The following is a 70,268-nucleotide window of genomic DNA, read 5'->3' on the forward strand; positions in this document are numbered from 1 at the left end:
CAGAGTAAAATTTTAGTGTTATATATGATGCTTCAGGACAAAAATCGCTGACCATGATGCAAAAAAGAAGTAGAAGAATTTTCGCGTCAACGACATGAAATTTTGTTATCATTACTATTTTTTTACCAGTTGTACAGGATGAGAAATATAAGAAGCTTAGGTATATAGGATTACAATTTGATGGATGTAAAGGTGATGAATATAGTAAAACTCTTCTCTGTCGCAGCTGTGAATAGTTATATATAATATAGGTATAATTCTGAACAGTAGTTGCTTTCGTATTGCGAGCATCAGTGAAGCATTAAATCGGACAGCACGGACTCCGGTCCACTTTTTCAATAAACCAGTCAAAACCGGCAAACGTAAGGTCAACTGAGCAACGAATTGAACCGTTTACGACGTCGGAGTTTGGTCTGTACCGATATCTACGCGTGCTGAAGTGAGTCAAAAATTGAAGTGGGTCAACCGCGACGAGTGGATGAGCATCGTATACACCTTATGTATGTACGTACGTACATGCGATATTTGTCATGCCACTTTGCGACTTGGACGATTTGAATATACAGAGATGCGGACCGATACACGTGTAGATGATATTATTGTACATAGATATAGGTATAATCAAGACGTTTGACCGAGTGACATGAATTTGAATCGTGAACATCATACGACGAAAAACAACGATAATGAGAGTGATGCTTGAGGAGTGTAATACTTACTTTGAACGGAGTTTGCTATGCTGAGAAGTAACCCAAATAGAAACACTGCCGAAGAGAACTCCATCGGTGATATTAATATTGAAAAAGTTTTCGCTTTGGTTTACGTCCACGTTGAAAGACGAGTAATATCTTTATAATTCTTAAGTGACTCGACAAAACCTCCTCCGACAAATAGACAACGGGCACTGGCTCGCGGATGTTGGTATATGAATAACAACAACAGCAACAAAACCAACAGTAACAACCCTTATCGGTAAAACTCGGTACTTCACTTTCAAATAAGTTTTAACTTCTTCTCCTTATAATAAATCGCGTTTAATTATTACAGCACAGAGGTTTAAGCGTTTTTTTTTTTAATTACAATCAACTATACAAGCGATGAACCGAAACTCGAATTAAGTAGCAACACACTCGATAAGGGGGCGCGAATTATCGTCACCTGCACTCTGCCTATACAGGTCGGATCTTCATTTTGTCCGTAGCAGTGAAGTGCATATGGTGGTAAGTAAAACGAGCCTGTCGTAAGGGTGAATTATAATACACGTATGTCAGGAGCGCGTTTCCTAAGTTCGACCGATCGAGAATCCGACTTCTTGAAGACTGAACTATCCGTACGGGGCAGGAAGTCATCCAGGTGTTGCGGTGAGGCCCCCGAGAGAGGCGGGCAGGTATAACTCACTCCTTTCCCCACCACGAAACGAACCAACGAACGAACGCTTCTTCCCCGATTATACTTACCGCCTGGCATGTAGCACTCCTGCAGCAATGTAATGTAACCCTCACACTTGCACGGCCGCACTGTTACAGTGTAGCTCATATCTGCCCCATACAATTTACCCTGTACAGAGTACACCTAGTAGTATAAGTCCATTTACTCCCGATTGCAAGACTCGAAGACCACACTGCGTTATCATTATCTTAGGTGTGTGTGTGCATTTCACGTGGAATTCCATCTACATATATAGGAAAGCACTTAGAAAGAACTGTTTTTTACGTAGATACCAGGTAGGTTGGTCTTTATTTAGGGTGATGACGATTTTTTCCCGTCCCACCCTCCAAATCAACTTCAAATAATTGCCGATTTAAACGGACTGTACACCCTTAAAAACTGACTTTTTTTTTTACTCAGAGTAAGTGCAATTCGTCTCGATTGCCTGGTATAACGATGTGACTTTTTTTTTTTTTAAGTTAGTAGCACTAAAGCCTCGCAGTTACAAATTTTTTTAAACATTATTACTTTTACAAAAAAAAACAAAGTTTCTTCCATGTTATTTCCATAAGAAATTTTGATCACAAGATGAAATAAATAAGGCAATTTTAGACGAGTGTCTAAGGTACTATTACTACGTTAGTTGTGCGTACTGTATACGTGTACCTGTTTACTGAATGTCTCTCACTCTCTTTCTCTCTCTCTCTCTCTCTCTCCCTGTGCATGTGTGTTTACGAAGCGTCGTGTAGATGAGTATATAAGTGTATTTGTATCACACCGCAGCGATATTCTTACACTGTGCACAGGCACTAACAACTCCTGCGGCGTGGTATTCAGGCCACGAAGACCTGTTGCCTACGCGCATTGCGAGCTTCTTCCGTGCCTCATTCTTTCTTTCTTTCTTTTTTTCGTTTCTTTTTCTTCTCTTCTACCACCCACCCCTCTACTTCTCTTGATCGTCGGTTTCAATACCAGGAAGTATACAGCGTTGCGAATCATGGGAAAGTAAAATTACGAGTGAACGCATCCTACGATAGGCGGAAGGAGACTGCAGAGTTGGGACCAAAATTTTTTAACGATGACGAAGAAATTCCGGGAAATATATCGCGATAAGGGGAAAATAGTTCGGTTACTTCTATCTCCAACACCACGAACTTGGGCTTGACTAATTCGGGAAAGAGCCCAGAGAACAGACAGGATACAAAAGGCATTCGACCGTGCTACCCTCCTTAAAGTAACCTGTCACGGTATCATCTGGTGACTTCAGCGAGCCTAGACTTGACGGTTTTAAGAAAGCGAACGTGACGGAGTTCGGTTCTTAATGTAGAATATAAAAAGCAGGCTAGTATATTTGTTGTAAAATGAAAAAAGGGATAAAAATATGTTTTCCAGTCTTCCTATCTCGTCTGACACGATGACTTGCGCTTCAACCGGAATATGAATGAAGCACAAAAATAACCGACGTAATCGCGGTACGTAAACTTGCAGTAGGTACACCGATCAATAGGTTAGGTGCCTATTCCGCGGTCTAAGTATCACCTATGACCTACCTGCTATAGAGGGGATGTAAACGGCATATATATAAGCCGAAGTCAAGGTGCAGGGAAAACTTGTGAGAGAATTGACTCGAACGTGAATGAGGTTCCCGAACTACAGTTTAACTGTCCATATGTGCACGGACACTGTACATACATATATGCATGCATGCATCGCGAGTTATACCTACATTTACGCGCACGAGGATTTCTTGAGGTTTGTACGAGCGAGGCGACGGGCATTCGGATGCCTGCCTACATACTCGTGTACACTTGTAGTGGACGAGGTATGTGGGTCAGGAAGCCACCAGCCAACCAGCCCAAGTCTTTCAGCATTATCAACGAGCCAACGAACCAGTTGAGTCGAAGCGGCTCGCGGCTCCTCTTCGAGTACACGATGAGTAATATCGCCAACGCTTGTCGGTATGATTCGGAGATTCGAAACCGCTGCTTATCGCATATGCTATAACACTTTTGTAGAGAATTTATATTGTGGTATGTACATACGTATGTATGAAAGGTTTTGAATCTTCTCTCGATAGCAGGTTCGATACGCTGCTCCTTTTTCAATTTATCAAATTGATCTCGTCGTTCGCTTTGATGTTGCAAATGCAGAGTCGTTAACCCTTTGAGTCGTACATTGTTGTGCTGAGTCAACTTTTATAACAAGATAGTGTTCCGTGGTTTTTTGGGGTCGATGATTACGAATCTGAAACGAGCTATCAAAAATTCAAGGTGGCGGATACAATGTGGCGGACAGATATATCAAATTTAATCAAATCCGGTCGAAAAATTCGATGCAGTGATTTTTGGGGTCGTTGATTGGATTCGCCATACTGCATTTTCAAAATCTGATCACAGATTCGTAATCGGCGATCCCTAAAACCCGTGGAGAGAGTTTTTTTTTCCGGAGTTGATCGAGTTTGAAATTTTCGTCCGCCATATTGTATCCACCATCTTGAATTTTTAAAACTCGATTTCAGATTCGTAATCAGCGACCCCAAAAACTTCTAATTTATGCAAAACATGTATAGATACGTGTAGAGGTGTAAAATTCTCGGAAATGAATTGTTCCTTCGATTTTCACGATTTTTTTTCAATCAATTTGTTTGTAACAATAATAACTTACGTTACATCGTAACGAGTACTCTCGGTTATTGAAAACCCATTAGTACACTATCTGAAATAGCAAAAAACGACAAAAAAACATGTTGAAAAGTTCTCTAAATGTAAAAAAAAAAAAATTGACATAAAATAGGTGGTAAGAATAATGACCACTATGGCTCAAAGGGTTAAATAAGTATCGTTACTTTGCATGCACGCTGCATTCCCATAAACGGGTTTACTGATAACGCAGGAAGGGTCAACCGGACAACGACACAAGCATGTAATAAGTAGCCCACTGCACGATGGAACCGACGATTTCAACTGACCCAATAATCGAGTTGGGCATTATAGGTAATTATCTGTGCCTATAGGTAGTACAGTAAACAATACATCACGTTATACGTTACAGAGTGTATGAACATTTCTCAGAATTTAACTAGAAGTATATGAATACGATAATAAAGTACTCTTCGTGCAGGTTCGTTGAGGACGAGTGCGCACACTCGCAGATCTCTTTCGCAGATAGCGATATATTGTGTGGGCAAGTAACCCTTTTACGCCGGCTGCCATTCAACTGCATGGCAGTGCTCGAAAAGCGACATGGTTACTTGGCTGCTCGACCCGTCCATCTCCCAAACAATTGCCTTATCTCATACAGGCGAATGTACGCTTATTGTGTTCAATTTACTTTTTTCTCTACTGACTGTATATAAAACTACAGTAGTTATGCGAGATAAAACGTTGAGAATAAGAATGATGAAAAATAATCGATTATTTAATCTTATGATCGGTTTTTGTTTTTCACTCCCACGAACGACGCTGTATAAATATCAATTTATGTTATTAAAGTGTCAATTATTCAAAGATAAATGAATGTTTTTACCTGAAATTGAAAAATATTTTTAATTAAACTATAATTTACCAAACAACTTTTACACCGTTAAGACTACATACTGAAATTTACAAAGTTTTGGTTCCAGATGCACGGTTCCAAAAAAATACGAAATAATCGATTAATCGATTCATTTTTACCGATTTAATAATCGGTAAATTTGCTCATCGCTAGTTGAGAACGACACTATTTGTTTATCAGTATTCAAAGAAATTTGTTCTGTTATATCTCTCATGACAGAAATCACTTTCTTGTCGTGAAACGAAATGCGAACGGATCGTTTAATTATTACATTTCCTGAAATCTGTAGACAAGGAATTACTATTTCTCAGAAACGGTTAATTAGACAAGTTTAAATTTTCACAAGAAAGCTGGGTGATAGATTAATTAACCGGTGTTGCTTAAGGAAATATTCCGTTATCTTGCAATTACACTCGAAAACAAATCGTATACAAATAATCGATCAGTTTGATATGAAAGATAAAAAATTCACGAAACGGTATGCGAATTAAAATCAAACCGGTGAAACAATTCGCATGCAAATTACGGCTAAGATTCGATTGCAAAAAATTTATTTCGGACAAAATTTAAAGGCAGCGAAAACTTTTGGATAAAATAGTCGTATCATTTTTTCACCGTCTTTATTCAGCTCGGGTTAATTACTTTCTATAAAATGATATAACTGTACACTGCAATACGTGCGACATAAGTAATGTTATCTAAAGTGAGTATTAATTCGCTCGAGTGATTATAGCTGTACAATATACATCAACGCTATAACTGAAATTTTAAGAAAAATGACCAAACTGGACTGTCTTTCTGGTTTTATTCCCTACTTCGATTTTTTTTTTATTTTTTTTTTAATAAATTCAATTTACTCGCGGGGTCAGCGCATAACTTAGAACCGAATAGCTTACGTGTATTAATCTGCAAGCCAAAGTAGCGAATCAAAAGAGTTTATTACCGGTGCAGAAATATTACCGCGCGTTTAGGACATGATCACAACAGTGTAATAATTATACATTCCCGTAACTGTAGACGATTAACGAAATGAGATAAAAAGAGCGGACCTTTACAGAGGTGTAAACAAATAATGACTGTAATAAGATTTGCAAATTATTAATTAGAATCAATCACGCTTGAAATCTAAATGCATAAAATTCTTCGTTAATTCCAACGCAGTTCTTATAGGCTTACAAAAATTCCTAATACAGGAGGAACGATTAAAACTAAAAGCGGAAAAGAGGAAGAGAGAAGAATGTAATGAGAATGGTGCCTCTTGATTGTGGTTTCGTGTCGTCGATCTAATCGTGTTGGACACTTTCTATGCTAGCATTCGTGTCTCCGCGTATACATATACATATAATTCGTACAGACGTAGTTTTCCTCCAGTATTGTGAGGTCACCGCAGGTTAAACAGCTACGCGTTGAATTTCGGCTGTTAATTACGAATGTATATTATAAATTCTGTCCAAGCACGTTGGAATTTCTTCCCAAGCTATTTTTTCTTATTTACTTTATTTTATTTTATTTTTTTTTTATTTCACATCTTTCACACGGTTAGAAATCCGCTCCAGCTTTCCGGATGACTGTAACGTATAATACACCATCAGCTGTGACCCAAAGACAATTTGCTGTAATCAACCATCTCGTGCCACATCATGAGTTGGTATATGGATGTAATATGTATGCACAATAATATATACATGTATAAAACTATTTAAACTTTCGCTGACACTTGACTAACGTACCTACTTACATATTTAGCCAACTGTGTATAACTAACGCTCTGCAGATGCGAGATAATATCTTGTAGCGAAAATTCTTTTTTTTTTTGCAGAAGCTTGTACAAACGGTGGATTCCCTGCCTCCCAGCAATTATAAATTATTTTTATTAACGCAATATATGGGAAACCCGCTGTATGATAAGTAAATAAACTGCCGCAGAGAAAAAAAACAATTACTTCTTATATTATTTTTATTATTATTACCTGGCATTTACTTTCGTTTATACGATTATCGTTCTGGCGTTTGACTTAGACGACCGATTAATCGACGCTTTGTACCTGTCTATGCACAATGTAACGATAGCGGAAGTTCTAGATTCCGCCGGAAGTAACGGGTATAAGATAACGTGACTGTGAAGGTTGATTAGCAAAATAGTTCCAATACCCTATAAATCATCGAATGGGACCGTATCCGAAGTAAGTATTTGAGAGCAATGCTCTTGGACGAAACCGAGAATCAATTGTACGAGTAATTCAGGAGATAAAAAAAAAAAAAAACTTCTCCGTTTCTGATAATTTACTGAAAATTACTTAGGAAAATGGGTGTTAAATAGCATACAATCGACTAATTAAGTGGTTGGTGTATAAACGAGGGAGCGATTATTATTAAGGCGATAAAAATTTACCCATATAACAGCATTATTGCGGAAGTGTTGTTAAAGCTACGGTGTTTTTCATATAATCAGCAACGAATTGCGGTTCAGATTCTGGTGTACGATTATATTAAATATCCTTTATAAATCATCGGTGAGAGTTAGAGATCGATATGATGCATTTTTATAATGAAAATTTAATAGCCATCTGTGGCCCCGGGGGCCTCGATCACGTGACTCTGGACGATCATTCAGGTACTACTTCCGATTTTTTTTTTCCACTTGCAGTACCGAGGCTTTACGACTCGACTATGATAATTTTCGTAGCAAATTGGTAATCGACAATTTTAATTCGGTTTAACCTATCAACTTTTATGTCGATTTGCGGGATTGTTCGATGTAATGTAATTACACGCAGATCGTATTCCACGCTGCCGCATTTCAACCGAGGTATCGATTCTTTCACCTTTCACTATTATACCGTCACACATGCCTAGATACAGAGCTCGCGTATACGGTGATAGTCGTATAATAACGACAACGTAAATTCGTTAGTTTTCTTTTTCCTAATTCGCGGCACAAGAGATTGCAGTAATGTATGTATACGTATATTATACCGCACAGCTAGTTTTTACCAGCGAGCAAAAAAAAGAAAAAAGAGAGAAAGAAGGAAAAGAAAATAAAAATCCAACAGCTTAACTCATAGGTCAGACCTGTATCTTGTAATTATTTTACCTCGTGCTCGGGTCGTAGGTCACGTCCTCCAAACAGTCGCCGTGCCATGCAGGCCACGCTATTAAAAGAGACACGGAGAAATGCGCGTGAAATTTCTCTTTTTATATTCCTAATTTAGCGGACGAGATTCAAGTTCATTCAAGGCCCACCTGCATGCTGAATATGAAAATTTGAGAAAAGAAATCTCAGTCAAAAGGGAAAACAAGTCACACAGTAAAATGCATGTGTTGGAATTGAAACTTGCATATAATTTAGATTTGATCCGTACGGTGAACGGAGGAAAATAAAATACATGAAAAAAATCTCCCGGTTCCTAGGCTTCGTCTTTGATTCAGTCCCAAGCCGGCCTCTCGATAATTGCACTCCTTAATTCTGTTCGTTTCCGGGTTTTCCACAGGCTTGTATACATGTGTATATGCTCATGTAAGATACCCACACGCGAGAAGGCTACTGCATGAGAATACGACATAGGTGGAGACTACTATCGGGGCAGCTTTCTCTTACGTTAGGTATGTACCTACTCGACAAAGTGTCAATCGTGGAATTCCCGGTCACGGAAGCAGCCTGCTTAGTGTTTTAAATTCTTCCAGCCGGTTGGGGGGAGGCACACCTCGATCTTATTCTCTTGTTTATTTCTCCGTTCGTTTAGTTAGTTCGCCTTCAATATCTAGTAAAACTTGAAATTTTCAAACTGAAAATAGCCGTACGCATGCGTGTACAAGAACAATTAAGTTTGGGACGGTTGGACTGCTGCGAACGGTCAGAATCAATATGGCCGCCATTGACACGCTTGCGATTCTATTTCAGTCACAGAATCTTTCCCGTGGCTTGAAAATTCGCCAATGCTAATCCAGGCCGCACGGAAACGTGGCAAGAATCGTTTGGTCCTCGTTTCATTACCGACGAATAAAAGCTAAGCCTGATATAACAACTTGCAAAATTCACTCGATCGCCTTTAATACGCAGTTTAACAGCCGGTGTTGTCGCATTGCAGGTCGGTTATACGCGCGCGGATTAATTTGCGATGGAATGAACACACGAAGCGAGTTACAGGACACCCATAATAATTTTCTCGCATAATTTATTCCCAGTTTAACGACCTGCGGTGTTGTACATATGGCACCGATATCTAGTTGTTTCACCGCCTGCACAGTTTTTTCCAATCAATTATTCAATTTGCAATTGCGGAAGTTCTGTTCCCGAAATGATATCATAATTAATATGAATTGCGTACGTAGATCGTGCATTTCTCGTCATCGTGTAACTAAAATTCCGCGTCACGATTTTACCATAGAGAAGACAATCGAGGTCACCTGTGGGATGTGCAAAAATTCATTGGTCATGGCTTGAAAATTTCTAACGGTAACGCGCCAAATTTTAATCCACCTTATACCTACCACGCATTTCCTTATAAGTTGCAGTAGCCGATTTCTTCGCCGTGAGTTAGTCCCATATATTCATACCATCCATACCCACAGCTCGTATACACACCGCTTACGTGTGAGCTAACGGGATTCCCCCTCGCGCGTCGTCAAGCTCCGAATATCGGTGTTGATTTTTATTATTCGATTGGTCACATTTGACGTTCGATATAATCTCAAAAATGATTACATTCAAACAGATTATCATTATGATAATATACGAATACAGCTGTACGTTTAAAATACTCCTGTAGGTATATATGTACCTACAGCGAAAGATATATTTTCATGTATATTTTATGCAGTAGCAGCTTTTAGTTTATCAGTATCTCCCATAACAAGATAGACGTTGGCACAGTTCTCAGAAAGCACACTGCGCTGGCTTCTAATTATATTCGTTCGACAGTGAATTAATTTTTCTATCTTTTTCCTTTTTTTTTTTTTTCCTTCTTTCACTCGCTTCTACTCAACGGTAAATTTTTTTCTTGACGTCACATGTCGCCGCGTAATGAAAATGGATGTGAAAATAGTAAAGGATAGGAGAAAATTACAATAGCATGTAACGCGTTATATACAATATATATTAAGTTTTCTATACAGGTATAACAACATCGGGCTCTTGAAATCGTTTCATTCGATGAATGATGAGCGATGATGTACAGTTGTATTATACCTGTGATTAAATAATACGGAGGCTATATTCTTCGGAGAAGCTTAGCTGGTTGTAGATCGCAGCATGAAAGGATAGGTGAAACACGATATAACCGTACGATTGTGCAACAGACCGGTAATTATAATTGTCTGCGAATTAATTAGATGATCCGTCGCTTCCTCGGTTGATGCATAATTTTATATTTATAACTGGGATCAACATCCGATACTGACGAAACATTTCAATTCTTTCGTACCATTCACGAGGTTTAAAAAAATTTATATATAATTTATTATAAAGTGTGATGAATAGTTTTTAAAGAATTTTCGTTTCTTGGTAATTTTTACTGATGTATCTGTCACGTGTTATAAGTATTAGCCTGAGTAATAAGAAAGTCTATGCGATAAAACGTATGAATTTAACGAGTCCCGGCGATTAGTTGCTACACATAACGAATTTCAATATCGTCATCGAATTATATTTGACAAATTTATAGTACGGTCGGAAATTTATTCGTCGCGTGGGCGTTTAACGGTTTATGTATAAAATGTAGTTTACAATAGAAATAGGAAAAAAAAAAAAAAAACTTTATTACAGGACCGCGGTGAAGCCTTTTCTTCAAATTAATCGCCTCTTCGGTAGGAGATTTTTAGTAGAATTTTATAAGAACGTGCTGTTTGCGAATATCGCCGGAGTATTAAAATGATGAAAAATGCAGAAATTGTAAGTACCGAATTATGTTAAACATTGCGGATGCAGATTGTTGACTTTTCACCAACTTACCGACTCTGGCCAGTTGATAATTTTCACATGATCGTACATTCGTCCTTTCGATTCTGACCCACTGCGATTAGTTTCGGATTCAGATTCACTGCCTGAAGGGTTTCCAATTTTCTTGAACTGTGACAGAAAGAGAATTCTATGTTAAAGACTGCATCAGGTAGTACAGAAAACGAGAAAGTTGATACTCCGAATCGTACAGTATACGTATAAAGCCTTTGCGTCACTGTTATAACGATTTTGGAAAGTCAAATATAAGGTGTTTAAAAAAGCAGGATAATAGTCGCACGACAGAATTGCGGAAAAGAGAAGAATAACTTCAATATAATACTGGTATTACTCCTATATTTTTCTCAACACGAACTCACTTGATTATACTTATAGTCGATTCCGCAATCAAAGTTAAACGACTGTGAAATCGAAAAAAGATGGAACATTATGTGTATAATAAGACACGAAACGCATTAACATGAAGATGATGCATGGAATTCGTTGGGCTTAAGGTGTCAAATTCACTTGGGGACGGTCTAAAATCATACTTGTTTTTGGGAGTATTTTTTTTTTGTTTACGAAGACACTTGCAACAATTTGAGTTTGAGAGCTTTATTACTTATAGTTTCAAGAACGTTTTAGAATTTTCTCATTGAAATTAATAACAAAATGGCGGCATGCCGCATGTAAGTAGCGAACAACTCGTGACATCACTGTCCAACTTGTAACAAATGGACAAAAATGTTTGAGTTAAAAACACCTTTTTGCGTTCGAGCTGGTGGCCCAAATGTTAAAATAAAATTTTGCTTCAAATATATACGATTATGAAAAAAAATTGTTTAAAAAAATGTAGGTATTGAAATTCAAAAATCTAGCCACAAGCTCGAATCGTAAATAAATAAGTTTGAAAGATTCTGTCACCGGATTGAAAACGTGGTCGCTCGCTATTTATGCGCGCTATGCCGCCATTTTGGTATCAATTTCAATGAAAAAATTGTAAAATTTTCCCGAAACTATAAACAGTAAAGCATTGAAACTCAACTTGCTCAAAGTGTTTTCATTTTCTTTAAAAAAAAAAACTAAAAATAAGTACGATTTAAGACCGTCCAAGCAGCACACCCACCAAATCAAAGACAACGATGGACAGCAACAACTTTTATTCCTCTGACAATATTCATTACAGTCTGAGGTAAAAGTCCAGATAAGAGCGTATAAGGATCGTCGGTCTGACTCGGATGAGATCATTCGAGATCTGCAGCCGGACGCAGGCGATATACCGGAACCGGAAGTTGCCGAAACGAGCATGAGTCGATTTACCCGTAACAGTTCTGCGTAGACGGTGAAATAGGCGACTGACTATACGACCGGCTGAACGGGCCCGCGAGTCGTCTTGAGTCACGATAAATCTTGAAATTTGCGCCCGGCTCCTATCTCGGCGAGGCTTCAAACAGCCGCGAGGGAACAGCTTTCTCCGGTCAACAACCGACGAAGCAGAGCAAATATTGATCAACGGTGCAAAGACATCCGTGCGACCTCTCCTGATCTTTCTCCGTGCCTCCGATGGCCTCTTTATATCGTCATCCTTGTAACGCATACGTATCCGTCCTGGAGGAGAACTGCATTTTGAAATATTACCATACCCGCTTACTTTGCTGTCCAATTTTCGCATGTTTTACATAAATTAAAAGTTTTTCGAGCGCCGATTACGATCCGAAATCGGTTTTCAAAAAATCAAAATGGCGGATACAATATGGCGGACGAAAATTTGAAATTCGATCGAATCCGGGGAAAAGGCTTGATTGGTCGAGGGGTTTTTGGGGTCGCTGATTACGAATCTGGAAGCAGATTTCGAAAATTCACTATGGCGAATCCGGTCAGCGACCCCGATAATACCTGCGTAGAATTTTTTCACCGGTTTCGATCAAATTTGAAATTTTCATCCGTCATTCGAATTCTTGAAACCGGATTTCAGATTCGTAATCTGCGATCCCAAAGATCACAGAATACTATCTTGTTGTAAAACTTGACTCAGCACAATAATCTGTGACTCAAAGAGTTGACTGCAGGCTAAAGTTTGTTCGAAGCTATCTAAATGCTTCGGCGTTTCATTATGTACTTTACTATTTTATGTAGAAATATTAACGCGAACGAAATTATTACCACGGTATTTAATTTCCCCTAAAGTAATGAGTTTTTTTAAAATTTCTTTTCATTATCGCCCAGCCAATTCGATCAACAAGAAGAAAAAGAAAAACGAAAAAATATCGAAAAGATATTCTGCCTGAACACGTATAATAAACGAAGTACGTCTATTTAATAAATGGGTTATCGAAAGTATTAAGCCTGCGGACTGTACGGCGTAATTCGCATGACGTCTTAGTTTTCTCTCCAAGAATTTGGGTATCGGTTATTATACGCATAGTGTCCTGGCAGGATTTCACAGTTATACAGTAAGTATGAAAATTGCACGTTACACTTATATAAACGGACAGACGTTTATACGTTACACGTACTTGTCAAATATCAAGATAAGGTGGAAGTCAAGGCTGGTAGCAATATAAGCCCCGCTGCATCAGCCTACTTTGCTTATAATGATACTAATATAACTAGTATCGCGATACCGTCTGAGAAACCCGACTGATGTGAAACGGGTCTAACTTTGTCCGTTACGGTACAACGACCAAACCAGCATTTAGCATACCGGAGTGATAAGATCAAATTGGATCTCGCGATAAGGATCAGCGACGTTCCCTGGAATCACGATCCTCCTTTCTATCGCGACTGACCGCCGATAATGGAACCTCACATCATTGAACTTGATTCGCTATAATTATTCTAATTGTTCAAATAATTTCATTGACAAACGATTTTACAGATAAATTTTTTTTATTTCTATCCTAAAGTTCAGATCTTCTAAACGAGAATAGTGAAAGCAAACACGGAAATCAAGAATACTGACATGCCAGCTGCCGAGACAATCGTGAGAGTAAACGTCTTGTCACTTCGTTGTTACGTGGAACGTTTGTCATCAGCCACCGATGCCTCAATTTTTTTTTTTTTTTTTCTTTCCGTCACGTCTATAATGCAGAAAGAAAATTTGACTGTTTAATAAAGAGAATTTTACGATGAATGCATATAAATTGGATAGACTTGTTATATTATAAGTGGTATCGGGGAGTAGTTTGAATTGCATATAAGCAAAAAGCAGTTATACTGGTTAATGTGATACGTAAGTAAAATGTCACCTAAAACAGCGTTAAAAAGTGTTATTTTTATTGATAACAGCTTGATGAAAGTGTGACCTAAGCCTATAAGTAAAAAACTATCTTTCGTTTGAAATAATTATGAAAAATCTATGACTTATCTTTTAACAAGCCGTACATAATGTGTGTACATATATATGTACGTAATTCATAGACAGGATATAGTGAATAATGTGTATTTTTTTAAAATTTTTTTATAGTAAATTTCACATTGTTTTTCTCCCATATTTCTTCGTTCTCTCTGTTTTTTTTCTGTATCATTTTTACAAAAACTCTATTATATATCGGTAAGGTCGCAGCAGTTATAGTAGATGACCTCGATCAAATCATTTACATATCATTTTCGCTCTAGTCTGTTATTGTATTATTATTATTATTATTGTTATTATTATTATTTTCTTGAGATTTTCTTTTTCCTCTTCTTCCTTGTATTTTGTTTCACCAACGAATTACTTACGCTATACATAATAGCTAAACTTATCATTATATTCACTCATTATTTACATATTAACAATGAATAGTGGCATATATATGTATGTATGCGTATAAAAAAAAAAAAAAAAAAAAAAAAAATTCACCATATGTTACCTAGAAAACAATATTTGACTGACCACCAGCAGTATTTTATACATACATCTAATCATGTGTAGAAACCCAATAGACCCTTACTGTACATATAGATTTGTTTTTTCTCTATTCCTTTTTCTTCTTCTTTGCTTTTCTTTCGCTTTTATCTATACATTGTAGTACAACAGAGAAAACGCTCGAATGTATTTTTTTTTTTTTTTTTTTTTTAAACACAAAAATTGGCATATGTGATAGAAAACATGAAAATTTGAAGTAAATATCGCAGAGATCGTGAAATTAATCTGAAAATGAAAATAGAATAATTTCGTTTACGTAACACGGAAATAATTTTACCCGTCTTTGGACACGGCAATTATATTACTACATGGGTATATTCAGTGCATAAAGTGACCATAAAGCGAAACTAAACTGATTAGAACAGAATAAAACTGTTACACGTATCGAACATTGTTTTTTTTTTTTTTACTTTTCTTTTTTCGCTAAAATTTTATACAAACGTTTCGTGTATTCGGTATAATTGGCTATTGGTAATTATTCATACTAATCGCGCGGAAAAGAAAAAAAAATAAATAAATAGAAAAATAAAAACATTTTATACGCGTTACGAATTATCTCTTTTTTCATACTTGAACGCTCCAAGATTTAATTAAATTGGCAGTGTTCTCCGTCAATTTGACACCGTACTTTTTTTTTTGTTTTCATCGATTCACTTTTGAATAGATCAATCTGCATACCGGATTACGATGTATACTAAATATGCATGAACGATGATCTTGTTGTTATAAAAAAAAAAAAAAAAAAAAAACCAGAAAAGCGAATCTGCTTTCTTGTCTCGCGTTTTGTACGTGTAACGAAATAACGAATAAAATAATAACTATGTTTTCTGACAAGTAGTGATTATGTATATATTTGTTATACAGGAATCATTTTAATTGGCAGTGCTAGCGATGCGTTTCATGCGTATTTCGTGAATCTATATGACGATACCTGTTATATACATATCATAATTACAAATTTTACCAACTATGTGCTTGTGTCTATTTCCATACAGGGCTCTGTCTAACCTAGTGCAATATTTAATTTTCTGTATAAATAACCGACTCAGATTTTCAACAGTGTTTTGAAGTAATAAATACGATCCTGAGTTCATATTTCATTGCATATTATTGAAATTTATTGCATGTTGTCTATAGTTTCTGAAGAATATTGCCATGATGATAATATAACGAATCTAGATACAATAGTGTAAGCTTTTATTCCTTTGCTTTTGCAAACGCATGCAAATAAAACTATTTCATTAACGAAACGGCATTCATGAAAAGCATTTATGAGCGTGAATGTAAATAATACACGACCTTTTTCTCTTTTCTCTTACAGATATGATTAATATTTACGGGCCTATTTGAAGTAAAAATAAAAAATAAATAAAATTATAAACAAGTACCGGCAGATACAAAGTTTGCGTTACCGATTTAGCGGAAAATTCTTTGCTGCTCATAGGTTTCGGGTAAAAAAAAAATAAACAAAGATTATAATCTTTCGTATACAGAGTCGACAGATAATTCTTTAATTTTAGCAGAAGTTTGTATTATTACGTAAACGATTATATAGATTGAAAAAAAAAGATCGTACAAATTTATATAAAATTCACGCCAATTCTCTCTCTCTCTCTCTCTCTCTCGCTGACTCACTCTTTGAGAATAGATTTATGTACACATGTATATATCATATCTTCAAACGTATAATACTAGTTGTACAATCAGACGAATTTTTTTTTTTTTTTTATACCTGCATAAAAAAATATATTCAAAAGATAACAAAAGAGAAGAAACGCGTAAGTGTGTAGATTAATAAATCGTGTGCGGAGAATGCGACTTTATGTACTGAATTTTATATAAACATATGAGAAGTTGCGGTCCTTCGAAGAGCGGCTCATACGGTTACTTTTGAAAATACACCTTGTGAAAATGATAATTTAATGGTGTTGCTTAATTAACATAATAGGAGAGATATACTTAAATAATATTCGCGCGTTTAGCTTTGGCGACGTTCGAGTCGTTGAATAAATAAATAAATATGCAATGGCGAAATATCCGTTTAATGTTAAGGGGTGAAAAATAAAACTGATGTATTTGCAACCGCCAACAAACCATTACGAGCCTTCTTCGTGTTGTGATATGAGAAATGAATCTGCCAGGTTTTTGCGACCGAAGAGAATATTAGGTACGAATGTGATAATCTGCATTGCAATCCGCATGATTTATAGGAATACCCATATGGCGATACGCGTATATCTTTCTATTGTACAGAAATCAGGTACACGCTTTCGAAAATGGAAAAAAAAAAAATCAAAATAATCAAATTCCATTCTTTTCGTTCAATCCGAAATTTTTAGTTAGATAATAAGCATATAATATTATACGTATATACTCGTATACCTCCCGGTAGATTATTTATCAAGGTAATTAAATAATCCTGATGATGAGAGGAATAGAATCGTATTTATAACGTTGTGTATTATATATAAATAATAAATTATAAATATCGTTCGAAAAAATATTCATAATTCTTACTTTTTGTAAATATTTCTTTAATAAAAAACGTAACAGCTAAATTTATAAACACTGAAAATGTAGATTACAACATAATATACTGTTATAACAATTCCATCACATGGTGGAGAATAGTCGAGTTGTGGCTATATTCTGTTGTACCAACATTGAAATTATCACTATTTAGTATTTTATGTGTGTAATGTATATTAGATATATTGTACAAATTATTTTATTCCATACTATTTGGACAACGTGCTTTTCTTTTATTCCCGTTTTATTTAATTTTCTCCTTCTTCTTGTCTGTACGTCTTTAATATTATTCATTATTAATTAATTATTTATTATTATTATCATTATTATTTGCAAAAATATGATTTACTATTTTAACAAAACCTGTACGCTCATTTTTTTTTTTTTTTTAATTTTTTCCATTTTTACTTCAATTTTCTTTTCTCCGTAGTTTTTTTTTTTTTTTTTTTTAATTTTATTTTTTAATTTTTTTTATTTCTCTTATTTTACACACTAGCGCAACACTGTCCAAAAGTATAGGTCAAGAATTACAATGCAGTAGGCATTATACACACACGCGCACATATATATCTCATATACATACATATGTATACGTAGATATGTACACATATACATAAGTACATGTGTGTATACGTATATATATATACGTACATATGTATATATATATACATATATATATATATAATACGCTGACGTCATCCGTCACGTTCACCCGTTCAATCATTTAGTCATTCGCTTGATCAATCATTTCATTTGCACGCCATATATACACACAGTTCTATATGACCTAATACGCACACTACTCTCGCCATATGTATTATTATGCTACTCGATATCAAAGACTATATATCCTTGACGACGACGACGGCGACGGAGACGACGACAAGGAGAGGAGGATCGATGTGCTCATACACTTTGCTCGATTATTATAATCATTGATTCAATTATTACATTTGCTTTCATTTTTTTTTTTTTACGTTTTTTTTTTTCATTTGTTTTCATTTTTCTTCTCTTCACTCGTGTTTGAAAAATAAAGAACGATCTATTTTTATTATACACTTAAAAAAAAAAAAAAAAATTCAGTCATTTACAATATAAGAAGGGGAGTGACGGAGTCTCGGGGGTGATGGGGAGAGAGGGAGGGCCGGGGATAGCTTATAAATATTTAATCGACGTTGGTACACGAAACGAATCGTTTACTTTTGAATGTATATGAAAATACCAGGCCAACCTATGGTGAGTTTCATTGTACACGTATGACGAAACACCGGCAGATATGCAATAACGACAACACCGCGGTGATGATCAGGGTCCAATGAGGCCAGCTCACGCAAGACCATGCAATTTGGGCGCCAGGGATAGGGCGGGTCACTCTCGTTCCTGCCCCTCGCACAACATCACTTCAAGTATGACTTATAAAGCGTCGTACTCCTACACGTCTCCTTCTCCTGTTCCAACAGGAACAAAAGGTCTCTGTAGTTGACCCTTTTTAGCCGCGGTCTCATCGGCATTTGCCTACTAAGACCGGACGTCGAAGAGTTCACTCCGCTTCCACCACCCGTCCCTCCCGGCGAACTGCCGATGTCCAATTTTTGCTTCTTGCGTGGACCGATCGCTTGCAAAGCCGTTAGATTCGCTTCTCTTTGCCTCAGTTCTTCCATCTCGGCCCGTTGCATCTACAATGAGATATAAAATACTTCGTAATTTTCTGAAATATCTTTGCCGAAATAATTAAGAAATAAAGTGAAATTTCGTATCGGAAACTGATGCCGCCGACATATGTGAGAAACTAGTAAGATCGAGTCTTGTAATTGGGTATCAAATCAAAATTAGACGGCGCATACCTCCTTGGCTTTAGCCTTGAGTTTGGCTTGTTCAGGATCTTCGGTTTTGGCGCGACTTTTCGCAGCTCTCAGAAGTAATTCTCTTTCCTGTTCTTCGTGCCGTCTACGCTCTACCCTGTCGAGTTCCTCTAAAAATTTCAACTGCGTCCTTACATCCTGTGTAACTTCGTACCTAGGATCAACCTGACAACAACAACGATTGTTAGGAGCAAAACTCAGAACTACATGAAATTCCATTCACGGCATGCTCAGATCTGCAAACTTTACCTTGATGAGGTCTATCCTATGTTCCGCTATTACTGCAAGCTTTTCAACTAAATTTTTTAGCCTCTCCTGGGTAGCGTGCGAAATTAGCGACGCGACTTCCGCGTTGGGTTCTTCTAATCCGTAACTTGAAACTGGAAGGATAAGAATTTGTATGTTTATAAATAAATGGAATGCTTCTCAAGCGAAGAGATGAAAAATGTCAAGCACAGCCGAAGAAATTACCTATTTGTTTAATCCTTTGCTGTAACGGAATCATGTGTAAAAAGACTTCGTCTTTACAAGACCGAATCTGCGTACCAACAAATTCAGTCGATCCAAGAATCCTCTGCGATTCTTCAGCGAGATTCACACCTCCCATAGCTGCTACATCGTTTATATCGTCGTCACCGCTGAAGAAGTTACGGTATGAAAAGAAAAGTAAAAGTTACAAAAATATCAATCAATGATTAATAGCGACAAATCTCAATAATACCAACAATTTCCAATACTCTTATTTGCTATGTAGATACAAAAATTCGCAATGCACGATAACTTACGTGTATCCTGCCGAAGAGAAAGTTTTCTTCTCTTTCTCTTTAGCCGTTGGTTTTGGAACGAAGGAAGGCACTACGGCTTTATTCTGGGTAGTAGTGGTGTTGATAGTCTTGCCCTGCGCTGTGGTAGCAACCGTCTTAATGACGTTAGCGACAGGTGGTTTTTGAACGGTAGGAGCAGTAGGTCGAATACCGCTCACCGCCACTGTTGTTTTGACCGTGTGTGTCGTCGGGCTACGGACCATCGTCACTACCGGTCTGATCTAAAATATTGTATTGCCGAACTTTTCTAGTGAAACCAAAAATACAGCAATCCATTTAAATATGGATGAGTTAGGGGGGACGCATATCGAAAACAAAGTTAAGCATCCTTGTGCTAGATCCTAACAAGGTTTACGGATCTTGAAGAGACGGTATCATCGGTAAATTAGAAATAAATGCTAAGAAATTACAATTGGAGTTGACCGAATTTAATCCGATCTGAACAATGTCTCAGCGAAACAGAACATTATCGAGAACAAAAACAATGAACTTCAACTACAAAAGTCCAAGAGAAAAAATACGCAATGATCAAACTTTATGTGAACTCAACCATACCAGTCTCTGTTGGATTTGTTGTGCTGGTCGTTGAACCATCGTGGTTGCCCCTGCGAGAGGCGCCATAACACGTACTTGGGTTGTCGTTATGCCTCCTCCCACTGGACCCGTAGCTACAGCAACAGTTGGCCTCAGCTGATTCTGGTAGGAAACATAATGTCAAGTGAATAACACGCTCGAAGTTTAATTAGCGATTATTTAACAATCGAGTATTTTACATAAGAGCGATTCGGTCAGGGTTGTTAGTTTTTTTCCCACTGAATTCCCTATTTTTCCCAAGTTTTCAATGTATAAAATACAAGTTTGTTCTGAAGCTCACGGGAAAGAAGTTTGTAGTATACACAATTAAGTACGACGGTAACAATGAAACGTTAATTTAAATAATGAAATGCATTCAACTTATCTAATAGCTTATGAATATTTGTACTGTAATATAAGTATACCTCCGAGATATTTAATGAGCGTTTATAATTACGTGAAATTCCTCGACTTTTCCAACATGACAAATAATCCCCCCCAAAGAACATCTCGATTTGCTAGGTCACGTAACAACCCTGATTATAATTTAAACATGGACGGATATGGACAATATTGATATGAAAATTTTAATACAACAGTTTGCCATATTGAATACACCCACCTGTGCCTGAGCTACCGACGTACTGTCTGCTATGGAGAAAACAACGTTTGCAGGAGGGGGACGTATGCCTTCAATAACAAGATCCTTGGTGACGAGGGACTGTCTGAGAAGCGGCAAGCTCTTCTTGAGGAACCCAATGAGGCATGGTTGAGGCGAGGCATTAAGCAATCTTTCAAGTCTATCACAAAATTCTTCCGGTTCAACTTTAGTATCAATTAACTCTTGAATCAACGTCCGAACATTTCGTTCCACTGCTTTAGGTTCTCGACTAGACAACTCTAACAAATTTGCTAAGAATTTACGGCACTTTTCTTTGGTATTATCTGTGGTTTGACGCTGAAAAAGAAGAATTACACCATTTTTATTATATTATTAATTCGCGATGGTTGTACATGACACAAAGACAAAAGTCAACATGTTTTTTACCTGGGCAGGAGTTTGTGCTGTTGGAACTTTAGTTGCAGCAGGTATTGGAGCTGCGGCTGCTACAGTAGTTACAGTACCAGGAGTCGTGGTCACAGTTGTAACACTTGCAGCTACCGTCTAGATGAAAATTAATCATTTGTAACTAACCTCATTGCTTTTCATATTTGCGATATTGAGGAACGATATGAAAATCCGTTCAAACATTTTTTTTTTACTAGATGAAATTTTGTCAATCAAGGAAGCGTTGATTTTCATATCGTTTTCTTTTACTACAGTTGCAATTTGAGGGAAAAATAAAAAAAAAAATAAAAAATAAATACGTAATTTGCGCAAACCACTACCGTTAAAATAATGCACCACTACTACTCACACGCAATTTCATGTCACAGAACAAATACAACGAATAAGTAAATAATTTCGGCAATCACACTACACGTATAACAATAAAAACGTGATACAAATATGACAGAATTTGCATTGTCATTACAGAAAACTGAAGGGCGCGTAATCATCAAGCACTATGAAATTCACTTCTATACCACTAGCAATATTTTTTTCATGTCTAAATAGCCGTTTAGCAGTTGGACAATCGTGTGGAATTTATGCTAATGGATATATCATTCCATACTTAAGCTGTGGGAATAGTATACAATACAAAAAAGACAAAAAACGAACTAAATTTGTAAATAATAGTAGAAATTAATACTTGGACTGAGATTATGAACTTTGATTGATTTTTTGTAATCAAACGTGGCTATTTGAAATGAAAAAGTGAATTGTACCTACTCAAATAGCATCACATAAACTGACCAATTACATATTATCAAGCATTGTAAGAACACTTTGATATTTCTACTTAACAGACATGCAACCGACATTGTAGTTCGGGCTCATCGAAAAATTACATGGTAGCTTAATCGAGAATATTAATAAGACTGGTTGCAAATGGTCAGTGGTATTCAACACCTCAAATAATACCGTGTGACATGAATATAATAGCTAAACATTTTTAAAGTTACGAATTTCTATTTATCATTGAAACTGATGATACCGACGAATTCAATAAGTTTACTTTTAGTAATTCAGAAAACTTCTTTTCAATAGTAGGAAGGCAAAATTTGCAATTTAATAATTTCTGTCAAAAAAATATCCTGAATAGTTCAAAATGATAATAAAGTGATACAATATATGCAGTGTGATGCATACCTTGCGATACAGAGAAAAACATTCGAGTGACATCTATCGTAAATTCTAAATCAAATCATATGTCCAACGAAAATTAGTTAAAAATGATATCAAATATTACGTCGATGAGAATAAAACATTGACGGAGGAAAGAAAACGGTTACCAAGAATCATTCCACGTATTTCTTGTAACAAATTGACAATTGAATTTACAGTAAAATATAAATCCAACTTGGACTTGTAACACTTTCCAACAAAGATATGCACGGTATATTGCCGTTCTAAGAAAAAAGGACAAAAAATGAAAGGAAAAACCACTATTCCAATCAACTAAAGTCAATAAAACAGTGCAAATCTACAACGCCACTACATCAAGAGACTCTTACGAGTTATGAGTGTGCGTCACCTGAATGGGTTTTCTTAACGTGGCGAGTGGCGGGCCAGTGAACTGAGTGTTCAGCCTACTTACAGCCGGCACAGAGGTTAGGCGATAAGTTGTGCCTGCGGTCGGAGCAACCACTGCGCCTCCGGCAATACTGTTCGGGGTGACATTCCCTCCCCCAGGGGTACCTGTGGGTGGCGCCGGTCCTACCCTCAGCAATTGGTATTGCCCATTCTCAGTTTTCAAAAGCAGATGTCCCTGGGTTCCAGGTTGAAGACCTTGGAGGGCCTGCAGTGTTATCTGAAATGCCAAATTCCCAAATGTTAAATCGGTTTCATCAAAATCTGGTAGTTTCATTGACAGTGAATGCGTTAACAATCGATCGCTGCTAGGAATAAACTGGCCATTTGTTTCCGTAAGCTGAGAACCTTGAATTTGAAGATTATAACAGGAGAAGATTCGGTAGTTTGCAACTTTTGTACACGTATTTTACTTAAAATATAGTTTGAAATCGTCATCGGATGAAAAAATCAATTCTGCATAGCTGAAAACCTAAATAATAAAAATTGTAACAAGTTATTCAAACTTATAATGATTTTTTCTTTTTGAATAGCCGATAAACTGAATCTGCGTTTGAGATCATAAAATGGAAATTGTTAAAAAAAAAATGAAAATAGTAATGATATTGCGCACATCAAAAATGATTCACTGTAAACATACAGCAATCGGTGCTGACACATGGTTTGCTCGCTTGAGCAAGAATGAATGGGCGAAACTGTTTCAAGGTTATTGTAAAATAGAAAATAAAAAGACAGTTCTGTGATTGACAAATAAGTCTTGAAAAACACGAGATACATAAAATACCAGTCACTTTTGATATTCTGCAAGGTTATTGGAGGGATTGCAGAAAAGTTGATACCGAAATATTGGCAAGAGCAAATGAATGCGAAAATGATGAATGAAAATGTCGTTAAAAAAGCATCTTACCCCGGGTGCACCAGGTCTGGCACCGACCATGTGTTGTCCAATGACGACCCTCGAGGCAACTTGCTTGCCCTGCTGTTGTCCAGCGACAGGAGTACCGGGCCTCATAGTGTTTACGTTTAAAATTTGGACATTGCTAGGTACTATGGTAGAAGTGACGCCAGCCTTCCCTTGCAGGGTGCTGCTGGTGGCATTCCCAGCCACTGAAACGGGAACGGACATTGGGACGGAAACCATTCCCCCAGGTGTGGCGCTAGTCTTTATAACCAAGGCAGTGCCACCCCCCTGCTGCTTGTTGACATTAGCCGAGGACTGGCTGTTGGCCTGTGTTATAGAGCCGATGTTGTGAGCAAGGCCAGAGGTAGTCTGAAGCACAGTCTGCGTGGTCACCCCTAGACTGCCGTTGGGTAAATGGCCAACTGTTTGGGTGGGGAATGACAGCCTGTTGTTAACATTAACCACACCTGTGGTGGATATGGTCTGTCCCTGTGAGGGATACACCAGTTTGACAGACTGCTGGTGCTGCTGCTGTTGCTGATGTTGCTGCTGCTGCTGCTGTTGTTGGTGATCGTGTGTTTTGGTTATATTAGTAATGTTCGTTTGTTGATTGGTTGTGACTTGGTTTATGTAGGCGGCAGCGGGAATTCCTGACTGTGGATGCTGTTGCGATGTTGTATGCGCTATCGTGTTCGAGGTGACGACGTTCACCGGCAACAGGGTGCTGGTCGTGATTGACTTGCTCGGGTCCTGGGATATCAGGTTGTTCATCGAAGTAGCACCGCCGTTAGCAACCCCATGTTTCAGTCCCGCGGAGATGATGGTACCCCCGTTTGAAATCCCACTGTTTAACTGATGGTTTTGATTAACCGAACCGGAGTTCACTTGGTGGGTTGAGATCGGCGGCGTTGATGTGACCAACTGCGTCTCGAGCGAACCGACGATCGCGTTTACTGCGGATTCATCGACGTCCGTACTAAGAGCTTCCTCCAGAAACTTAGCTGACGCCATTTTCTTTCAAGCTCCAACTGTAAACTGAACTGCGCATGCGCCTACAGAAAATTATTCCCATCGTGCATTGCCCCTAGCGCAGCTGAAAATTGAATACATCATATCTTCTGTTTACCATCGGGCAGTACACGCGCAAATCGATATTATTCCCCATAGTATCCTCGTACTGTTTACTTCTTGTTTTTTCCTCGCTACTTCTTTATACCGGCTATTTCGACGCTGCTCATTTTACGCGTTACGTAACGCAGTGAACGCCTACTAGCCTTGCGTTAATGCCTTTCCCTCCTTTACACCTTCTTTTGATATGGCTGCATGTCAATGAGTAGAACACCAAAACACGTCACCCGCCAAAATGGCCAGCTCGGAAATAGTCAACCAATAAGTCATTTCAAACTCATTTCTGGTCCCGATTAGTTTAAGATTCGCGTAGTCGGTTTCGTTCTCGTTTTTTCTTTTTCAATTTCTTTCGTTTAGTTCTTCTCTTATTATTTCCAGATAACATTCAACACAAGTATTTGTTGATGATTCGATAAACAGAAATACTATTGACCATAAACTAACTCATCACACGAGACTGGACACTCGTAAGTTTATACAAATGATTTAGCTTTGTGCGTTCACAAAGTCATTTCAACGCCGCAGTTGCTGTCCCATGGATACAGGAGGGTTTCTATTATTACTGCGACGTAAAGCCACGGCCATGCGAATCCACCTTTATTATGCCCGGTAAAACAGCTGCACTTTCGAATGTTGCAATTTCGAAACGCCAACTCAAAACTTGGACTGTTATAGGTATTACAACAAGCTTTGTTTGAATGATTTGCTCTCGAGATATTTTATATTATAATATCTATGTTACAATCATCCGATTTCTACATACGACAAATTTTATTAAATATTTCGATAAATTAAAACGTATCAAATCACTTTTGAAAACTATTACAAATAACAACTATACAAAACAATATCTTTATTAAAAATCATTTCCAGTCAAGGAACAACAATATTTTCATATCAACGATACTAATTCATGAAAATTCTGTGTATACTTGATATTTTAAATTTACTCGAAACACTAGTAGTGGCATTAATGTGGGACACTGTACAAGGCTTTCGTTTTGAAAAAGACCCCTCATTGAGGAGAAAATGAGATTTGATATGCAACACGACTTGTAATACATGATGAAAAAATACTAGTAGCAAAATGCTGTATACACTTACATTACCCAAAAATTCGGCATGAAATAAATAAGATATGTAAGACGAAATAAAAATGAAGTACCTATTAAGAGTTCCCAGTAAAAATTCACGATACCAAAGAAATGAAAAATAAATGAGTATACTGCTACCCTTGCACATATTGGAATCTCATCGATCCGAAGAATGTCAGGGTGTGGGGGACCAATGTGGATACGTTTTTATAACATTGTATAGCGCGTCACCAGGGCTGAGAGTTCTGGAAACCTGTCGATGACCTAAAAGCTTATAATTTCTTGCAATCCTCCCAGTCGTGACACCGAGGTCTACAAGTTGTTGAAGTGCGTGCAGCTGATGTTTCGATGGGGTGACGGTATTATACGTCCCAATGAAAGAGATTCCGATACTTCTGGCATTGTAATCGTACGAATGAGCCCCAACGTAGTCCCAGTTACGGCCAATGTATACGTAACCATCCCCGCCAATCAGAAAGTTGTAGGCAATGTCGTACCAATTTCGAGATTCTATGTGATAACATTGTACTAATCGGACTCGATACACACATGAAGATTGCGTGTGGCAAAAATCAGTTGCAGTATGGCTGATGATCACGTAGGGGACTGGATGCTTCAACTTTGCCGCGGGTTCCACTGGTGGCTGTGCGCCCCATTCATCTCGTGTAACAAATCTAATCATCGTGCCCAACGGGAGGCCTACGAAAATTGAAATAACATTAAAAACAGAATTTTTAATGTAAAATGATTTCTCAAGGCATTTATAACGTTGGGATATGTTCATAACTTCATTCAATATGCGAAGATTTTGTCCGTTACCATTAATGTCTACCGATGAGTCGAGAATTTTTGTAACAGTGGAGATTGATGGCATATTTAAATCTTGCGAGTATAATGCCATATTGACAACTACCGCAGCGACGACGCAGGATCCCATAGCACACATCAGAGCTATGGATCGCCACGATAAAAGGAAAGACCACCATTGTGTCACTGAAAAGATACCCAATTTTCTTTAAAGAACAGTTTAATTTGACGTATTAATTTCCATTTTTTTTTTTTTTTTTTTTTTACGACAGAAAATAATCTTTCGGACCTTGAACTATAATCGTCGACCTTTCTTAAATCACTATAAATAAACAGTGATTTTCTAAATCAAACATCAAAATAAGATATGACACTGACCGCAGAATGATAATAAAATCTTCATATCTAAAGTTCACAATGTATTGTTTTAAGGTGCCAGTTTATCAGCTCTATCTTTTAATGATCTTAAATCATATGAATAGGACTGAGTTTAACAGATGGGGGATTCAAGTTTTGGTATGGAGATGAATCCATTCGAAAATCAGACGGCTTTTGGTATGTCTGAGTTAGAATTATTTCAATCCTAGCAGCAATTGGGAAAATACAAAATTGCAGTTCATAGATATTTCGGATCTTCAATTAGGACGGTTCCGTGTTCACGATTAATTGTGATTCGCCGGAAAATCATTATAATCGGACCACAGAGCTGATTTGTAGTATCGCAGTTGCCTAGAAGTCTTCCTGCCTCCCATATAACGACAAACTCGTGATAACGCTGGAGTGTCACTGTTGTAACAATCCCGCAAAACCGCGTACAGCAATCATATTTAACCGTAAGCATTGACAATGAGGGTTAAAAATGAAAAAAGTATCGGTTCACTTGCGTATGTTGAAGTTAAACTTAATTCACACCGGGACGCGACTAATAGTCCGAAAACTATAAGTAAGAATGCGGCCATTCAATGTTGGCATTGACGACAATGCATGCGATAGCTGTTATAAAGAATATCAAAAAAGCGTAAAGCCTGAAGTTGTGCATCGAAATTATTTTCCACCGTAAGTAAGCTAAGTGAGGTCAAAATGCACAAGTTACAGCATAGCTAGTTCACATTATTTCAATAGGAAATTGTATATTTTTCGTCGTGCGGTACATACGATAATGAGGTGGGACTTTCCCACATCCTATACCAAGTAGCATGAACGCGGAATACAAATATTCGTCAGACTTTGGTTGAAGGAAGCTATGGTCCAGCATTGTTATCAGGAGTTACGTGTCGAAACTGTACAATGCGACAATTATACTGTTTTAGATTTTATCCAGAACAGATAGCATGAGACGAGACTATTAATTATTTTCAGACAGTTTGAATTTCATTAGAATAGCCGTGATTGTGCAAATTTCATCTAACCCAAGCAATCTGGGAAATCGAATTATAAAAGAAGTTGCGATGATTAGATTGTAAGATTTGTATCTTACCATCGCCGTCTGTCAACCAGTCAGAAACTCTGAAGAAAATTGGGATTGACGGTAGTTCCGTATCCCTCAAAAGTAGGACTGCACTAACAAAAGTGGTGACAAGACAGAATCCTACAGTGCACATCAGAGTGCACATCAGAGCTATGGACTGCCACGTTGAAAGCAAAGAGTGCCATTGTGTCACTGAAAAAATATTTCTGATTAATGAAATTTGTTTACCTACACGTTTGCACAAACCAACTGGCAATTGGTGTTCATGTTTGCTAACTACAGTACTGCTCACTAATGTTAATACTCACTGCATCAGGCTCCAATGCTCTAAAATCGTTGAAGAATGGTGACAAAATACATGGATACAGACTATCGGATTGGGTATTGATATTCACCTTTACGGTCGTCCTGTACGTTTTGCGGGTCTACCGGTTTCGTAGAAGTTTTCAAGTCTTCATGCTTCGGAACTTTCTCACCAGACTCAGAGAACTCTTCGCCAAGTCCGTCATCGGATACAGTAGACTTTGCGTACACAATTTGTTTGATCGTAACGGGCCCCTGGTAAAATGTTTTATTTCCAATGTGAACATTAGTCGAATCTTTAATGCACACGTCGCCAAAAGCTGGTGCATCGCTGATAGGAAGCAGGATGCCGTCGTCCACGAATTGCTGCTGCTTAACACTGGGTACATTGATATCATTACTCCACATTTCAAACACATGGCTATCCAGGGAATCATCAGAGTCACTGTTCTGTGTCGAAGTGTACTGATTGCAGACATTTTCGTCCGTCGTCTGGATTTCCACCCTGCTTTTAAAACTGACAGCGTCTAGCGATAAGGCGTCGCAGGAATTCGATGAGTGACCAAAGTCAGCGTCCTGCCCGATGTTTCTGGTCGTCGCTCCTCCGTGTTCGCCGGGGTTCTGACCACCGTTTTCTTGGTCCTGGTACTCTTGTTGCTGCGCCACTGTCATCATCCTCGCGCCCCGTTTTTAACAAACTGCCAGCATCACCCGCGAATATTCTTCCTTGTCTGGATTCTCTCCAGAGACATCTGTCTACCGTTCCTTCTTCTCCATTTATTGAACAACGGGTTTTCTCCTTATTTCTCTGACGCACGTTCGACAAAGATTACAATGTGCGCATTATATTTAGAGTCCGCGTTGATACACATCACACAATGTTCTTTCTCATACAACGAGTTACGCGCCGCGTGCCGTGTAGTTCTTTTGCGGTAGATATGAAACCGACGCTCATGTCGTAGGTACTCATATGTTGGGTTCGCAGAGATGACCGTGATAGTCATTCAACCAGACTTAACTAATTGCGGAAGTCGCAGGCACAGACGAGAATCATGAAATGCATATGTCACACGAAACATGTGTTTTTTTTAATGGAATTATTTCAGAATTTTAATAATTGTCAATATTTACACATAAGGTGCTGGAGGATAGACTTGAGCTTTTAAAATTATGACATGGGCATATTTATCGCGTGCCGGGGTTTTCAAATTCAAATCCGCATTTAAACGATACCGCGCTATATCACGTGATCCCAGTCTGTGTGTTCTAAAAGTCATCTTACCACCAACTAGACGAGGATCGAAATTCACCGCACGACAAAATTGCCGTATATTTTTGAATTTTGCCGTTTTGAATCGAAGCAATTACGTGCAGGTTATTAATTACCATATCACCTACGCTGAAATTTCTTTATTTTTAATTTATTCTGCAGTGTAGAATTTTGCTAAGACTGATTTCTGATTGGAGAAATATAGTATGTATGTGCACGTAAATATGTCGCGTGATTGATACCATGAACTGAATTTAATGTGATGTACATGGATTGAGGTAACATTGAGTATATGGACCCAATTTTTCGAAATGAGAAATAATCGTACTGTAAACAAATGTCACAAGCCATTATAATTTTTGATCCCTATAACGCATTAGATCAACACTATTCTGATTCCAGTACACTTAGTTTTACTGTTTCCACTTCAAAATTGATAGCCCAAAGATTGGAGGAGTCAACTTATCGAGTCTATAACACAGGTCGACGAATTTTTTTCTTCTGAGCTTAGATATAAATAAGTAAATTTGATTTTGTACATCGAATAATAACCAAAATCTTCATTTATTACTAATGAAGTTTGCTTTTGTCTTTTTTACGTCCCGAAGTTCTTGGTTGGTAGCTAATCTGAGTGCATATTTAGAAGAACAAGGAAAACTTTTTCACCAAGATATGATGGACGTTGAACGACATTATCAAGGTCATTAGTATAATGAGAGCATGACTTGAGATTACGTTTGGGATTTGACACGAGAGAGTCCACACAATCATAGAAGAAGTACAAAAAATATTCGTTTCTGAACTTTGTTGAACAATTCTTTTAAATTTGTAGTATATTATTAATTATCAATTTTGAATGCAAGTGATTTATATACGAAAGTGAAGTTTGTTTAGTTGTAATTTACAATAAATGTTTGAAAAAATAGACAATTTTTCTGATAATCCGAAATATCACTCTAGTTTCTGCAAAAGCAAACTTTATCTAATACATAATTTTTTTTATTAGTTACATGGAAGAAATGACAATTTGACATCTAGAACCCAGACTCAAAATTCGTGTCCACCGGTGTAATGGTAACAGAGAAGAAATTTATCAGACAAAACTATGAATTTACGGAAAGACTAATAAGGAAACGTTTAAAGGAGAGCTACACTACATCGTATAATGGTATTTTATTATACTCGTACAATATTACGGCGTGGGGGACCAATGTGGCCACGTTGTTATAATATTATACAACGCGTCACCAGGGCTCAGAGTTTTCGAAACCTGACGGTGCCCTAAAAGTTTATAATCAGCAGCAATTTTCCCGGACTTTACTCCAATTTCAATAAGTTGCTGAAGTGCCTTCATCTGGTGATCCGAAGGTGCAACGGTATTGTATGTCCCAATGAAAGAGATTCCAATGCTTCTCGAGTTGTAACCGTAGGCATGTGCCCCGACATGGTCCCAGCCGCGTCCAATGTAGGCGTAAGCATCACCGCCGATCAAAAAGTTGTAAGCAATATCGGACCAATTTCTTGACTCTATATGAAACGTCTGGGCGAAGCGGACCCGAAACGTGCACGTCGACTGCGTGTCGCAAAATTCCGTCGCGGTGTGACTGATGATCACATAAGGAACCGGATGTTTCAACTTTCCTAGGGGTTCCGTTGGCGGTTGGGCGCCCCACTCGTTCCGTGTGACGAATCTCAGATTGTTGAATGGTAGACCTGCGCAATTATCCAGAATATAATCAAACGTCGTAAGTAGTTACACAAATTAATTGTACCCTCCGGTCAGAAGAAACGTCAAAGTTTGTTGTACACACCGCTAATGTTCGTCGATGAGTCGGAAAATGAGGGCGTAACTGGGTTTAGCGGCAAGTTCGAATCCCGTGAGAGTAAGACCACACTGACGACCACCGCTGCAACCAGGCAGGATCCCATCGCACACATCAAAGCTACGCATCTCCATGTTAAAAGCAAAGCGCAGAATTGCGATACTGAAATAAATTACATTTCTTTAAAAAATCAATCGAACTTAATGGACCAATTTTATTTACCTATTTATGTTCATAAAATTTTGGTCCTTTTTTAAATACAATCATTGACTAACTGTATGAGATGAAATTTTAATTTTCAGCGTAAAAAATGTATCATCATATGTATTTTCAACAATTAATTCAGAGTACGACGGTAAGGATTATAATTATCTCTCATAAGCTCTGCCTGAAATCGCTGCGACTGAGTATAACCCAACGATTTCCGAATATTTTAAATGACAGCGTATGCGGTCCGCGTTAATGGAATAACAAGTGTTAATATTCCACGTCCATATGTTTACATTCGTCAATTTCAAGGCGGCACTGAATAGCTACGTCATCTCTGTAGTTTTGCCAGGGAAGTGTTCGCACTTAAAAACCCCAGCGCATCCTTTAACGCTTATAAATTCATTACATACTTCGATTGGTGAAATTTCGGAGAACCAATTTTTATCACTAACAGGCTTCCGCTAAAAAAACGAAAGGTCTCCGTATGACCGCGGTTAAAAGTACCTAAATCCGGTGATTCGATAAAAACACTGGAAATCTCTATCACAGCCCTGTATTTACGTCTGACTCGTGTTTACCCGTGTTTAAAATATCTGTTTACGAACTTTCACCGCAATCATGCTACCTATGGACTGCGCTGTACCGATAATTATAACAATTTCCTCGTTTGTCAAGGCCTTGCAATTCCTTCGAATACAGTATCCCTGTTTCAACAAAGCGTGAGGATAATCCGCAAGCGGGAAGTTAAACTGCGGATACGCAGATAAATATAAGAATTATCAATTAACCATTAAATTGTCCAAAAAAATCAGTTCACTCGAAATCGTAAGTACTAATGGATCGCTGTATAGTTTTCATTTGGTTACTAAAGCTACTCACTTCGGCGATTACAAATCTACCAAAAACCGGCAACACCGTCTATTGGTACTTAAGTGAAAAACAAAAAGGGTGACAGACAACATTGCGATAAATAAAGCGCACGTATTATAATAACCAGTATTAAACAGCCGTCTGTTTATCTGCGCGTTAAGTAGATGATGGCGGCCATGCTAAACTGCAAGTTTTTTCACTCAAGATCTGAGAATGTTTCTAAACTCGACACTTTAAAAACTCGGATACTTTTGCACGATCCAAGCACGATTGAGAAGTGTTGAACCTTATTAAAGTTTTATCCGCGTCTTTGACGCGTATATAAAGAAGTTATACGCAACCCTAGAAGGCCTCCTATGTATAGGGGGCATTCTACGTCAAATTCGCAGCCCTGCATGTACCTTTTTTCTTTAACCAACATGGAAATACAAAAAACTGATGAAAAACATAGTAAATATCAAGATCCCACTATCGTGTGTTGCTTAAAAATCACATTTCAAATCATAGAATCTGTGTAAATTTTTCCAGATTTAAAAAAATGACGTTTTCGGAATTGGTTGTTCCATTTTTTCAAATTTCACTAAATAAAATTCCGAGACTTTTTTTGGGTCGGTATGAACATCATACTAAGAAATTATTAAAATCGAAGACGATGAGGTACATGGATTGCTAATTTGACGTGGAATGCCTCACATAACCATCATATTATCACGGACCGTCAATGATCCGTACGACGTCAAGGCGTCAAAGCCGCAATATACAACTCAGACCACTTTAATCACGTTATCCATTCACAGCGTAGTGCACTATTATACACGTTGCGGTAGAAGCAACGACGAAATCTTCGAGTAACGCAATAAAATATGCCTTGTACGGTATGCAATAAAAACTATGATGACACATGATTTTTGATTGTGACACTGAAAACACTGATACTATCGATAATCACCTTTACCATCGTCCTGCACGTTTCGAGGATCCGCCGATTTGGCCTCAGGATCAACATATCGATTCGGTATGAAATCGGTCGGCAACCTATTGCTGGGTAGTTTCGAACTAGAATCACGATTCAGATCATCCTCGACCAAGCCGTCCTCGGCAACGTTTGGATTCGCGTAAACAATTTGCTTGATGGTAACGGGACCATTGTAAAAAGTCTTGTTCCCAAAGTGGACGTTTGACGAGTTCTTCACGCAAACATCACCGAACGAGGGTGCCTCGCTGATGGGAAGAGCGACACCGTTGTCGAACTGCTGCTGTTGGGACAGGGGAACACTGAGATCATTGTTCCAGGAACCGGTCTCATCTCCCTCCAGGGAATCATCAACGTCACTGTAGATGGACAAACTGGACTGACTGGCAACTTCGTCGGTCCGACGGACGTCGGTGCCAGGCCCAATTCGAACACAGACAGCGGAGTCTGTTCCGTAGCCCCGATCTTCCAGAGACGAGGTAGCGTCATCGTCGACGTCCCTGATCGTCACGCCCCGACGATCATCAGGTGTCTGATCATCGTCGTTCAACTGGTTACGCTCCTGGTGCTCGTGCTTGTCCTGATCATGGTGGTACTGCTGCTGCTGCGCGACCGTCACCATCCCCACGCTCGGTTCATAGCTGGCTTTAGTCAGCTTAGCTATGCGTCCTCGACAATCGAATGTTCGCAGCTAATTGTAAGTGTCCGCCCGCCAGTTCCTCTCCTTCGTTGGTACCAAAAAACGTTGTCACTGCCTCCTTTTTTCCGTCACTAATTTGTAAGTATTATGCTGTCTTTGGCCGATAGTTCAGCTCCAAATGTTCATGATCACTGTTTAGGTACCAGCCATCAGCCGATACATTCTCTTGAGGTATTGATATTCCAAATGATTATAACGTTGTTTAGTCCGTGCAATTGGTGCACCTGTTACGGCATAAAATTATTGACATAGATATTATATATACACATATACGTCAGTTATATGCATATATGACACGCAAATGAAAAAGCCAAACTCCCATCGTGGATGTATGAGACTGGATAGCTAATGTTACTCCTACAAAGAGGTGACTCACCTGACAATTGGGACTGCATATGGAGAGGATTGACTGCAGTTCTATAACGCCTGTCACGAATCAAGGCTAACTTCAGATCGGTGAAATCGCGGCACCATCGCTCTTCGCACCGCTTTTACTTCTGTATGATCGCCGGCGGTGAAACTGCGCGGGGAAATTCCGCGTCCGAATTGATGAGCATACATTAACCGTCGATGTCACTGTTCACTGGTGAAGAACATGGACTATTCGACTCTCGTTCTGTCCTTCGACGCCAATGGATGTCGTCCCCTTCCTCCACGACGATCGTTTCTTTCTCAATATTTCAACATGCAGCAAACTGTGTGTAACATGCAGATGTGTGGCAGTCACGAACGTTCGAACCACAGACGGAAGTATGAACCGGACTGTAAACACGTTTTTACTTCGCCATACATACACGTAGACTGTACTGTGGGTTTGTTATAACGTTGTGCGGTATGTGTGTACAGAAACAGTGATTCGTTAAATAACTCGTCACACGATCTCAACTTTGGCTTTTAATACTTTATTCCAAATTCGAACACGGAGAGTCGTTAAGCCAAGTTCTGCTAGTCATTAAGTTTGAAATTGGTTCAACTGTTTTTCGGGAAATTACGGTCGCCAGTCACGTCGTTAATGCGTCTAAGGCTCATTTTCAATCGCAATAGTTGTAACACAACTTTCGTCAGCTATTGTTCCTAATCAATGTCGGACTTGACTGAAGTTAGTGGCAAAGTTTGCTCTTATCGAAATTCTAAATCCGAAGTAGATTCGAAAAAAGGAGTTTGATTCCGAGGCCAGGACCTTGCGGTGAATTCTTTTCTTCCACATCAGTTTCAAGTTTCAGAGAAAACAAGCCCGACAATGAATCCAAAGTTCATGAGAATCGTACAGTCGTATTGCGATGACGTGTTGATACCGATGAAAAACACGCTAAATGAGAATCTATTGAACGAAGCACAGAATCAGGCGTTGGAAAAATCTATTTTGGTTTTTAAGGTTCCGGATGTTCTTCAGATTGTTGTGATTTGTTGATTTTTTGTAAAATAACGTTCCTTTTATTTTTATTTTCCGTTACTTCTGAGCTTCACAATAAGGTTTGCACTTTGTAACCGCCTCAAGATGGAAAAACCGGACTTCGATAAACTGCAGAGGCTATCGTCGAGAACTGAACAACGTTTATAGGTATATATTGCAATACCGATCTTTTCGTTCGCGTCAGATAGCAGAATGTAAAACAAACAAAGCGTGTGTATATAGACAGTGCGTGTACGACCCTGTTATGAGGAATTGAGATAACGTGCTAATTATTGACATGATAATACTGTTAAAATGACAAAGAAGATTAGCTGCGGTTGAGGAACGAGACAATATGCTACAATTATTCTAATATTATTTCCCGTGGGCATGAAAGAGAGTCGATTGTTGTTATTGGGAAATCTTATTTCGATCACGACTGGCGGTAGATTGTGCAATTGATAAGAAGTAAAGTTTTGCGAAAGAGTCAATGCGCAGTTATAATTTCGCGTTTCTATTTTCGAAACGATTTTAAGGATAAATAAAGTAATGGCATTTAATTCTGATACCGATTCACTGCTACCAAGTAACGGGACTTAATTGCAGGCAATTCAAGGAATATTATTCCGATCAATTTTATTCACGCACAAAGGATTATCGCGAACTGATCACGTAAGTTCAAGCAGGTCTCCGTTAACAGGGAAAAATACCAGAATTAAAACCAATGGCAACATGATCCGGTGTAATTGCAAAAAGATAACGTGTCTGTCTGGGTGCGTTTCTTATTCTGAGAAACTTGTATATCGCGTTTAACCGGCGGCAATAAAACGTGCCCAAGATTTCTGCTTGTGTGTTTCTTCTTTGACTGCAACCTTTGCACCGCTAATTGCAGCGGCTTGTTACTGTTCGCAGTAGTTTTATCTTTGATGCAGCAAATTTCGTCGATGTAGCATATACGAGTACATAAATATATTCGATGCCGAATTATTATAATTGTTATATTTTTTCTTGTTTTGTTAACATAAATTTATGATATTAATCGTATATCAAAAATATCGTTTGCAGAATAATGGAAATTAAGGTACACTAAACGTAATTCACACAATAATTTTAATGCGTATAGATATAATATGTGCAAAATTGATTTTTTAAATATTTGAGTAAAATTTTTGCAATTAGAATCACGGAATTATGTGAAAGGGATTACACCGGTCAACACGAATTTTCAGTCTGGGTTCTAGATATCAAATTGTCATTTCACCGACGTAACAAATAAAAGAAATAATAATTTTTTCAGACAATTTTTACTTTTGTCGAAACTAGATTCGAGAAAATTCTGTTATGATATCCGTCATTGGTGATTATGGAATTAATTAGTTAAAAGACGAGCAACGAAAAGCAGGATAGCATTTACTGAAACGAAGAATTGAACTAAAGAAACTTCACAGTCAGGTTATTGCCTGGGAATCCTGGGAAAAGCTTACTGGAATACTTGAAGCAGTGACCTCACTATTCTAACAGATACACTGAATAACGATTTACCATAAACAACACAGGTCGACAGAAAAGTTTTTTAGCTCGAGTTTATACAAAAGCAAACTTTATTTTATTAGTTACGCGGGAAAATTTAAATTTGACGTCCATAAACCACATTCAAAACACGTCTTGACCGGTGTATTCTGTCTTTGGTTTACGTAACGTGGATACTTGTTTATTTTGGGCGCATCGGACGAACTCCGACATCTCACACTGATTCTAAACAGCGAATAAGGAAAAACGTACGAGCATCATTCCCATTAGTATGCGTATGTTAATGTGAACTGTGATTCCCCACTGAATTAAGTCGCACACCAGGCCAGTAGCCGGTGAATCTTTAAGAGCGGTGTAACACTTCAACTAACGATAGTTTACCATCGAGAGAGCTGCATGAAAGGCAATCACTTTTGCAAAAACGCGCGCGCATTTGCCAGTCAAACATGGGTTACGAACTACGCCGAGATAACCCAGCAACCGATGCTGATACGTCGAAAGTATTAAGTACGAAAATTTGTATATCTTGAATAATTGCGTAGCGTCAACTAATGAATCAGTGAATATATGTTGATGCATCTGTATTTTTTCACAAAAGACAGATGCGAATTACACGACATCGTCTCAGAGATGCTGTTTGTCAATTCAGTACTCGTATAGCTATATAGTATATTTTATATGAGTGAAAATTGACTGAAGTGCACAGCTTTTGTTCCGGGGAAAATTGCTGATCCGAATAAGTGGCAGGATGAAATTTACAAATAAGTTTCCTAACGTGAAGATGATACAGAGGTATTATGTTTAAGGTACACAAAGGCGAGTTATCCTGTTGACTTGGCAAATATTGGCTTTCATATTGGGATTGTTCCTCATTGCCGCAGTAATTACAATTTTGGCCTTGCTTCGGCGAGATTCATGCTGTTCGTCACCGAGCTACGCTTATCCAGAATCTCTCATTTCATCGATGGATGGGGACGGTAATGTGAACTAATATGGAAAATTTACAATCATTCGTTGCTATGGTGTTTAAGTTGACTGGAAATTTATTGTGAAATCTTTGCATAACAGTATCGATTCATACAGAATGATGTGGAATTCATTGATACGTTTTTTTACACAGATCTACCGTCGAACTTGCCGCTGACCCCGGTTAACCCCACATTTTCCGACTCATCGACGAACATTAGCGGTGTGTACAACAAACCTTGACGTTTCCCTGACCAGGGGTTACAATTAATGTTTGTAACTCGTTACAACGTTTCATTATAATCTGGATAATTGCGCAGGTCTACCAATAAACAATCTGAGATTCGTCACACGGAACGAGTGGGGCGCCCAACCGCCAACGGAACCCCTAGGAAAGTTGAAACATCCGGTTCCTTATGTGATCATCAGTCACACCGCGACGGACTTTTGCGACACGCAGTCGACGTGCGCGTTTCGGATCCTCTTCGCCCAGACGTTTCACATGGAGTCAAGAAATTGGTCGGATATTGCTTACAACTTTTTGATCGGCGGTGATGCTTACGCCTACATTGGACGCGGCTGGGACCATGTCGGGGCACATGCCTACGGTTACAACTCGAGAAGCATTGGAATCTCTTTCATTGGGACATACAATACCGTTGCACCTTCGGATCACCAGATGAACGCACTTCAGCAACTTATTCAAATTGGAGTAAAGTCCGGGAAAATTGCTGCCGATTATAAACTTTTAGGGCACCGTCAGGTTTCGAAATCTCCGAGCCCTGGTGACGCGTTGTATAATATTATAACAACGTGGCCACATTGGTCCCCCACGCCGTAATATTGTACGAGTATAGTGGATTGCTATTGTACGAATTGGCATAACGCTTTTTGTCATATGACCTTTTTTTTCCAATTCACGGTCTTTGCTACAAAATTTCTCATCTGTTACCCTTGTGAATTTGATTAGTTCACTCCTAAATTTTGGGTAGTCTAGTTTTTAGGTGAAGTATAAGTAACAAGACGGAAATACAGTTTTTCCGCGATACTTGTCATCACACATTAAAAGGAAAGAGTTTATCGGTATAACCGACCAATTTTCGTGACGATCTCGAAAACGGCCGAGTGAAAAATCTGGAACTGACAGGACTTTGCAGCAAAATAAAAAAGTTTTGATGGAAAAATTAAAAGAATAAGATATATATAAATTTTTAAAAACAAATATGTAAAGATTCGTTGAAATTATAAAAAGTGATTTTCGACCATAACCAATATTTTTCTTACGTCGCCAAAGATGATAAAAAGTAAAAACATAAGAAAAGAAGCAAAAATTGAATTTTTGTTTGAAAAAAATTATATTCAAACGTACTGCGCAAAGGAATGCCTTGTTAAATGATATAAGATTAAAGAAACTTATTCAGTCAAAATCGACATGGATAATTTCTTATAAAAAGACGCCTTTCAGCGCGGCGTCTCTCACCTATAATCAAATTTCCAAAATAGTGGCCATTCATTCTTTCACAAAGTTCCACATAAATTTAACTGACATTATTTCGAACTTTCCGGAAAAACGAGACGACAAGGAAATTTTGATCCTAGTACGCTGATTCTGATCCCAGTGCAATTCTACGCCTCTCATAATTTTCACAAGGCCACATTCGAGAATGAGATCAAACACAGCTGATAATTATTATTTTTCGTTATCTGTTATATGTTCGTAATTCTTGGGTATTTCCAACAATATTCCAGCTTATATCTTCTTCTGTTTTGTAATTTCTTTCAAGTCACAACATATACGATTACAACTGTGAGCATTTAATTATGCTTACACTATTCGCCGTCCAATCATATTACCGTCACTTGCGTCTCGCTGTAACGAATCTCGCACTGATAACTTTCTGGGAAATTTTATTGCGATAAAGCGACACCCGTTCCTCTTTCGTAATTTAGTATACAAACGTATGCATATCAACGGACGTTCACTCTAGCCGCGTATACAGAAAAAAGTAAACCGAGAAACATGTTAAAATTTCCGAGATCAATGTATAAATATTTATATGTATACACGAAGATAGATTGATCATTGTCAAACTTGACACTGAACATGGATTACAATAACTCACAGCCGACTAAAACGTAACAAATTTATTAAAAGTATTATTTGCGCGAATGAAAAATACCTATAACGTATTTTCTTTATTCTTCATACCTACAATCATAAAAACGTCTATAAACGTGGCTCCTCCTTTCCGCCCAATATAATCTCACAACATTTTCATCATTTCGTAAAGTATTCCAATTTGACATAAAATTTGTATAAAATATATGTTTTATTTATTTTTTCTAAAAACGGAGGTACGCTATCTTACTTCATTCATCTTTGTCCTACGTAACTAATAACAATTCTATATGTATAATGTCATTTAAAGAAAACTTTATACTTATCACCGTTTGTACGCACGTGTATCACAAACTGTAACTTATCTATTGTATGCAAGATGAAAATAACACTGGAAGTGAAAAGTTGATAAATTATCACTATTTCTCACGTGGTGAAAACAAAAGACTAGAAATGTAAGGATCAAATAGTCATAATTTAAAAGCATTTGATCCAGTGCAGAAACTGTGTGAAGATTTTATCGTTACTCATTTTTTTATTTGGATACGTATCATGTTTGAGCAAATATTCGACTGATTATGCTTATAATTGATTTACATGTAAACATTTATGTTTTGAGTATTCTAAAACTATGATTACACAGATCGATAGAAAAGTTTTTTTTTTTTTTATTGAGTTTATATTTAAATAAATAAATTTTGATTTTGTGCATCTAATAATAACCTAATATTCATTTATCACTTATAAAGTTTGCATTTGTTGTTTTTTATGTTGATTCTTAAAATCCAAACATGTCGTTTTGGTTTCTACAAAAGCAAACTTTATCTAATAAATCTATTTTTTCTTTCATTATTTACATGGAAAAAAATCAAAATTTGACATCTAGAACCCAGACTTAAAATTCGTGTTCACCAGTGTCATCAATTATCGACAGCTATATGTTATGGACTAGTCAGCACATATAAATCATCAAAGATACTCTGGCATTGTCATTTTCGTTCATTACATTTATATCTCTCTTGCGTCTCTACTTAATTCTTTGGCACTTACATTAAATTATACCGTTTACTATTGACTGTTAAATATATAATTGAAATAACACTTGGTTCTGCTATACTGCAACCTGAATTTCATCATTTCTTTTTGTTCCCATAAGTAGCTCCTATTGAATTTGAGCCGGAGTTAATAAAACTGAGATACAAAACAACGGGTTGAAAAACCGCGATATCAAAGTCTTAGGATGTTTTTAAACTATTCTGCTTCGCATACTTAGCCTTACTTGCGCTATGGTTTTTCATAGAAAACCATGACACTAGTATAGGTTACGTAATTAGACCAGCATAATAGTGAGGCCATTGCTTCAGATCTGCTAACAAATATTGCCCAGGACTGAGTGTATTAGCAACCTGACAGTGAGCAACCAGTTTATAATTTGAAGCAAGCTTTCCTAGTTCTACTCCCTGTTCCAGTAAAAGTTGCACTGCCTTTCGTTGCTTGTTTTTTACCTCATTAATTACATAATTACCAATGAAGGATATCATGATGGAATTATCTCGAGTGTAGTTTGTGATATCCCAGCCCAAAGCTTGGTAGACATTGCCGTCCCCCCCGATCACGAAATTATAACCAATACTAACCCAGCCACGAGTTTGAACATGCAGATTTTGAAATGTTTGCATTTTTGATGCGCACTCTTCGAATGTGGAGCACGGACTTGACGCTGTATGTCCAATGATAACTAATTCTACAGGATGTGAAAGACTTCTGTTTTGCCACCCGTCCCGCATTTCATATCCTCCCCATCGTTCCTTGGTCAATATAGCCACATCCTCATCCAAAGCTACGGAGTTCCCTTCTAAAACATCTAAAATTGAATCAGGCAGTTGTTATGATTGAAAAGACAAATTAAAACAAGAGATATAGACTTGGTGATAATAGACGTACAAGTTACAGGCAAGTCAACGTACCTGGTAGACGCGAACGCAGTGCATTTTTCCCATCATTTCTCGGGGGCGTGATGAAATATATCATAATCACAATAAGAGTAACGGCAATAATTAAACTAAACACAATTCCCAATATGCATACCAGATTCGTTGAAATAGCTGAAGTACGACTCAACATAAACTGGGAATTTGATTGCTTCTCGAGTTTATCTGAATTTACAGGAATCAAGTATAACTAATTCATTCATGATAAATGAAGTAACATATTTTTAGTATATCATAATCACTTGTCACCTTTGTTGTTCGCTAATTTAGTAGAATGTTGATGTATCGTTACTGGAGCATAGAATTGCGTTACTGGTCTGATCTTTACATCGGTGCTTTTCGTTACATTAACTGCAATTGATCTATGACTATAACCATCAAAAACCGGCAGATGGATTGCTTGCGCTCCGTTATCCTCTTCAAAATTACAAACTGTTGCGAGCTCATCTTCGTCGGTGTGATCTGTACTGGAATGCAAATCACTTTGAGAAACACTGACACTTGCAACGTCTTCTTTACTGGTTGTCCTCATTCCGTGTTTCATAAGTAACAACATGCCAGTGTCAAGCCAAAATGGTCACTGATCACTGGCGGCTTTCAATCGTTACAACTACGTATACCCGTTTGAAAGCGATAAGGGCAAAGGCTGGTATAAATACGCTGATTGTTACGCGTGAATTGCAACAGCCTCCACTGTAGAAACTGCGGACCACAAGTGATGCGTAATCTTGACGCATCGCGCTTCAAAACCACGAGGAAGGGCAAATAGATTTTATAAAAAAGCGGTCTTTTGCGATAAATGCGTCAAAGGTACAATACATTGAGCATCTGTCAAAAAACAGTGAAAAATACTACGCAAGGGCGAATTCGTTCACGAATCTGCGGTAGCGATCGGAGAATTTATTTGAAAGAAGGTTCCATTCTAATCTGTAATCCAATTGGTGTATTGCGCAGCAATGTATGGAAGTGTGGAAATGACCAAATGAAAGTCGCCAAATGAAAATCTCGGTTCTGTACGGCTCTCTGCATATTAATATGCTCGAAACTGTTGTTGAGAAGGCTTTTCATGTGCTTAATTCTAGAGAAATGGTCAAAATGATCTAGAAAATGTCCGTACGATATTTTCTTCAAATATTCCCGCTACGGATTGCCAGGTCATGAAAACTCCTAAGATCCAATTACCATTGGTGCGTTCCGAAATTAGATGGCAGCGCCAAAGACTCCTTAGGACAGAGGCAGAACAACCCACGAACTTGGCAGCGTAAAAGAGATAAAAAATTATTAACAACACTGGGAGCTAACACCGGAACTATCGGAACGCACAAATTATAATTCGGTCTTAGGAGTTTTAAAAATGGCCGCGACGATCTGACAATTCGTGGCGGGAATATCTGAAAAAAAATATCGTGTAGACATTTTCTAGATCATTTTGAACATTTCTCTAGAATTGTGAACAGAGAAAGGCTTCTCAACAATGCAGAGGCCCACGCAGAACCGAGATTTTCATTCGGCGACAGAGCATTAATCGGTTACTGACGTGCGTTCACTGAACATACACCTCGAAAATTAGTTATAAAATCCTATCTCGCATGAGAGGGCGCTACGAAACGGGGGACACGAAAAACGCGAGAGTCGGCTCTCTCAGACTTCTCTTTTCTTTGCTAGATTGAATGTCAGTTGTGGCGGGAAAATAACTCTGCTGAGATTGACGTCGAGACGCGATATCTGAAGCCTTTAAATCCCTGGACATCGAAATACAACAAACGTCATTGTCGGTGCAACGAATATCGTAAAAATGCTCACGTTGCAGTTCGGACAGTGCGGAAATCAAGTCGGTCACACGTTGTTCTCAACCGTAGCGCAAGACTTGTACTCTGCGAATACCGGAGTGCCGAGTAAACGTAATTCAGATTACGTTCAGGCGGGCTTCGACACGTGGTTTAAAGAGCTGTCGAAAAATGGTAAACACTTGGCTAGAGCGATCCTTGTAGATACGGAGCAAAAAGTAGTGAACACGGTATGCAGCAGCAATGAATCAAACTCGATGTGGAATTATAGCCCAGCAAACATAGTATGCTGTGCAGGAGGAGGTTCTGCTAACAATTGGGGATATGGACATTACATAAAGGGTCCTCAGCTGAGTTCAGCAGCGCTCGAGGCAGTGAGACATGAGGTAGAGAGGGCCGATACATTTCAAGGGTTTTTAGCAATTCTCAGCTCAGCGGGAGGCACCGGATCTGGAGTTGGTAGCTACTTGATGGAAAAAATTCGTGATGAATATCCGACTAAAACGATGGCCAGTAGCATTGTATTTCCGTATGGGTCAGGAGAAGTCTGCACCCAGAATTACAACACATTGTTGACCTTGGCCAAATTCATCGACATAACTGACGTCGCTATACTTTTTGAAAATGATCAAATACATGGGATTTGTGAAAATTTAACTAAAGTCCCGAACACTAATTTCAACGATTTAAATCATGTCATCGGGCAGAAACTTGCTGCCGTATTACAGCCTGTCTTAGGCACGACAAATATTCTCTCAACGCTAGTTCATCGGTTAACTCCCCACCCGCAATACAAAATTGCAACGATAAAAACGTCACTTCTTGCTCTGCCATCTTGTCAGCTTTACGACGGCAACTACAAATGGAATTCTATTGTTTGGCATCTGAAACAGATGTTAAGAGCTCCTGCTCTTAATCTAAACCTCGCCGACATGGAGACAAAAATGCCGTCGAACTCGATACCCTCAAGGACAGATTTTGCCTACTCCAAGTCCGTGTCAAACATATTGATTACACGTGGCTCTTCGATTGGTAATGACACCATAGTTCCAGTGGAGTTGAACGATGAAAAATTGTACGCTGACTGGGTACCGCATGTAGAGAAAATTGCCCACTTGCATCAGCCAAGAAAGCTTCTTGGTAAAGATAAGATTGCAGCTCTTGTTGCCAACAATTCTCAATTGCATCGACCGATTGACGCTATTGTTGACAAAGCCTGGAACACTTACATACATTCAGCTTTTTTGCATCAGTATAAGCAACATGGAGTTGAAGAGGACGATTTTTTGCAAGCTTTTGCAAAAATTGAAAACATAGTCAAAGTTTACAGAGAATTATGTAGCGAGGAAATTATTTCTTGATTAACAAACACCTGCCATTACTCAACAGACATAGTAACACTATTTATTCTGCACTTAAAACGTCAAGAATTCAGTAAAATGCCACGAGTTCCTAGTTTTACCGATTTTGTTATTTTTGCTTTGATTCTTAATCTCGCGAGCGCATTTTTTCTCAAAAGTTTTGTTGATTCAAGTAATCAAGGGTGTATAATCATGACTCCAAGCTCATTGACCAACCGCGGGCCAGTGCTTATCTTTGCCTCAAATGAAGCTAGGCGGAAAATTTCACATTTCCTATCTTCAATTGTAATTACATGTTATCAAGAGTTATGTCCCGTCTGTTAGTGGTACGGAAATAATATTCGGTAGTGATAGAAATATTTTTAAACACGTGATTTGTGCAGTATACCGATACCACGAATTTATGCCACATTTCGATTCAGCCAAATCGCCACTTAACAATGCATGGAAAATATGCTAGTGAAATGTTGAAGCGTAGTATGGAAAGCAATAGAAAAAAAAGAATAAGAAATTCCCCATCCCGTACCATGATTACGATAGATTTTCATGGTCACGGTGCTTCAAGCTACTCGCAATCACTCGTCCCCATATTTGAATTCGTTTTACTAAGAATGCAATGATTCCGGCCTTGAACTCGACATTCATACGCATCTATATAAGAACATTTTCGAGATCAAAGGCACGCGATATAATGCGTTTATCATATTCAGCGGACACTTCGTTGCCGTCTGGACTCAAAGTGAAAACAAGATAGCTAAACGCGTCTGTGATGTACGAAGATACAACTGTGAATGAAATATAATGGATGTGGACAGACGATTGTGCAAAGAATTAATTTTGCAGTGGTACAATAAACGAGAAACGGAAAGGGTATAAGTTATCCTATGAAGTTTAAACGTGGGTTGGAGATGAGCTTCTCGAAAACGTCGAAATGATAAATTATAACGCGGGGAAAATTAAAATTAATTTATTCGGTAGCTCGCGGATATTGCGAAGAGGCTGCGCATCGTTTACTCTCTATTTATGCGCAAGGAAACTGCAGACAATTTTCCGAGAACGACGACAGCTATTCCAAGTTACTCCCACGCGCACATCTCTCCCCAATGCCAGAGTCGGAGTTTCTATTTCACTGCTCTCGGCTTGCGATGTTCGATCCACTTCTTTGCTATCCCTGCAGGATTCCTGGAAGTAGTTTACTCAGCGGCCAAAGCCCGGGGGTTTACAAAACACATTATCTAACGAACGAACGCATACAGGGTGAGCCGATAAATGTTATAGAAAATTAATGACGGAAAGAAAGCAATGATTGAACTGGAGAGAGGAATCTCTTCGATGTCACGAGATGCATAATCATAGTCAATGTGCAAATGGTTATACAAACCTACGATAGCAGACTGAAATGATTCCGCAAGTCTGAGAAGAAAAGATTTTGAAATCTAAAAATAATCAAAAATTCAGACGGTCCTGGGGTCAGAGGCAAAGTTTGACACGAGTTGAAGCTGTTACGCGTGTCTACTTTCCATGACAATGGAATCGTTTAAAGCTTATAACGATATAGTATAATTATATGTACAAACGCACAACGGAAACCAAACGAACACTGATTTTCTGTGCAATGTCAGGCCACTACCTTTCGCTAGGTCAAGATATCGGTGACCGGAAGTTCAAGGTGATCCTTTCGCCTCTGCCTTGAAAACGTGCGACACATGTATCACGAACACAAGTAGAAACGTATGCAACGTGCCGGTTTCATAAGAATTGCAATCAACACGTTTGCCTACGTATACATCCGTCGTTACGGTGTGTGTCAAAAACGAACCCTGGGTGGACTTCATACATTTTCTCATGTATTTATTCATTATTCGAAGGGCTGATTCACCCTAAACCTCTCACGTCATTCGGAGGCCCTTTGTGTACACCGCTGCCTCCCGTTCTTCCTTACATCACCTGAATTCTTTATCAACTGTTTCGTCACCCCGTTAAAGTCAGGTGGCTGAAACCTTATCTGTAACGTCATAACTTGAAGAAGGATGTATATGAAATGATAATTGAATAAGAATTTCGGCACCGTGTTGGCTCGAATTCCTGGAAGTCTTGAAGCTCGTGAATGTCGATAAATTCAAGTTATTTTTTTGGCGGTATAACGGGCTTCGAGATCCGCAGAGTGTATGATAGTATAGGTACGAGATGGGGGTTGGCGAATAACATCCCTCCCCCCAATACTCCGTATAAGCAATTCTGTAACGATCCCCGGGAGTTCCAGGAACTGGAAAGGTTAAGTCACCGAGAAACTGGGTATGATGTCACTCGGGCTTAGGTGTGCGTGGAGCTCGCACCATGCCTATAGGTGTATAAACGCAGAAGAGAAGACCACCCTCTGTAATATTGCGCACAGTACGCGGCAGCAACCCTTGCGCCGACGGTATGACGTCACTGGACGATCGACCGCCGACGAGACGGGGCGACTCTACGGCTAAGGGCCCAGCGAACGAGCGGGAAAAGGACGAACGTTGGTGGCAGGGTAGACAGCGGAGGAGCAGGAGGAGAAGGAAGGCGGCAAGACACAAACTCTCAACCTGGAGTAAAGCGAAGGGGACTCTACCCGGCGCGGACGTTCGTCGGGCCAGCAGACGCCGTTCCAGCGTGCTGAAACCTGCAGGCAAAGTGAACGTGGCGTTGGGTTCGAGCTGCCTTTCAGCGCTTAGGAAGCGCAAGGAAGCGGGGAGAGGCAAGAGGCAAGAGACGAGAGACGAGAGAAGCGGGTCCGAGAGAGAACGGATCGAGCTTCGTATGCTTCGGCTTCGGCGTCCCCCTGCAGGCTGGAGGCGTTTCGAGCTAGTGAGGAGCACGCACGCGACGACGCTAGGACCCGCACCACCGGACAGCACCGATGTTATACGCCATTTTGTGTTAGTGTCAAAGAGACGCTTCGGTCGCGACTATCTGTCTTCGTGGGGGTGTTTTTTTTTTATTTATATTCCTTAAATGAATGAGGTCTCCGTGGTGGACATTGTCGTGATCAAGGAGGTGTGCCAGTGGAGCGAGGCACTATTATCGAGGTGCAGTGTGTTAATTTCGTAGGATATTTTATTTTATTAAATACCTATCGGAAGAGAGTAGAAAAAGTGCTGGAGGAATAATATATTATAATTGATCCGCGAGATAATGAACATAATTCGGCGAGAGGCGTTATTGAGGTGAAGAGAACGACGCTCGAGCCATCCACAACAACAAAAAAGCCAACAACAGGATTTGAATACATTTTGCGCGACGGCCAGGTAAGAAAAAAGGACACCACTTTACACGCACGTCTCTATAAAACACAACTACGCGTATTTTTAACAAATTGAAATCTACTTCGCCCCGGTCACAAGCACTAGAATGTTGGTTTACGCCGAGTGAAAAAAGAAAAAACCCAATAACAAATGACCATGCATTTACCTACGATAGCTGGACCTTGCGCTGTAACGATATTAAATTGTGTAAGGTATTAAGGCAGAAAGTGAAAGCCTTTAACTAACGCCGCGCGTATGTTATACTTCGTAAGTTGCCGCTCTGTACGTGACCCGAGAGATATAGATTTGTTAACTAAATGATTGCTATGTTTTGGTAAAAATTTGTCAACATCGACGAGTCTGCTTCTCTCATCGCGATCACTTTGAAATCATGAAGATTCTCCTCAGCAGTAGATACGAGCCTTGATCGTTCTCAAACGCCGGTTCATCTACACGCACACTAACCACTTTCCACACATGTACGCCACAGACGTCTGTACAATACCTTTACACCTTCAAACATTCTATAACTACCTGCAGCGGTACAGTCCGGGAAGACTTCCTGCCCCTCAAGCACCTGAGGGTCTGATCGCAGGTCTCGCATACCTGCCATAGTTTGTCCCGAAACAGGTTACACAACGACAGAAGAATGTTCACTCTTTTTTTTCCCTATCCTCTGCATAACTCAATCTTTTCTTCTGTATGGTCTTATTTTTACCATACCCACTGTTTTGATCCTTACTACACGTACTGCTCTACGTATTAACTCATTGTCAGCAGACTTACTACCTGTGATTTCATATTTCTCTACGATCCCTTCACGAGTCAGACATTAAGATATGAATAATGAATCATGAATACTGCGAATTTACAATTTATATACACAATATTAAACTATGCTGCACAATTTACCTGAACATTGACGTACGTTCAAAAAAAATTCTGCAAATGGGTATGATCGATCAGAAATTGCGCTGGTCAAAAACACATATCGTTGCTGAACACTGCGGAAATATGAATGCCTGGAAAAACACTGTACGTAAGTGCAACATTTAGTGCAACGATTTTACCGTTTCTCGAATAAACATTATGGGTAGAAGAAAGAGAAATAGTAAGTGGAAGAAAGCCCAGACATGTACCGTTACTACAGAACCCAATTGTTTTTACCCACAACACAAAGATAAGTCTACAGTTCTTGAATTGTAGCAAGTCCATTCTAACCAACAACATTCACTATACTTAATATTATTTGTCCACGTGATCAACACAGTGAATACTCACTTTCTGCATCATGTATGTACCGATTTAGAATTGAATACACGCATACACGCAATCATAATCAAACCAAAGAGAGGTGAACACGCTACTGCATTGATAAAAAAAAAAAGAAAAAACCCCATAACAAAAAAACAAGGCCCGCAAGCTTTATGAGCAACGCAAACTACGTGCATGTACAATTGACTCACCCACACTTATGAGACAAACCGAAGATAGGTGCTCACGCGAGTCGCGGAGGTGAGTAGTACTCCACGGCGTACTATGCTGGTCAATGGCTTTGGACGACCATGGATTATATTGTATATGCGTGCAAAGAAGAAGACGCACCTAACTAAGTCAGGCGCCGAGAATTTTCTCCTACCAAAAAGTTTAGAATAAGAATGAGTCGAAATCGAGGAATGAAAAAACGAATGCATCGCACTGCTATTCCACCAAGGAGAAATTCCTCCCGCAGTTGCTGAGATACACACAAACTGTGCTGCAGGTAATGAATTCAGTAGATATGGTGGGACAACCGCAGAAGAGTATATTTTCAGTCATTCATATTGTATACACAGTGTCCGGAAACCCGAATGATTTCTAACAGCGATAAGGAGTAGTCTGCTTGGTTTGTTCCTGGCGCCGGGGTGGACGTTGGCATAGAAGTAATAGGAGTGGCCGAGGGGAGACACAGGGAGGGAATTGACGAGAAACAAAAGTAGTGTGGTATCGTAGTGGTGGTAGCGGTAGTGATAATGGTAGTGGGTGTAAATAGTAGACGCCTGGTGGGCAAAGTGCACGAGGGTAAAAGGGACCCCGGTCGTATAGCCGTGAACGGAATGAAACGAAATGAAATTGCACGGGGCCAAGAATTTCGTGTACCTTGACGGACGGGACTAAATGAAGGGGACTTTACCCCGAGGACTGCTGCACACTGTGTGTACAGTCCTCACGAAAAGCTTATCTCTCTTCGAAAACAACTATCAGGGTTCTCTATCCCTTGTCCAGGTATATATATACCTGGCTAGGGACTAACAACGTGCCAAAAGAAAGAGTAGTAATCAACGATATTATGCCTAACAATCAGTTTACCGCCGAACAGTTTGGCTGGCCTGACATAAAGAGAATCCCAATATATGATAAAAGGAAGGAACTTATAGAAATTGGAACGAGAATCCAGCAGCTGCAATCTGTTTAGTTACATTTCGGTGTTGGTCAAGAATGTCAAGATACACAGAAGAGTAGCTAGCTCATGCTGATGCGATATGTGTTTTTACTCAAATACCAACGATGGAAATTCCCGCAGCGTACGTTTCGAGTCTGCAAAATGTGATACAGTTATCAACGATACGATAAAGCAGACGCGGATAAAAATAAATTCAAATTCAGCAGTTTCTGTAACGATATCCATTGCTGCAAGCAAGGAAAAATCCCCGTAGTCGAGATCTACACATGAATTCATAGTCACACACTAACACACTTGGTTTTTCGCCAACTACCACTTTCAGCAATGACCTCCCCTGACGGTTCTAATCACATTTGGCTTCTATTTTCGCCTGCAGGATTAGGACGGTGGAAGCAGGGGCGCGAGAATGCGCACCCCGGCAGAAGCAGACACGCTGTCTCAATCCGAGGCCTTCGCCTTCGATACTTCAGAATTGGAAAAGGCGGCAGCTGCTGTCAATCAGGTTGTTCTGTCCGCCTCCCAGCCGGAGACACATATTTTTACCAACAGGTAAGGGGTTTCAAATACTATCCACAAAAGCGTGGGGGTCAAAACTTGGAAGGGACAATATTTGGAATGGCCGATATATCGAAATTTCAAACATGCAAAAATAAAATAAGGAAAAATGAATTGTTCGAAATCTTGAGCCACTGATTAGTAGTCATTCTAAACAGTGACACTTTCGACAATAAAAATTTCGAACAATTCATCTTTCGTTATTTTATTTCCGCATGTTTGAAAATTAGATATATCCGCCGTTCCAAATACTGTTCCTTCCAAGTTTTGAACCCAACTCTCAAAAAAAACCTTGTTTTTCTATTCACGAGAAAATATTCGACCACCACACTTTAGTATCGGTTATCGATGTTTTTGTACTACGTTCAACAACTGGTCTTTGGTCTGCATCTTTTCTTGAGGAATTTCATGTGCAAAAACTCGTCTGCATAAGATATAAACTTAGATGCAGTGCATAGCGTATATGTATGTACAAAAATGCCTCACCGCCGCCGTACACCATCAACGAGAATATATAGTCTGGAAATAGCTTTACGTTGCGGTTCAAGCCTTTTGTTTCCTGTTTTATAGCAGGATGTAACTACTGAAATAGAACGTAAAAACATCGGGGATTTTTGCGCGAATAAGATAATATGATATGGTGATGTTATTTGTTGTTTTTTTTTCTCAAAACTGCTAACAAATTTCCCGCCACTCCCTACAGTATATCGGACCTGTTATTCAGGCAAAGTTGGCGTCCTTGATCCCTTCTCTAAAAACCTGCACCCGAATCGAAATATCCGTTCGCAAATTACAGACGCGATAAATGCAAGTTTTAAAAAATTTTACATCTAACCGTAAAACACTATATTATTAAGGGCGACATTGAAAAATTGTAATAAAAATGTAGTGATCATGTAAAACCAAGTAATAATAATACCATACAAAGGGATATAGCAGCGCATCGGTTTTTGCGCGCTTAGAGTGTCACTGGCATCTGTCTGACCTTCGGTGCAAAGTTTTAAAAATAAATCCTACAAGTGTTTACAAACGAAAGACCAAGGAGATAAGATTTTTATACTCGGGTTAAATAATAGATATGGAAATTAATTGTTAAAATATCGAATGGTTTCGAACGATTGTTAACTGAGACGGGATGAGATTGATAATCTAATTTTCACGGACAAACGAACCACTGTTGTAAAAGAAAGAGTCTCAATGTTTTTTTTCTTTCAAGGCTAATTAAGTCTACCATTTTCACCAAGTTCCGAAGTGTCAACTCGCGAAACCTCAAAGTGAATATCAACGGTGACGAAATTTCGGAGCTTGCTGCATAACTTATCTCCGAAAACAATCGGACGTTGTGCTAATCGTGCAGGTGTCTTTGCTCGTTCCAGTGTATGCACCGTTTACAGCTCGTATTAACGATCTTTACCTTATACTCCGCGGCCATATATCTGGAAAAACACTTTGTTTCATTACGATTTGACATTACATAGACAGAAAAAAATAATGATAAATAAACAAAGAAACTCGTGTGCAAAATGATGCGAGAACTTTTCACGCGGTCATTATCGGAACGCAAAAACTTCAGTTTTACGACAATTCCCTCAAAGAAGCCAGTTTAAAAAAAAAAAAAGAAAACGGAACAAGCAATCCAGAAACACTTGTCGAGTTTTTTCATCCCGAAGTTGAAATAATGCGGAATCGCAGACTCTAAATATTGCAAAACACAGTTCAATGATCGTTCGAGTTTAAAATTAACGCTAGTAGAAGATGTCCGAGGCTCACAATCTGTCGCGTGTATGTAACCGGGAAGATTGCGAATAGGCGTATAATCCACAGATGTCTGCATAACACACTACTATACATACCTAGACATTGATTGCTGTGAGGCTAAACAAGCGGCATGATCGGGACGGACGCGGTAGTGGGGATTGAGTAATGAAGATATGTACCTACATGTGTTACTGATATGTCGAGTAGGTAGAATGTACTGTGTACGTCAGTTGAACGTCAAGGCCCACGCGAGTTTCGACTTATCGTTCGCTAATAGGCCTGCCTGTCTCTGTGGAAAAACAAGTCGCGGTTTAGTGGGACTGGTTGTGGAAGTTTTACCGCCACGTTATACACCATAATAGTGAGGTTCATGTACTACTGCCACAGACGGTATGCAGCACATTGGCATCGGTTCTGATGGGACCAGAGTTTGGACTTTGGCGAGAAGTTGAAGTGGCCAGGAGCAAGAGAAAAGAGAGTGAGAGAGAGAAGGGGGTGGAGTTTACGGTAAACGGAATCGACAATCGACAGTATCGCTGGCGCTTTCATTGGTGGCATTTGTACTGAACAGAGTTTGGTGCCGCAAGTGAAGAGATAAGTGGTTGGAGGATAATCGTTGAGACTGCGCAGAGCATCGTGTGCCTTGCTTGTCCCTTTCTTCGTTATTATCATTTTTCTCCTTTCCTCATTTTGACCGTCTCTTGACTTGTTTCAGTCCTGCCAGTCCCTGCCATGATTTCGTTTTTATCTCGTTAATCTGAGAGCTCGAGAAGAATTCGGCTCGTCTCGGTTTCTTTACTTCCTCCGATTATCTGAACCCTTGGTTTTCCTTCGCATTGCCCAACGTGAAACGTGATTATCCTATCATTCTCTGTTACACCGTCAACCGTCTGTGATTGTGACATTGCAAAAGTGTGAGGTGCGGTCCATATGTTTGAAACGAAACAATGGTGTTTGCAAGATTTTTCGTCAAAAAGACACACGATGACAACACGGTACCAGTCAATCTCACCTCGAGGTGAGTTGAAGGCCACCATTGATAGTAGTCCGTACTTCTAAATGCAACACGTCTGCAGACAACAAACCGCTGGAATGTCTCCCACTCGCGTTATGCGATAAGCGGGTTATAATGGCCTAGGCATGGCACGTACCTATACTACACTGACAAAGGATGATACGCTATTGGCCACAGTACGATTTACTCTTTAAAACATGCAGTAGGAAAGCGACGCTTGGCGTATCATTTTTACTACATCCGTGATTAGTTATACCGAAATGAGAAATTTTGCTTCGTTCTCGTTATAACTATCTATATATGATCATGGAGCGTCGAAATAATATGCTACTGCTATACCCGTTGACGTCAAGTTCACTTCGTTTTATCACTATGTACTTGTACCCTAGTAACATTCTGAGGTAAGTCCGCCTACAGGCTTCAACTGCAGACACGATGTGTCTACTTCCATATTCGACTACGGGATTAGGACGAAGTTGGTAACGTTACTCTGACAATTCATTTTTAGGAGAACTCGTTACTTCGCACCTTTAGGATCATCTGAAATTTGATAAACAATGTTAGACAGAACATACTAATATTTTTCAAAACCAACTCCTTGAAAGTCATTCAGAAATTTGCACAGTAATGATTTTTTTCCTGATGTTTCGTTACCTTAACGTTACTAACTTCAGCCTCGTACTACGGGTCTGACATCAGAATTTGCATTATTCGAAGTCTATTGTCAGGTGGCAAAAAGTTGCTGCAGGAAAGATTCCGTATTGAATCTGTAGTGGAAAGACTTCCCACAGAGACAGTTCAAATTTTTGTAACTGAAGGCAACGCTACTAGGGTATACACAACACGGTGTGTAAAGGTAATACTCATCTTTGCGGGTAATTCAACTCGCATCAACTTGCCTTCAATTCATTGCAATCAAAAGATAAGACCACGGCTTACGCAAACTCGCGAGATTTTATAACAGTTTAGAAATTTCAAGAACCGTGTACACGACTGTGTAAAGTGTATTAGACCTATTATACTGTATACAGTTAAACCGATTTCGAAAAACAATTAAGTTACGGGCGAATTTACCGTTAATTTTATACCTGCGCCACGACAATAGTCATCATGTTGCCTAAACACGCGTAAACAATGTCGCTCAAAACTCAGGTAAAGAGAAAGTAAGAATATACGGTTATACGATGTCGAATGTTTATACAAGAGGTATTATTTATGGTCAGAAATGGGGGGGTCTATTTGAACAACCATGATAAAATAATATGCATTCCATTTTCATCGGGGTCTTAAGTCTTACCCAGCGCTGACCCTTGTTTCCCAAATTCTTTACGGATAAACACAAATAACCGATTTCCTTAAACTTCAGCTCCGAGTTTCTCTCCCGTATGAATATACGAATTCTCCTCTTTATAAATCGCGTAAAAATGTAAACTTCTCTGTCACCAACCTAATCGAGTCTTTCGAAACCATACTAATCGCTATTATGAATCAACGAATAAGAAGAAGAAGTATAGAAATCACTTGCACTGTTGTTCACATATTGAGAAACGGAGAAAAGCTGCTTCAGCTATGGTATACAATATTACGCTGTTTCATTGTTTTGAACCTTGGTCTCGTGGCCGCAGCTTATGACGGGAAAATACATAGAGTAAATTTAGCCGATGGACATTCCATCATATTATATAAATAGCAGTGAAAAATTATCACTTGTAAATTCATCGGCACATGAGACGAGTGAATTGTTATGACCGTCGTCAAAATACGTCGACGACGACATCTGTCCTATTATCCTTCTTTTATCTCAACCACCTTTTGTACAAAAATTGCCGTAGTAATACTGAATCGTGAAACACCTAGAAGAAATTCACACAAGTCTTACATATACGTGCGTGATAAATATCGGCTGAATGTTACGCAACTATTCTACCGTTTAACATTCGGATCAAAATTTATGACATCCTAATGATCTGCAGAGGAATACAATCGCGGAGTTGCCATGTACGATATTTTTTGTCGAGTTTACTTAGGAAGGCAAAAATTATTATTATTATACAGATTAGGGAATACACGGCTTCCGTTGTCTAAAACTCCGTAACGCCTCACTGTCTCAATATTTGAGTGTTAAATCGCTTGCTGCAAATGGTGTGCATTTTTATAGTATATACCAATAATAAATATCGAATGGACGCTGGTTTTTTTAAAACGGAATGTGGATATAACGCAACGAGGAGCAATAATTACGTATGATAGGAATAGCGGCAGATACCTTCCAGCACCTACGTCACAATTGTAAGATACTATTCTTGAGGAGGAGGAGGAGAAGGAGAAGGAGAAGGAGGAGGAGGAAGAGGAGGAGGAGAAGGAGGAGGAGGAGGAGGAGGAGGTGGAGGAGGAGGAAGGAGGTGGTGGATCACAAATGCCACCCACTTGATATGATCGTGACGCAACTAACGTCAAAGAATAACGAGATAGTAGCCTTGTTTGTATGCCATACCCCGCGAATCTCCTGATCAAATATGAAAGTGTTTACGTCCTGCATCCGTATATACATTTGTATTGTACAATGTACAATGTACGAGAATGGGAAATACCAGTGATTTATTCATATTATAATTATAAACTTATACTTATAAAACAGGAATTAGTTCATAATCTGCGACAGTGACGTTATTAGCCGAGATAATTTTTACGATATCGAGGAAGAATAAGGAAAAAAAAATGTATGATAATTACTTCAGGCACGATGTGAGAATCGTATAGAAAATAAAAATTTCTCTAACCGCTCATTGCTACAGTATAATTAAATAGAGGATAAAAAATTGAAACGATCATATCGTTTCGAGGCCCTGTTTATTAGTTTGTTTTTTTTTCCTTTTGTTAGACGAATTTACAAATAAAGTTCAGTAGTTCTCTCGCGAAGAAACTAGGCTATTTTTTATTTTTTTTTTGATAATTAAATTACGACGAACGAGGATAATATGTATGAAAAATTTCGTGCTTCCAGTATGCTGTGTATTCAAGAAGAGCTGGGGCAGCTGAGCGGCATTGCTGGAGGACTAACGATCGCTAGTCCTCATGAAATACCACTACCTAATAGCAGTACTACGGAGAGTAACAGCAAGTCGAGTGGGAGTGGAACAAAGTGCTCCCCCGTTTCTGGCACTCTAGACGCTCAAAGATCCGGCTGGATCGAGGGTATTTTCGGATGTCTTCGACCAGTTTGGACGATAATCGGAAAAGCTGCCGTTAACGAAATTAAAGGACACCAAAGTATGTATTATAACACTCGCCAGTTGTTAGCGAAAATTATCAACATTAACAAGGAAGGTATCTCAAGTCGATCTCTACGATTTCATCTCGTTTTTAATATGTTGTAACTAAAAACTAGGCGACAAGTATTTTTTTTTTTTTTATCTGCTGTTAAACACTTTAAGGGGGTGAAACTATTTTCTAAAGTAAGGCGTGTCGAGGGATGATTTGGCAGATTCACCCAGTAGAACAATATTTTTTAACCAATCCAACTAGAAGATTTCTTATAACGAGAAATGAAAAATGCAATTTTCTCAATTAAAAACGTCCCGTGACATACCTTACTTTGGAGGGTGATTTCACCCTCTTAAAGTGTCAGATGGCAAATAAAAAAATAAATACGAGTCGCTTAGTTTTTAGTCAACTATAACACATTAGAAAAGAAATCGAATCGAAGAGATCGACCCAGGATACATTCCTTATAAAATGAATATCAAAACTCGACAAGATTTTGCTTGTTGAGGTGTATTCAAAAATGTAATAATATTGACTTGCAAACGATATGTACTTATTATTGACCGTATAATTATGTTCAGCCAATGACTGGGAGATACCGTTCGAATCTATCAGCGAATTACAGTGGCTTGGTTCAGGAGCTCAAGGTGCGGTGTTCAGGGGAAAATTAACCGGGGAAATAGTCGCTGTGAAAAAAGTCAGAGAACCTCGTGAGACTGATATACGCCATTTGCGCAAGCTCAATCATCCAAATATTGTAAAATTCAAGTAAGTCGCTGCTGCGTGTTAAATTGTCATTAATAATTAATAACTTAGTCTTGTGCAAAAATTGATTTAAAAAAATAAAACGAACATAATCAAACAATAATGTTGATCGTTTACAGAGGCGTCTGTACACAAGCACCATGCTACTGTATTGTCATGGAGTTTTGCCCTTATGGACCACTGTACGACTTGTTACGCGCCGGAGAACCCGTACCTCCACCTCGTCTTGTTTCTTGGGCGAGACAAATTGCAGCTGGAATGCACTACCTGCATTCTCACAAAATTATTCACAGAGATTTGAAAAGTCCCAAGTAAGAACAATTGTAGTTTAGTCCTCTCGCTAGTTGGTATCTGATGAAGGAAGTTGCAAAGATTTTCAGAAAGAAGACGAGTATCTATTATTCAGTCTGAAAACCTCTGATCTTCTTTCGCAACTCGGATATATTTAAAAATTTTCAACGCTCACCTTAGTCTTGGCAAAGTTTCATGGTAGTAATAAGTCGTTATGTTTTCCAGTGTATTAATTGGTCGTGGTGAAGTCGTAAAAATCAGCGATTTTGGAACGAGCAGAGAATGGAATGAGATTAGTACGCGGATGAGTTTTGCAGGGACCGTCGCGTGGATGGCCCCAGAGATTATCCGAAGTGAACCTTGTTCTGAAAAAGTTGATATATGGTAAACGATTTTATTTATAATCATTTGTCACTGCAAGAATATGTGTATAGTGAATTTTGGAATGAGAGCTAGGCGTTCCATGTACTTTCTTACAAGCATACTAACCAATTTTAAGGTCCTACGGAGTTGTGCTGTGGGAGTTACTGAGCGGAGAGATACCGTACAAAGACGTAGATTCCTCGGCGATAATTTGGGGCGTGGGTAATAACTCTCTTCATCTGCCGATTCCCGCCAGTTGTCCGGAAGGTTTCAGACTTCTGGTGAAACAGTGTTGGGCTGCCAAGCCGCGTAACAGACCATCCTTCAAGAACATCTTAATTCACCTTGACATCGCAGCTGTGGAAGTGCTCAGCAGAAAGCCTGACGAATATTTTAAAACACAAGTAAATATTTCTCTGTTTTAAATTGAAGGAAACTGTGTAGTAAAGGATGAGACGGATTTCTTGCACGCTGGCAAACCTTGTGTCTGACTTTTCAAATACACATTTAACGATCCTCAGCAATCCTGGAAGGAAGAAATCAGGGTGCATATGAAGCAAATGCAAACTAATAGTTGCAGCACACCAAGATTTGAGGCAGATCTTATTCGTCGCAGAGAAGATGAGCTGAGGCATGCCCAGGATATCAGGGAACATTACGAGCGTAAGCTCGAAAGAACTAATAATCTCTACTTGGAGCTGAGCGCTGTTTTATTGCAACTTGAACAACGCGAACGAGATGTTGTAAAGTAAGTAAAATAATACCCTCGACACTGACACTCTGTCTCCCTTTGAATTTCGAATCAACGATGGAAATTCCAAATTATTTACAACAAGAAAATTGGAATTCTGTTGAAACCTGTGTACTTCCAGCACACCAAATCATATCACCATGAAAAATATATCCATCAATCGTCTCAACTCTATATTCCAACTTATAGTTTCGTAAATAATACTATAGCCTATTGTCCAATTTTTATAGGAGAGAACAACAGTCTGGGTACAAACAGTCTAAAAAACGGCTGGTACATCCTTTGCTCAAAGCTCAAGAGAGGTTCCACCGCAAACGTAATCCAACAATAAACTTGTCTACCTCATCAACACCAACGACTCCACCTTCTCCTTCTGCTGAATCTCCACAGGTGAATGTTTATTTCTCACCTCCAATAACCCATTATTTGAGAATTAGACTTCGTTATCATTAATAATTGATTATTTATCATTTACGTTCCGCAGAGTCCAGTGAAAGCAACTTTATATACGCAATTGAATGAATCTAATCAACCAGAGACGGTATTGGCTCCCAGCAATAGCTTTAAACAGCGTAAATACAGACATCGTAGAGTAGGTTCTGGTTGTGGTGTCAGCTCGAGTCCTAGGACAAGTCCGCACCATGAAAGAAAAGTAATTATCATCACTGAAACAGACGTATTTTAACGAAGGAAATTAAATGATCGTACAAACCTTCAATATGGATTTCAGAACACTGACGCAGCTCATCATCGGTACGTCGATAGTCAAACTCAAACAGATGTGATGGATCTGAGCGAAACTGATTTCAGCCCTGTTGCACAGACTGTCTCTGTAGACAAATTTATATTGGAATTATCCAGCAGGCAATCGTCGTCCAGACGCAAATCCGAATGCCTCAATGGGAATACCATTAACTCAGAAACTCACTACAGGATGCAATCTAGTCCCTGTTCAAGCCCTGAACCACCCGACGAAAATCACATAAACGGAAACGAACGCCTTAGAGATTGCAGCGACGACGATAATCTTGAAACCCTTGGTCGAAAAGTCAGCGAGATACTTAATGCCAACAGGCTCATATCGTCAATTGATAACGGAAATTGTGACGATGTTATTATATCGCACAGGTAAGGAAGAGGGCCTGTAAGAAAAAATTTTCACTCGAGTATCTTCCGGAATTTCCATTTACATGGAATACTAAATTATTTTTCAATGTTCAATTTTTCAACAGGGGAAAAGATGAACTTATGAAACTGCCAGGTCAAATTTGTGGAATTATAATTAGCGGTACTGATGTACACAATGATTCCGACCTCAAATCGAAACCATGTTCAGACAACATGGATTCTCTCTGCAATCACGAGGATGAGGCGTGTGATGAGAGTTGGTCCGATGAAGAAGGCGAGGATCCTAGTTACACCTATAACTTTTCTCTTAGGCGTAGAAGGTTCGTTTACCAAACAGTGAAACGGAATCTACAAATAACAGAATCGATTTTTAAACATGAATTTGTTGATCCCTGCAGCATTGCGAGGAGGCCTATTGGACCAGGTTGCAGAATGAGAAGAACCAAGCAAACGCCGACAAACACCGAATGTGTACTAGCTTCTGATGAAGAAAATACTTCAGAATACTCACACCCACCATCCAGTCAATCGTCAACTCTAGAAAGCAATCCGGATGTCCAGCGAGTATTGCGACACATACAACATTCACAGAAGGTAAAAATTTGACGAAATATTTATGAATGATAATTTTTTCGTCTACCATTTTTATCATACCTTGAGAAGCGGTGTATAATGTTAATTTTTGCTACGTTATTCTACAGAGAAAAGTTCTAGATGACGAGGGCACTTCTGACACATCCAGTCAATCGGAAACCGACGAGGTCAGTGATACAACAATTGCATCACAGCCGGCAAAGGCGTCTGTAAAAATTGAAAGCACTGTATAGGGTAAAGTAGTTTGATACAGAAAAAGAAACAAAAAGAAAACCTGAATTATAGACTATATAAAGATAAAAATTCGCAGAGCATTACCATAACATATAAGGAAGTTTGAAACGTTGACTGAAGATTTGAAATTAATGAAAACAATAATGTATCGCCAGGCAACTGCTGGATAACAACGTGTCTTATACATTCTCAATACTTTCTATGCAATAAATCGACTACTTTTTATATGGTTTATAAACAGGGTAACAAGGAGAGAAAAAGAAAACAATAATGCCGCATTGTTCCGAATATAAGCCGAGGATTTTTGTCGTTAACTAAGAAACACACCCTGAAATACTGTATCAGAAATGAGAGTCGACTTATACTCGGATCAATACAATTATTGTTAGTTGTTTTTTTTTTTTTTCAAAACAAGCGTAGCGAATGCTTAAGGATGAAGTGAACCATGCTCACAAAACCTTACTCGAATTACCTTAAATACGTTTTGTCCTTTTCACTCCTTCAGCGAGACCAAAAGATGAGATACATCCAAGTTGACTCTAGTAAAGCTTGTGAATGTATGTCTCTCAGTAACCCTCGGAAGCCTTTTTGATTAGTAATTCTTTCACATTCCATAAACACACACGACTCAAGCGACGATGAGATATGTAAAGGAAAAAGTCAAGTCTATGAATTAAAATAATATCAGAAGTAAGAGAAATAGAAAAAGTGCCATATAGGTAGCTATAGCGTATTATGTACAGTATAAGACTTGTTAACCGACGACTGCAGTGAATTAACTATAACAAATAACACATACACCACAGCCCTGAGCTTTATCTGAAAGTAAAAAAAAAAGTCAACACGTTATCAAAGATTATCACTACAAAATTTGTATTATGGTTCACGTGCTTTGCAGTTTGTTCCATGCAATGTAAATATAGACGAATTTGTAGTACCTTTTTTTCATCTACTTTTTGTAGCACCGTTACACATGTCAAAGTAAGAAACTCTAAAGAGATTCAATTTTTAAATTGTATGAAAAAAAATTATTCGTTAAATTTCGATTTAATTTACATAGTTCCTTTTAGTAAATATTTTAGTCAATAAATGTTATCGTTTCGTATAAGTAAATCCTTATTTGTGAGAGCATAAATATAGGAAAGATAAAATGGAAAAATTTAAGCACCAATTTTGGTAACAGTGAGAAATGTGATGAATGAAATTTTTGGAAAATGTACTCAACTCATCTGGCAAAAGTGACGGAGGATTGCCGTTTTTAAAAGTAATGTATTGATGTCCTAAAATTTTCACTTGTTGGGTGCCTTATTTACTCAAAATGAAAATAGTATTCATGCTTATTGAACTTTTGTGTAATAAAACCAAAACTTAACCGAGTGAGATTCCAAAACCACTGATTGAATATAGGTATCAAAAAAAAGATGATGCGAAAAGTACAAGATTAGGTGATAAACGTTTGAAAAATTTGTCCTTAGCTCTGGAAAAATGTACTTAAAATAGTTTCATTAACTTTCAAAATTGTACAAATCCTGTGGCACCTTATTTCGTTAGTCTTAAAAAATGTGATACATTTTTCAAAAACTGATAAGTAAATGAACAACAATTGATTAAGTACACTGTATAATAAATATATCCGAGTCAATGAAAAATCCATGGTTGCACTTGGAATCTTGCTAATTTTCCTGCCAAAAAATTACCTAGAAATGATTATTTCTCCATTATATCTGTTAACTTTTAATCTCAATTTCGCGAAATTCACTACCTACAAAATATTGTAATAACGAAAATGGTTTCTTGTATTTGCTCTCAATAATACTTAGATTATAGTGATTTTTATTTTTATTCAGGTAACTCGGTCGTTGAACATATTGATTAAATCCCTGATAATGTCTAGCCAATAATTGAAACCCCTCAACCTGTATATCTATGTTGTAATTTGTGTTTAGTGAAGATTCAGGAAAAATGATGTAGCCGATAGAGACCCTATAACTATTATTACCCTAACTGTAACTCTAAGACATAATCATAAATTACACATAATACGACCCATCAGGTGACGTTTACTCATTCTAACAATAATATTTATTTCCTAAAATTCCATTTAAAAAGTGAGTTCCAAGAAAAATTGTTACGCGAAGTATGTTCAATGTGTACTTCGATAATTGTCCCTAAGTTAATTATACATTAAAATTACAATATTATACAAAATTACTTGTAAGGCAGAAGAAAAAAAAAAAAAAAAAAAAAACATGATAAGTGAAAGAAATTATAAATTTATAAGTGCGTTTAGATTACATTACAGTTAGTCATCGTTGCAACAATAAACCTTTTCCAATCTGATGTCTAAGCATCAAATATATGAAATCAATAATTGTGTGATGGAAAGTTTTAATATCCGCAAAACTTGAATCCAATTTTAAAATTTTCTAAAATATATATCGCATACATTTTTTTTTATTTTATTTTACTGCAAATTCAATATTTTGAAATATTCAAATTTTTCCTCTGTAACGTGTAGACTCAACTGTATAATGTTGATGAAATGTAAATCGTTTGAGAGAGAACGATATTGGGAAAAGATTTCTTTAACAAACTATACGCAACTCAAAAAGCATCTTATTAGAAAAGGTTTGTTATTGAAAAGATGTAAAGAAATAAGTGCCTACAGGCAGGTAATTAAAGTGACAAAATTATATTTCTTAAGACAACTTATTGGTTTAGAAATTGATTGAAATTTTTCATAAGAATTATGGATGACATGCAGCAATAGATGCCTTTAGCATCGAGTAACTTGTAATCATGTGTGTAACGCAAGCATATTATTCTATGCTAATTCCAAAACAAAAAAAAAAAAACAAAACTAGAGGAAATATTTAGACAAGAATGAGAAAAAAAAAAATATTTGAACATCACTAACAACAAGATATACACCAGTTTGAAACGACGTTTACAGAAAGCTAACAGAAATAATAATTTGCATTGCATTCATCTCATGTACCTGCTTCGAAACTCAAATTGCCTTAATGACAATTATAATAAGCATGTAAATATAGACAATACATCTGCAATTTTGGAAAAAGAGATGAAAAAAAAGAATAAAATAGAAATAAAAAAAATTAATACGAACCCAAGATACGATATGATATACATATATGTGTTATGCTCAGTAAAAAAGGAATCACTGTCCTTTGATATGTTTAGGCACATGTTCAGTTTATAATGCCCATTATGTAATAATGTATCCACCGAATTTATGCGTAGTAATAGGCTAAATAATTTCTTTCACAGAGTGGCAGCTAAAATTGATGACTGGTTCTGTAGTCCTATAATCTTAGAAACTAGTACACAAATTTGTATGTTAATTCTATACATACAATAAAATTCTTTACATCCGTATACCGATATATATGTGTTTACATACATATGCCTATACATGTATTTTCTTTCATCGCACTAAATAACCGTTGTCTCAAATTCAAGGATTATTGAACGACTAAATGTTTACAATTTTTCAAAGACAAATCGATTATTTTATTATAATTATTATGTATTCACTTTTATACAGCTTTAAAATCGTTTTTACAACACATATCTCTACATAATATTATCACGTACCACATGAAGCTGTATTCTTACCAGACTTACAAGCCAGTGAATGAATGGTTATTTAATTTTTACAGAAAACTTGTAAGTATACCTTATATTTACTTTGTCTAATTTACAGTTATACATTATTAAAGATAATACATTATTTTTCTTCATTTCTCACATATGTAAATTCATTTCACAAGCTTCAATCTACATGAATTTAGATTGGTTTTGATTTAAATGAAAAGTTTGAAACAAACATTTTTATTTTTAGTCAGAGGTACTGCATTTGATAAATTCTCGTGATGTATTAACCAAGTGAATGAATATACATATATTATTGGGTATACAGTTTACAATTAGAACAAAATATATATGACGTTTATAAATATATGTTGATATATTTATAAACAAAATAATATATATATATATATATGTAAATTTACTCTTGATTATTTTAGGTAGAATTGATAACATCTAAGCAGACATTTATATCTCATTGTCAATTAAAGTTAATTACAGACATGCAATAATGTCGTGGATTAAGGCAAAGCTAATCTTTCGCTAATGACTCTAGAATTGAAAGTATATCATCAGAAGCGTCGATTCATCGTGTAATCGACGTGTGATATACATTTGTATGTTTGCATGTGAAACGAAAAATTTTCGCAATAGCTTAAAAAATATGAAGATTGAATGATTAAACCGCAAGAGAGCTTTGGATCAAAGTATTTTTTTCGGAGGTAAGTTTCGTTGTCACGTTTAGTAATTACTAATGAGTACCTGAATATTAGGTAACAGAAAGCATGAGATTCAATGACAGCCAAACTTTCGTTATTGAATATTGCAATTAACTTAGTGAATTAATGATATAAACCGTGAACAAGTTCATTAATTGCCTTTTTCAATTCAGAGTATTATTACTATCACATAATGCTATGTTCAGATCTTGCTTTGTAGATAGAATTGAACTCGCATGATCAGAATTATAGCCTGCAACAACTATTCAGTAAACGGAAAAAAATGTGTCTTTTTTTGTATACTTATTTCTTCACGTTAAAGATACAAAGTTACTGGAACATTGACGATGAAGATAGAGAATATCTAGGGAATCCTATATTTAAGTAACGTTTTTGTATCACATTTGTAATTTAGTCGTTAACTAAATGTCGAAGCTAATCGAAATTTTAACAAATCAGTTAAAATCAAATGTGAATTCCATTCCGATTTCATTTAATTGAGAACGATTGAAAGGATATACTATAGTTCAGTGTGGTACATAGATACATGGAACATAAAGGAACCTCGAAATCAGTGAACTCAACGTCATCTTGAATCGAGTAATGGCACAATTGGACAGTCTAAAATCTTTCAACATTGGTCAATGGCAATATTATCTGCATACCTAACATGGAATATAGATTTTCTTTTTTAAGCCTGTGATTAAAAAACTTGTAATAAGATCATACTTTTATGTTACATAATTCTTGTAGACAATGTATGCATCAACATCAACTGTTTGTACATCTGGCAAAAGAGATAATTAAATGCAGGCTTGGAGAATCAAAGAAATGTGCTGGCATTCTCAAATCTATAAGAATGAGCACAAAACCTGTGTTTCATGATGCCTGTAATATTGGACATGGGCGTAAGAATTTTTCCAGGCTGCGTAAGGAAAGAGACCAATTGAATACAAATTTAAATTTTCTTCGAAAATGTGCCGTTTGAGTATAGGGCAAACGTTATACATATTTATCGAATAAATAAAATAATAATTACAATTTTCCTATAACGAAATTCTAACATGTTCACCAGTAAAAAGAGTTTTGAAGAAATTCTGTGGTCGATCTGTATAGCGAGGAAGCGCTCTGACGTAGACCAGTAAAAAGAGAAACCACACCGTCCTTTTCTTCCTCCCGTTCATCCTCTTCTGGCAAATATTCAGGTAGTTCTTCACAATCTCCGGCCTCTGTATTTACCTGTTAAATTAACAATTCCACAAGTGGTAACAAGCACTCGTGCCACTTATTTCGTAATCTATACAAACTCCCAAGATCAGGACTGGTAAAGCGACTGAGCTGGCAGTGTGACTTTCAAACTTAAACAGGCGAAAGAGAATTGACTGTGAGATATATACTTGCGGTTAGAATTTCCTTATTTTTGGAGCTACACAAACATTCGTTTAAAATGGCACAGAACAAGGTCTGGAAGAATTCCTTGGTTCAATTGAAGATATCTGAGGTTCACACCTTATTCGTTAACCTAACTCCAGGTACATGTTTGCACAATTCAATAAACGTACAACACACAAAGAGACGCAGAAGAAATGTGTCGTCAACAGCATCAAACGAAACAAAATCGTCATGAGTTTAATCAAATGGTCACGAGTATAGTAATTGGTTTCTATGTTGCCTAATATCAGCGATTCATTCAATATTTGATAAACAAAGTGGAGCTAAAGCTATAGTGAAATAATTATGGAGTATCACACATTCAAAGATATGGTAAAAGTTGGGTAAAACAAATGCATAGCTTAATATTCAACATTCAAGGTGAGTACATTGCCATTTTTTCACTCTGCGTTTTAAGTAGTGATATTATCCATCATCCACAAGGTTGATAAAATCTGACTGAAAAACTTACCAGCTTAACTAAAAACTCCTGGTTGTATTTATTCCTTGTTACTAGCCTAGCCTCCATATTCTCGGTGTTGTTTCGAATAATTTCAGCAATTTGTCGAGCCGTGAGGCTACTCAGAGTTCGCATAGTAACTCGCTGATGTTCGACGTCAACAACGAGCGATATCAGTCCGTCAATTCTTATCAAAGTAGCTTCTAATTCAGCTCGAGTTTCCTAATAAGAAAAAAATGTTGTGGTTGTTTCTGTTAGATGTGAAGGTAGGATATTTATTCAGATAGAGACGCCAATTAAGATCAAGTTTTAAGACATCTTCTAAGCTATGTACCGGGAGCAGTCCGTGTACGTGGAGGACGATGACATGAGTTTGTAGTTTCTTAGGCTCAATGATTCTCCGGCATCGACTATGCAGGTTGTAGATAGGTGGTTTTAGTCGTTCGATATCGTCTTTGATGCACCTAGCCTGTTTAGCGAGCTTCGGATCGTTCTCAGCGTGTTTGTTAATAACAGAATCGAGTGCCTCTCTGACACCAAAAGTAGAGGTTATGTGACCGTAGTTTTCAACGTTTTTAACGAACATCTCGAGGGTGTCAAGTGCGAGTTTAACGACCTCCGTATCCGGCATTTCGAGGACATAAGCCAGGTAGGAGAGGACGGTTTTATCCTGTGAGAATAAAAAAAAAATAGAGAAAGAAGATTACATGATCAGCATATCGGAAGCAGACAGGAGTCGAATAGTCGAAACATAGCGAACATGATGTAATCTCACTTTTAGCATAGTGTCGTGATTGGAAAAATTCTCGGCCAATTTATTATACGTCTCGATAGTTTCCCTTAATTGATCTTTGTCCACAAAATCATCCATCTTCGATCGTCGCCCCAGCTGCTGCACCGAATATTGACATTTACAACTGCTTACGAACTTGCAGTCACTCCGCTGCAGGCTGCGGCAGACAGCTGGGCTCACAATCAGCGCGGCCCAACCACGGCGCAACGCTCTTCCTCTCACAACACACTAAATTCCAAAACCACGGACTGCGAATGAATCGCAATACGCAGGTGGGGGATACGTCACCACGGCCGACCACGACCACGGCCAACTTGCTCGCAATTCTCGCGTCCGAAACAAAACAAAAGACTAAACCGTTACTCAAAACTACCACTGGTGTTGTCTGTTATATCCATTGAAATTCGAATCTACCCGGAAATCGTGCCTGAATTAGAAAACAAAAGACAAACCATTACCCAAGAACCATCACTGATCCGTTGACTGATCAGTCAACGATTTATCTATATCCATTCGAATCTACCCATAGATCGTGCCTGGATTCCAAACAAAACAAATAACAAAACAATTACCCGACAACCACTACCACTGATCTATACCAATTCAAATTCAAATCTATTCCAGAGATCGTGGCTGAATTCATGATGAAAGGCTGGAATAGTTATGAGCAACAATTAGTCAGCAGTCGTCAATAAGAAACTGCAACCTCGATTCGGGGCCTATTGGGGCCCATTCTCCATATTCTCGTAAATGTTCTACATCCAACCCCCGAGAGGGGTTCTCGCCTTCAACACACTGACGTCCTGTATTGACAC

At 38.2% G+C, this 70,268-nt stretch overlaps 9 protein-coding genes across 17 annotated transcripts in view; 4 read left to right on the forward strand and 5 right to left on the reverse strand.

The window, feature by feature from the left end:
* Positions 1-1,339, reverse strand: part of LOC124176068 (sushi, von Willebrand factor type A, EGF and pentraxin domain-containing protein 1) — a 26,108-nt gene extending 24,769 nt beyond the window's left edge. Inside the window, exon 1 of one of the 2 annotated variants that reach the window (XR_006869294.1) lies at positions 720-1,339. Coding sequence is in view for 1 of the 2 variants with exons in the window: in XM_046556888.1 (XP_046412844.1) it covers positions 720-783 (64 nt within the window). In the remaining variant the exon portion in view is untranslated. The remainder of the gene's footprint in view (positions 1-719) is intronic. The other variant, XM_046556888.1, reaches the window with a different exon arrangement.
* Positions 1,340-17,787: 16,448 nt separating this feature from the next.
* On the reverse strand, positions 17,788-25,787 carry LOC124174574 (transcription initiation factor TFIID subunit 4). Of its 2 annotated transcripts, none has more exons than XM_046553782.1 (10): positions 24,219-25,787; positions 23,319-23,531; positions 21,665-21,781; positions 21,239-21,574; positions 20,599-20,739; positions 20,005-20,264; positions 19,691-19,857; positions 19,469-19,599; positions 19,202-19,384; positions 17,788-19,033 (listed from the first exon to the last, which is right to left on the reverse strand). In XM_046553782.1, exons 1-10 carry the CDS (start codon positions 25,221-25,223, stop codon positions 18,755-18,757), a joined length of 2,832 nt encoding a protein of 943 aa, XP_046409738.1. In that variant the 5' UTR covers positions 25,224-25,787; the 3' UTR covers positions 17,788-18,754. The 2 variants fall into 2 exon arrangements, with proteins under 2 accessions (XP_046409738.1, XP_046409737.1); XM_046553781.1 differs by having other exon boundaries at positions 23,256-23,531.
* Positions 25,788-26,176: 389 nt separating this feature from the next.
* LOC124176887 lies at positions 26,177-35,436 on the reverse strand. The gene is made up of 8 exons (XM_046558722.1): positions 35,235-35,436; positions 34,135-35,082; positions 32,094-32,267; positions 31,478-31,995; positions 29,105-29,702; positions 28,719-28,901; positions 27,254-27,427; positions 26,177-27,133 (listed from the first exon to the last, which is right to left on the reverse strand). The coding sequence occupies exons 2-8, from the start codon at positions 34,778-34,780 to the stop codon at positions 26,610-26,612; spliced, it is 2,817 nt and encodes a 938-aa protein (XP_046414678.1). The 5' UTR covers positions 34,781-35,082; positions 35,235-35,436; the 3' UTR covers positions 26,177-26,609.
* Positions 35,437-36,444: 1,008 nt separating this feature from the next.
* LOC124174583 (peptidoglycan recognition protein-like) lies at positions 36,445-40,015 on the forward strand. Of its 2 annotated transcripts, XM_046553801.1 has the most exons (5): positions 36,445-36,923; positions 38,172-38,288; positions 38,588-38,758; positions 38,902-38,970; positions 39,068-40,015. In XM_046553801.1, exons 2-5 carry the CDS (start codon positions 38,228-38,230, stop codon positions 39,586-39,588), a joined length of 822 nt encoding a protein of 273 aa, XP_046409757.1. In that variant the 5' UTR covers positions 36,445-36,923; positions 38,172-38,227; the 3' UTR covers positions 39,589-40,015. The 2 variants fall into 2 exon arrangements, with proteins under 2 accessions (XP_046409757.1, XP_046409756.1); XM_046553800.1 differs by lacking the exon at positions 36,445-36,923 and having other exon boundaries at positions 37,341-38,288.
* Positions 40,016-40,099: 84 nt separating this feature from the next.
* Positions 40,100-43,799, reverse strand: LOC124174582 (peptidoglycan-recognition protein SC2-like). 3 transcript variants are annotated; one of them, XM_046553798.1, is made up of 3 exons: positions 43,107-43,799; positions 42,834-43,022; positions 40,100-42,721 (listed from the first exon to the last, which is right to left on the reverse strand). In XM_046553798.1, the coding sequence occupies exons 1-3, from the start codon at positions 43,411-43,413 to the stop codon at positions 42,189-42,191; spliced, it is 1,029 nt and encodes a 342-aa protein (XP_046409754.1). In that variant the 5' UTR covers positions 43,414-43,799; the 3' UTR covers positions 40,100-42,188. The 3 variants fall into 3 exon arrangements, with proteins under 3 accessions (XP_046409754.1, XP_046409753.1, XP_046409755.1); XM_046553797.1 differs by having other exon boundaries at positions 40,100-42,730; positions 43,107-43,787; XM_046553799.1 differs by lacking the exon at positions 42,834-43,022 and having other exon boundaries at positions 40,100-42,730; positions 43,107-43,791.
* Positions 43,800-44,535: 736 nt separating this feature from the next.
* Positions 44,536-46,324, forward strand: LOC124174579 (tubulin delta chain-like). Its single transcript, XM_046553793.1, has one exon. The coding sequence runs from the start codon at positions 44,653-44,655 to the stop codon at positions 46,003-46,005; it is 1,353 nt and encodes a 450-aa protein (XP_046409749.1). The 5' UTR covers positions 44,536-44,652; the 3' UTR covers positions 46,006-46,324.
* Positions 46,325-48,894: 2,570 nt separating this feature from the next.
* LOC124174575 (mitogen-activated protein kinase kinase kinase 12) lies at positions 48,895-65,344 on the forward strand. Of its 3 annotated transcripts, XM_046553784.1 has the most exons (14): positions 48,895-49,283; positions 52,100-52,272; positions 58,056-58,321; positions 58,897-59,083; positions 59,200-59,391; positions 59,597-59,755; positions 59,871-60,138; positions 60,256-60,482; positions 60,716-60,875; positions 60,970-61,137; positions 61,216-61,613; positions 61,718-61,933; positions 62,012-62,207; positions 62,315-65,344. In XM_046553784.1, exons 2-14 carry the CDS (start codon positions 52,130-52,132, stop codon positions 62,438-62,440), a joined length of 2,706 nt encoding a protein of 901 aa, XP_046409740.1. In that variant the 5' UTR covers positions 48,895-49,283; positions 52,100-52,129; the 3' UTR covers positions 62,441-65,344. The 3 variants fall into 3 exon arrangements, with proteins under 3 accessions (XP_046409740.1, XP_046409741.1, XP_046409742.1); XM_046553785.1 differs by lacking the exons at positions 48,895-49,283; positions 52,100-52,272 and adding an exon at positions 54,249-55,054; XM_046553786.1 differs by lacking the exons at positions 48,895-49,283; positions 52,100-52,272 and adding an exon at positions 57,513-57,623.
* LOC124174585 lies at positions 65,188-69,590 on the reverse strand. The gene is made up of 4 exons (XM_046553802.1): positions 69,436-69,590; positions 68,995-69,330; positions 68,673-68,882; positions 65,188-68,008 (listed from the first exon to the last, which is right to left on the reverse strand). The coding sequence occupies exons 1-4, from the start codon at positions 69,529-69,531 to the stop codon at positions 67,838-67,840; spliced, it is 813 nt and encodes a 270-aa protein (XP_046409758.1). The 5' UTR covers positions 69,532-69,590; the 3' UTR covers positions 65,188-67,837.
* The window catches only part of LOC124174581 (DNA primase large subunit-like), a 3,774-nt gene continuing 1,607 nt past the window's right edge, over positions 68,102-70,268 (forward strand). The window contains exons 1-2 of one of the 2 annotated variants that reach the window (XM_046553796.1): positions 68,102-68,301; positions 70,078-70,268. The exon at positions 70,078-70,268 is cut by the window's right edge and continues 114 nt beyond it. In XM_046553796.1, coding sequence (XP_046409752.1) covers positions 70,204-70,268 — 65 coding nt within the window. In that variant the 5' untranslated portion in view covers positions 68,102-68,301; positions 70,078-70,203. Of the gene's footprint in view, positions 68,302-69,609; positions 69,726-70,077 lie in introns of those variants that run through there. The other variant, XM_046553795.1, reaches the window with a different exon arrangement.

The sequence above is a fragment of the Neodiprion fabricii genome, chromosome 2 (assembly GCF_021155785.1).
Source record: "Neodiprion fabricii isolate iyNeoFabr1 chromosome 2, iyNeoFabr1.1, whole genome shotgun sequence".
NCBI lineage: Eukaryota > Metazoa > Arthropoda > Insecta > Hymenoptera > Diprionidae > Neodiprion > Neodiprion fabricii.

Bases quoted from the DNA above. Each gene is read 5' to 3' on its own strand.
- LOC124174574 (XM_046553781.1), bottom strand. From the start codon at position 25,223: ATGGCGTCAGCTAAGTTTCTGGAGGAAGCTCTTAGTACGGACGTCGAT. The intron at 20,740-21,238 runs GTGGGTGTATTC...GTTTCCTACCAG, and splicing joins CGTCGGTAGCTCAGGCACAG to AATCAGCTGAGGCCAACTGT. The intron at 20,265-20,598 runs GTATGGTTGAGT...ACAATATTTTAG, and splicing joins AACAAATCCAACAGAGACTG to ATCAGACCGGTAGTGACGAT.
- LOC124174585 (XM_046553802.1), bottom strand. From the start codon at position 69,531: ATGGATGATTTTGTGGACAAAGATCAATTAAGGGAAACTATCGAGACG. The intron at 69,331-69,435 runs GTGAGATTACAT...TTATTCTCACAG, and splicing joins ATCACGACACTATGCTAAAA to GATAAAACCGTCCTCTCCTA. The intron at 68,883-68,994 runs GTACATAGCTTA...TTTTCTTATTAG, and splicing joins ACGTACACGGACTGCTCCCG to GAAACTCGAGCTGAATTAGA.
- LOC124174583 (XM_046553801.1), top strand. From the start codon at position 38,228: ATGGGTTACGAACTACGCCGAGATAACCCAGCAACCGATGCTGATACG. The intron at 38,289-38,587 runs GTACGAAAATTT...ATTATGTTTAAG, and splicing joins TGATACGTCGAAAGTATTAA to GTACACAAAGGCGAGTTATC. The intron at 38,759-38,901 runs GTAATGTGAACT...TTTTTTACACAG, and splicing joins TTCATCGATGGATGGGGACG to ATCTACCGTCGAACTTGCCG.
- LOC124174582 (XM_046553797.1), bottom strand. From the start codon at position 43,413: ATGTTGTTACTTATGAAACACGGAATGAGGACAACCAGTAAAGAAGAC. The intron at 43,023-43,106 runs GTGACAAGTGAT...CTGTAAATTCAG, and splicing joins TAAATTAGCGAACAACAAAG to ATAAACTCGAGAAGCAATCA. The intron at 42,731-42,833 runs GTACGTTGACTT...ATTCAATTTTAG, and splicing joins ACTGCGTTCGCGTCTACCAG to ATGTTTTAGAAGGGAACTCC.
- LOC124174579 (XM_046553793.1), top strand. From the start codon at position 44,653: ATGCTCACGTTGCAGTTCGGACAGTGCGGAAATCAAGTCGGTCACACG.
- LOC124176887 (XM_046558722.1), bottom strand. From the start codon at position 34,780: ATGGTGACGGTCGCGCAGCAGCAGCAGTACCACCATGATCAGGACAAG. The intron at 29,703-31,477 runs TAATATTGTACG...GCAGTTTGTTAA, and splicing joins CACATTGGTCCCCCACGCCG to AAACGGGGCGCGAGGATGAT. The intron at 27,134-27,253 runs GTAACGGACAAA...CAATTTTCGTAG, and splicing joins CTCATCGGTAGACATTAATG to GCCTCCCGTTGGGCACGATG.
- LOC124174575 (XM_046553784.1), top strand. From the start codon at position 52,130: ATGCGCACCCCGGCAGAAGCAGACACGCTGTCTCAATCCGAGGCCTTC. The intron at 59,392-59,596 runs GTAAGAACAATT...TATGTTTTCCAG, and splicing joins AGAGATTTGAAAAGTCCCAA to TGTATTAATTGGTCGTGGTG. The intron at 62,208-62,314 runs GTAAAAATTTGA...GTTATTCTACAG, and splicing joins ACATACAACATTCACAGAAG to AGAAAAGTTCTAGATGACGA.